At 36.9% G+C, this 72,089-nt stretch overlaps 1 protein-coding gene and 3 pseudogenes across 1 annotated transcript; 2 read left to right on the top strand and 2 right to left on the bottom strand.

Annotated features, from left to right (window-relative positions):
- Positions 1-12,467: 12,467 nt before the first annotated feature.
- On the bottom strand, positions 12,468-13,639 carry LOC131901032 (zinc finger protein 431-like; annotated as a pseudogene).
- Positions 13,640-26,719: 13,080 nt separating this feature from the next.
- Positions 26,720-62,131, top strand: LOC131900917 (zinc finger protein 664-like). Its single transcript, XM_059252235.1, has 4 exons — positions 26,720-26,826; positions 31,081-31,793; positions 31,877-32,250; positions 62,024-62,131. Exons 1-4 carry the CDS (start codon positions 26,720-26,722, stop codon positions 62,129-62,131), a joined length of 1,302 nt encoding a protein of 433 aa, XP_059108218.1.
- A 740-nt stretch (positions 62,132-62,871) lies between these two features.
- Positions 62,872-63,498, top strand: LOC131901011 (PRELI domain containing protein 3B-like; annotated as a pseudogene).
- LOC131900916 (zinc finger protein 844-like) lies at positions 63,227-68,920 on the bottom strand (annotated as a pseudogene).
- Between the last annotated feature and the right edge of the window lie 3,169 nt (positions 68,921-72,089).

Here is a 72,089-nt window from a genome sequence, read left to right as displayed (position 1 = left end):
AAGTAGGGTAAAAGAGTAATGTCATGAGCAAGAAAGATATGTGTAGTTAGTGTGACAAAAGTTATATTTTATGATGCTGATGGTCATCACACCAAGTTAACACTCGCGATTACTAAGTTCCTAAAATTCCTTCCTCAAGGCTGCTCACCTGTTCTAAGTAGGTTTGCTGAGGGTCAGGTCCAGTCTCTAACATACATCTGTTTTGAGGATTAGGATCCTGGGAGTGCAGGCAGATGAGCCACAGAAGACCCAGGACCATGGACTAATGAGCCCTGACTACGAAAAGTAGTGGTGGAACAGAAAAAGGCATCCTGGGAAAGGGAGTAAAATACATACTGATATTGGACTGTTGTAGAGAAAGGCATGCTGGGAAATGACCTTAGAGGCATGATGGGAAATGTAGTTTGTAATACACTAATACTGAGAAAGGCATTCTGGGAAATGAAGTCCAACACCTAGTGATGATCTAATGTGAACTGGAGGTTTCCTCCCAACTCCAGAGCCATGACGGGATATGCAGTTTATAGAACAATGACAATGTAGAGAGAAAAGCATGATGGGAGATGAAGTCCAGACCTGAGAGACACCTAACTAAACTTACCCTAACTTTGACTCTGACCCTGACCTTACCTACTGACCCTAACTCTGACCCTAACACTAACCCTAACCCTAACCCTAAACCTAAACATAACCCTAAGCATAACCTTAAACATTAAACCTAACCCTGACACTGACCTCCTGACCCTAACTCCATGACCCTGATCCCATGACCCTGATCCCCATGCTCACACAGCTGAGGGCACTACAAACCTGCAAAAAGTCATGTCCACGTGCTGAGGCCTGGGACACATATTGAGGGCCGTGGACACCTGCTGAACAAAAGAGGAAGCACCTGAGGACACAGGATACCTAGGAAATAGAGTCCAAATGTCAGGGTGCTGTGGAGAAAGGCATCCTGGGAAATGAAGTCCAAAGCATACTGATAGTATAAAGAAGGAACAGGAAGTTTCCTTCTGACCCAAGAGGCATTTTGGGAAATGTAGTTTCTAGAACCATTCTAATGTACTGAAAAGGAATCTTGGGAAAAGGAGTCCAATCTATACTGATGGTGTCATCAAAGACATCCTGGAAGATGACCCAAGAGGCATGATGGGAAATGCAGTTTGGAACACACTGCTGATGGAAGGGAACCTGCAGAGGGAAAATGAAATTGTGGAGGAAACAGGACAACAGCATAGGATCAGATAAACCTCCTGAGAGTAAAGGACATGCCCATAAATGTAAACACAAACCATAACCACTAACCATAACACTAAATCTAAACTAACACTAACTCGAACCCTAACCCTAATCCTAATCCTAAATCTAACCACTAATGTAACCACAAACTCCCCCTACGCTAACTCTAAAAACCCCTAACCCTAACCAGAAAACACTGACTGTAACCCTTGACACTAACACTAACCCTAACCTGTAACACTAACCTAAACCTAACCTAACCCCCTGACTCAAATACAAAAATCCAATAACCCTTAACACTAATGCTACCCCCCTGACCCTAACCCTAAAACCCCTAACCCTAATACTAACCATTCATATGAACCCTAACCCTAAACCTAACCTAACTATAACCTTAACCCTAAGGCTAACCCCCTGACCCTGCACCACTGACCCTGACCCCCACCCTCACACTGCTGAGGCACCACAACCCTGCAGAAGGTCACATTAACATGCTGAGGGCACTGGACACCTGCTGAAGAAAAGGGGAATCTCCTGAGGATACAGGACACCTGGAAAATGGGGTCCAAAGTGTCATGGTGCTGTGGAGAAAAGCATCCTGGGAAATGGAGTCCAATATGTACTGATGCTCTGGATTAAGCACCTACCACTGAGCCCCCAAGATTCAACACCCAGAAATTGGGAATGAGTATCTGTGACTGAGTGCCCAGAAATTAAGACTGAGCATCTGGGAGTGAGCACTGAGCACCCAGAAAATGGGACTGAGCACCAAGCACCCAAACTGAGCACCCAAAATTTGAATCTGAGAACCTGGTACTGAGCACCCAGAAACTTACCAGTTTTTGAGCCCCAGTACGCAGCCCTGGAAAGTGCAAGCAGCTGAGCCACAGAAGACCAAGTACCATGGACTCACGAGCCCTGATTCCAAAGAGTAGTGGTGGAACAGAGAAAGGCATCCTGGGAAATGAAGTCCAACACATACTGATGCTGTAGAGAAAGGCATCCTGGGAAATGAAGTCCAGAATGCAGAGATGTTCTAGAGAAAAACATCCTGGGAAATGTAGTCCAACACATATTGATGCTGTAAGCAAAGCATCCTAGAAAATGATCTGAGAGGTGTGATGGGAAATGTAGGTTATAATGGACAGACAATACAGAGAAAGGTATCCTGGGAAATGGAGTTCAAAGCACACTGATGGTATAAAGAGGGAACAGAAAGTTTCCTTCTGACCTAAGAACAGAGGACACAGGGCACCTGCAGAGGGTCAGAGACACCTGCTGAGGGCAAAGGACATGCTTTAGTCAAAGCAGTAACACTAACACTAACAACTAACGATAACCATAACACTAACCATAACCAAAACCCAAACCCTAAACACAAACTCGACCTACCCTAACCCTAAACTTGACCCTAACCCAAAAAAACCTGTAACTCATAATGCTAACCATTAACCCAAATTGTAAAACAAACCTAAGCCTAACCCTGACTAATACTAAACTAACCCTGACCCTAACCCTAACCCTGACCCGCAGACCATGAAACATTGACCCTGACCCCGTGACCCTGAGCACCACCACTGAGGAGGCACCACAACCCTGCAGAAGGTCAAGTCCACCTGCTGAGGCCCCACATCTGCTGAGGGCCCTGGACACCTGCTGAAGAAAAGGGGAAATCCTGAGTAAACAGGACACCTGGGAAATGGAGTCCAAAATGTCATGGTGCTGTGGAGAATGGCATCCTGGGAAATGAAATCCAAATATACTGATGGTCTAGACAAAAGCATACTGGGAGATGAAGTCCTACATGTAGTGATGCTATAGAGAAAGTCATCCTGGGAAATGTCCATAATGGATTAGTGTTGTAGAAAAAGGCATCCTGAAAAATGTAGTCCAATATGTAGTGCTGTAGAAAAAGGCATCCTGGGAAATGTAGTCTCACGTGTAGTGATGCTGTAGAGAATGGCATCGTAGGAGATGAAGGATAATGTCCTGATGGTGTAGAGAAAGGCATGCTGGGAAATGAAGTCATTATGTAATGATACCTATAAAGAAAGGCATCCTGGGAAATGGAGTTCAACACATAGTGATGCTATAAGGAAAAACATCCTAGTAAACCATCCAAGAGGCGTGATGAGAAATGTAGTTTCCAGTACCATTCTAAGGTACTGAAAAGAAAATATGAGAAATGGAGTCCAATCCATGAGGATGGTGTCATCAAAGGCATCCTGAAAAGTGACCCGAGAGGCATGATGGGTCATGTAATTTGTAGTGCACTGGCAATGTGGAGAAAAGCATGCTAGGAAATGTGTCCAACATGGAGCGATGCTATAAACAGGGAACAGGATGTTTCCTCAAGACTTGAGAGCCATAACGGAGAATGTAGTTTCTGGTACACTGCCAATGTAGAAAGAAGGCATGATGGGAGATGAAGTCCAAAATGAGGAGAAAATACAGAGCAAGGCTTACTGGGAAATGAAGTTCAGAGCGTAGAGACACCTAACACTAACACTAATGCTAACCCAACCCCTAACCCTCAATCCTAACCATAACCTACGGCTAACCTTAAACTAACCCTAAACTTACCCAGAGCATAATCCAAAACCTTACCCTAATCCTATCCCTAACAATAACCTAACCCTAACCTAACCTTAATCCTTAACCTCCTGACACAAACCCAAAATGCTAACACTAAAAATAACCTAAGCCGGGCGGTGGTGGCGCACGCCTTTAATCCCAGCACTCGGGAGGCAGAGCCAGGCGAATCTCTGTGAGTTCGAGCCCAGCCTGGGCTACCAAGTGAGTTCCAGGAGAGGCGCAAAGCTACACAGAGAAACCCTGTCTTGAAAAACCAAAAAAAAAAAAAATAATAAAAATAAAAAAAAAAATAACCTAACTTTAACACCAGACCTTACCCCTGACTCTGACCCTCTAACCCTAACCCCTAACACTGACACCTTGACCCTGACCCACACCCTCACACTGCTGAGGCACATCAACCCTACAGAAGGTCATATTAACTTGGTGAGGCCCTATACCTGCTGAGGCCCTGAATACATTCTGAAGAAAAGGGAAAATTCTGAGAATACAGGGCACCTGGAAAAGGGAGTCCATGGTGTCATGGTGCTGTGGAGAAAGGCATCCTGGGAAATGGAGTCCATCATAGTGCTGTTGTAGAGAAAGGCAGCCTGGGAAATAAAGTCCAAATGTAGTGATGCTCTAGAGAAAGGCATCCTGGGAAATGAAGTCCAGAATGTAGTGATGTTTTAGAGAAAGGCATCCTGGGAAATGAAATACTGATACTTTAAAAAAAGGAATACTGGGAAATAAAGTCCAAAATGTAATGGTGATCTAGGGAAAGGCATCCAGGGAAATAAAGTTGAAATGTCCTGATGCTATAGATAAAGTCATCCTGGGAAATGAAGTCCAGAATGTAATGATCCTCTAGAGAAAATCATCCTGGGAAATGAAGTCCCACATGTAGTGATGCTGTAGAGAAAGGCATCCTGGGAAATAAAGTCCAAATGTGCTAATGCTACAGAGAAAAACATCTTGAGAAATCAAGTCCGGAATGGACTCATGCTATAGAGAAAGGCATCCTAGAAAATGCAGACCGGATTGTACTGATGCTATAGAGAAAGTCATCCTGGGAAATGAAGTCCTTATGTAGTGATGCTGTAGAGAAAGGCATCCAGAGAAACAAAATCCCACATGTAGTGGTGCTGTAGTGAAAAGCATCCTAGGAAATGAAGTACAAATGTTGTAGTGCTGTAGAGAAAGACATCCTGGGAAATGAATTCCAGAATGTACTAATGCTCCAGAGAAAGGCATCCTGGGAAATGAAGTCAATATGTAGTGGTGCTATAGAGAAAGGAATCCTAGGAAATAAAGTTCAGAATATAGTGATATGCTCTAGAGATAGGCATTCTGGGAAATGAAGTCCAGAATATAATGATGCAATAGAGAAAGGCATCCTGTGAAATAAAATGCAAATGAACTGATTCTGAAAAAAAAGGCATCCTGGAAAATGAAGTCTAGAATGTACTGATGATGGAGAGAAAGGCATCTTGGGAAATGAAGTTGACATGTAGTGATGCTGTAGAGGAAGGCATCTTGACAAATGAAGTCCTGAATTTATTGATGCTATAGAGAAAGTCGTCCTGGGTAAAGGAGTTCAAATGTAATGATCCTGTAGAGCAAGTGATCCTGGGAAATGAAGTCCCACCAGTAATGATGCTGTAGAGATAGCCATTCTAGGAAATGAGGTTCAAATGTACTGATGCTATATAGAAAGCCATCCTGGGAAATGAAGTTCAGAATATACACATGATATAGAGAACGGCATCCTAGAAAAAGGAGTCCAGAATGTAGTGATGTAGAGAAATCCATCCTGGAAAATGAAGTCCAGAATGTAGTGAAGCTGTAGCGAAAGGCATTCTGTGAAACAAAGTGCAGAATGTAGTGATGCTCTAGAGAAAGGCATCCTGGGAAATGAAGTCCAGAATTGAGTGATGCAGTAAACTAAGACATTCTGGGAGATGAACATAGAGTGATGCTCTAGGAAAAGACATCCTGAAGTATGAAGTGTGAATTTTGTGATGCTATATAGAAAGACATCCTGAGAAATGAAGTACAAAAGTGTCATGGTGCTATGGAGAAAGGCATCATGGGAAGTAAAGTCCATGATATATTGATGCTGTAGAAAACGTCATCCTGGGAAATGGAGTTCTGAATGTACTGATGATGTAGAGAAAGGCATCTTATGAAACAAAGTCCAGAATGTACAGATGTTGTACACTAAGGCATCCTGGGAAGTGAAGAGCAGAATGTTGTGATGCTCTCAAGAATGGCATCCTGGGATATCAAGTTCAGAATGTACTGATGCTGTAGTGGAAGGTATCCCAGGAAATGCACTCCAGAATATGCTCATGCTGTAGAGAAAGTCATACAGGGAAATGAAGTCCCACATATAGTGATGCTGTAGAGAAAGGCATCCTGAATGTCATGATGCTGTAGAGTAAGGCATCTTGAAAAATAAAGTTCTGAATGTATTGATGCAATAGAGAAAGTCATCCTGGGAAATGGAGTCCAGAATGTAATAATGCTCTAGAGAAAATCATCCTCAGAAATGAAGTCTGAAATGTAGTGATTCTCTAGAGACAGGCATCTTGAGAAATGAAGCCCAGAATGTAATAATCCTGTAGAGAAAGGGATCCTGGGAAATAAAGTCCCACCAGTAGTGATGCTGTAGAGATAGTCATCCTAGGAAATGAAGTCCAAATGTACTGATGCTATAAAGAAGACATCCTGGGAAATGAAGTCCAGAATTGACACATCCTATAGAGAAAGGCATCCTAGGGAATGGAGTCCCAAATTTAGTGATGGTGGAGAGAAAGGCATCCTGGGAAATGAAGTCCAGAATTTAGTGATGCTATAGAGAACAGCATTCTGGGAAATGAAGTCCATATATAGTGATGCTCTAGGGAAAGTCATCCTGAAAAATGAAGTCCGAAAGTAGTGATGCTGTACAGAAAGACATCCTGGGAAATGAAGTACAAAATGTCATGGTGCTGTTGAGAAAGGCATCCTGGGATATGAAGTCCATATATAATGACACTATACAAAAAGGTATCCTGAAAATGAAGTACAGAATGTTGTGATGCTGTAGAGAAAGGCATCCTGGGAAATGAAGTGGCTATCTATTCATCCTATGTGAGTTCCTAGATGAAAGCCAGGAAATCACTTGGTTGCCAGTTACCTCAATGGCACTTATTTGTGTTTTGAAATTATTTATATATGTGCCAGCATGTGAGTGTCCATATGCCACACCAGAAATGTAGAAATAAGAGAAAGATTTGAAGGAGTGATGTGGGTTCCTGGAGTATGAATTCAGGACACCAGGCCTAGCAACAACCACCATTACTCACAGAGACTCCTCTCTGAAGTTCATTTGTTGTTTGTAGAAAGTGTTATGAAAAAAAATGTCTGGTCCTAAGAATAAACTAGCTCATTCTACATACAAGAAAAGACAAAAAGAGATATCAGTATATAGTTTTTGTTCACAAATAGTATTTATTAGTCAATGTCTCCTATTTTCCATTATCTTTAAAAGAAAATGTTTTCAATCAGGAAAAAAACAATATTTTACTGTTTTAATATTTCAACTAATCTTATTTCAGCATCAATGAGACAGCTCTGTTAGAAATGTCAGTGTTGTACAAGGCAGTGACCTCATTTTGATCACCATATGAAGATAGACAAAAGTAGACCCCACAAAGTTGTCTTCTATTCTTTACATTTCTGTCATGGCCTAAAAACACATAGTCACATCTCACAGATACACACACACACACACACACACACACACACACACACACACACACACGCATACACACACACAACAGATTTTTTTTAAGTAAATGTCACTTCTATTACATTATCTGTCTCCTCTATAATTCTCTTTGAAGGCAATACTTCAAGATATTATGCCAAATGGGTAACTGTTGAGGACATGAAGATGCATGAAACCTTAAATAATATATATACATATACACAGTACATCAAGTTCTATTTTAAAATATTCAGTTGATTACTAATTAACTTAAATTATTAAATCTCTTCCAGATAAATGAAAATGTTTCTTTGGATACACACATAAGTATTTAATGTTTTTATATACTCTATTAACTATTTTAACATTAACATTGTTAAAATATTTTGAGAAAATAACAATTATTGGAAGTAAATCATCTACCCTTTGACTTGTACTCAGGAGACTGACACATAAAGATCATGAATTCATATATATTCATGACTAATAACTGACATTCAAGATATTCTCTCACATTTATTTGTTGATCTGAGAAACTGCTATGAACAAATGTTTGGTCCTCAGAATAAACTAAATAAATTCACATGCAATAAAAGGAAAAAAAAGAGATAGCAATATATCATTTTCATTTGCAAATAGGATTTATCACTCAATTTCTCCTACTTTGAATTATCTTTCAAGGAAAATATGTTTACAATCTGAAAAGATGGTATTTTATTGATTTAATATTACAACTAATTTTATTTGAGCATCAAGGAGACAGCTGTGGTGGAAATGTCTTTCTTGTGCAAGTCTGCAATGTTATGTTGATCAACATATGAAGTTTGACAAAAGTAGACCCCACAAAATAAATCTCACTGCTATTACATTATCTGACAGCTCTGAATAATTCCTGTAGAAGACAATACTTTGGGATGAAGTGCCAAATGCATAACAGATGAGGACATGAAGATGCATGGGACTTTAAATAATGTATACATATTCATAGCACATTAATTTTATTGTGAAATATACTGTTGATTACTGACTCCCTTAAATTATTACATCTCTTCCGGATAGATGAGAATGTTTCTTTGGATACATACATGAAGTATTTAATGATTTATTCTCTCTTAGTTATTTTAAAATTAATCTCATTAAAATGCATTTGTAAGTAAATAGGTTGCAACAACTCTGAGTTTGGTCCCAGATTTTGGCACCAAAACATGAGTTTTGCAAATCTGAAGAGAGGTGTCCTGACTACTTGAGAGTCAGAAAACACTTTGAGCTGCTTAGCACAGCTCTGATAGCTGAAACTGCAAAAAGACAGATCAGTCATAGAGGGCAAGGTATCCCAGACACCTCAAGCTGCTCAAAACAACAACTCTGCCCTGAAGGTGTCTTGGACACTTGGAGCTGTTTAGCCCAACCCTGCAGGGAACATTTTCTGACTTCTCAGGAAAGTCAGGCTTGGAAGTGCTTCAGCAGCAAAGGGTATCATGACTCTTCGGAAAAGTCAGGCTATACCTAGTGTGATGGGTGATGGTCTCCCTGCAGGATATAGCAATCCTGCTCCTCTCCTGAAGACACACTACAGTGGAGCTTTGCTCAGCGACCTCTTAAGGGGGCTTCCTAGCAAAGCCCTGCTTCTTTGGCCAAAGAAATTACAAAAATGTAGCAATCTCCTCTGGCTCAGGACAAAATTGTTACTTTTCAGCTCTTTTGCTCTGTCTACTCAGCAAGGATCTTGTGCTCAGCTCCCCCTTGCTCAATCCACTTGAAACATCTTAGTAAGGTACTTTTTTTCAGCTCCTCCTTGTTGAATCCACTGTGGTATATCTTAGTAAGGTTCTTCTATTCAGCTCTCCCTTGCTCAAAACAACTTGGGATATCCCAATAAGGTTCTTCTGTGTACCAGTCAATGAAGGTCTTCACACCGAAAACACTTTTGAGATTTTTATTTGGGAAGGAGGAGTCCAGGAGAGTAGTTGCTTCTACGAGGGTGGAGAGTACAACTCTGAATTGACCAGGCAGGGCAGTTTATATAGGATGTTTTGGGGATGGAGTCAACCAATTAGTTTTTTTTTTCTGCCCAGTGTTTGGCCAGTTTTGTGGGCTAGGACAAAGATGGTCCTGATTACAGGGACAAATTGTTTTTCTTTCACTGGCCTTTCTTGCCTTTTTGACAATACCTTTAAGGGAAGGGCATATTTATTTCACTGACTCTGATTCTAGGGACCAAGAGTGTTATTTTGGCACCAGTTTCAGAGTCAGGGCATGTTTCCTTAGTTCATTTCTCTGGCTCAGGTCTAAAACATAAGTTGTGTTTCTTTCCCTGGTTCTGGGCCCTAGGGACAGGATTCTACTATCCTGTTCTGTGATTGGTTAGTTTCACAAGTTAGTTGGCCAGGGGCAGGGATGGCACTAATTTGAGCCAAACTATGTTTTTTTTTTTAAACTGGCCTTATCTGTGTCATCTTTCCCTAATTATGGGCTCCAGGGTCATTGTGGGTTTCTTTACCCAGCCCCCTTTCCCTACACTTTTTACAAAACAACAATCATTGAAAGTACATCATCTACCCTTAGACTTGTTCTTAGGAGACTGACACACAAGCATCATGAATTCTAATGTGTCCATGACTAATTAATGACATTCAAACCAAGCAGATAACAAACAACATTTCAAGGGAATTTATGAAAAAATATTAAAAATAAAAACATGAACAAAAATCCACCACCCTTTCACGAACACTCTTACTTGAAAAGTGTGATCACACACTGCCTGATAGTTAAATAAAAATGAACCACTTAGATGATAGCCATCCCATTCCATACAAGGCAGGAGATAAATACCTCTAAATAAGTGAAAGTGCCAAAGAAGGTGAAGAAAAGCCACAGAATGAATATAAGTACCACAAAATAAACTTTACTAATTGAATTTGCCTTATATCCCACACTTCAGTATCTTACTCAAATGTTGCCAAATAGAAGCTGCAATGGGATCTTCATATCAGTCTTAAGTTAACTTGGTTAATAATTTACTTACTTCAAATCTACAACAAAAGATTTAAACAAGGTTTTTTTTTTCTTGAACCTGAAAACAACTGTGTTATTTAAACTCTTAACCAAATTGTTTACATAAATAGTTTTCTTTTATATGAGTACCTATCTATTTTCTTATATTAAGAGAATATAAAAAGCTTTAAAATATTGACAGGGATAGAGACATAATCAAGCCTTTAACACAAGTTCATTATCTGGACCAATATCAGGTTTTGGATGACTTCCAGTAATTCTTGCAAGAAGCTCCAAGGGTCTAACCTTCTTGGGAACCAGAATGCACATTCATATACCCAGAAAAAGACAGACAGACAGAAACACACACACACAAACACATACACATGCAGCATAATTAAAATAAAAGCAAATCTTTAAACTAATTTTTAATCATGAATGTTTTTCTATTATAATTTTGGTAACATGGGTTTTGAGGCATCTAAATGATTACAGAGTTTTTATCCATCATGAATTAGTCCATGTAACAGAAAGCAAGCATGTAGGCTTGAAGTCAGAGTACTCTATCATTTTCAGTCTGTGAAAAGATTTGAGAAGATTTAGAAAATGGTACCCTGCTAGAAGAAATCAGTTTTGAGGGTTGGCCTGAGTACTTACATCTGCACACCATTTCCAATTTACACTTTCTGCTTTCTGCTGCAGGACAAGAATGTGAATTCTTGGTTTGTGTATTGCTCTGGAACCAAGGGCCAAATTAAACCCTTTTCTCAGTTCACTTAGATATGATCCATTACCAAAGCAACAGAAAAGCAATGATACACATCTATGAAATTTTACACCAGAATTTATTATTTCATGTATTTGAAGAGAAGTGTCTTCTAGAAGTGTGTAGGTCAGTTAGCCTTCAAAAGCAGAAACTCAAAAAGATGGAAAGTGATGGGCATGGTAGTGCACGCCTTTAATGCCAGTACTCAGGAGTCAGAGTCAAGTGGATTTCTATCAGTTTGAGGCCAGCCTGCTCTACAAAGTGAGTTCCAGGACAGCCAGGGATATGTAAAGACCTTGTCTTAGTTACCTTATCATTTAACTTTATAGGCCTTTTGTCCATATTAGTTGACATGTGTAAACAAAACAAAAAGAGACATTATAATGCTTGAACAGATTGTTGACACAGTTTAGATTTTTTTCCAAAATAATTTTGTGTGATGGAATGTAAGTATGTGGCCTGAAATCATAACAATTCATATAGATTCAGATTGCCTTTGGTATAAAATTTTTTCAGATCATCAAAGTCTAATGTTATATTCAAAGAATTTAAAGACCAATTACACACTAAAAGTTTTACAGTTATAGGGTTGCTCTGTGTTGTGACTAGGCATTACCACATTGATTACATTCATAGGATTTTTCTTCAGTATGTGTTCTTTAATATACTTGAAGATGACTGGGCTGTGCTAAGGCTTTACCACACTGTTTATATTCATATGATTTTTCTCAATTATGTGTTCTTTCATTAAATTTAAGAGCACTATGATGAACAAAGCCTTTACCACATTGATCACAATTGTATGGTTCACTCCGGTATGTGTTATATTATAACTTTGAAGATGAGAGTGATGAGCAAAGGCTTGTAGAACACTGATTACATTCATAGGGTTTCTTTCCAATAAATGTAATTTCATGCCTTTGAAGATGACAGTGTTGTGCAAAGGCTTTTTCCCACTGATTACATTCATAGGGTTTCTCTCCAGTATGTGTTTTTGTATGCCTTTGAAGATCACTATTACATACAAGGGTTTTAACACATTGTCTACATTCATAGGGTTTTTCTCCCATGTGTACTTTCATGCCATTAAAGAGCATTGTGATAAGCAAAGGCTTTACCACACTGATTACATTCATAGGGTTACTCTCCAGCATGTGTTCTTTTATGTACTTGAAGATAACTAGGCTGTGCAAAGGTTTTACCACATTGTTTACATTCATAGTGTTTCTCTCCAGTATGTATTCTTTCATGCCTTTGAAGATGAGAGTGACAAGAAAAGGCTTTACCACACTAAGTACATTCATAGGGTTTCTCTCCTTTATGTGTTCTTTCATGCAGTTGAAGAGCACTGTGTCGAGCAAAGGCTTCACCACACTGATTACATTTATAGGGGTTCTCTCCAGTATGTGTTCTTTCGTGCAGTTGAAGACCACTGTGATGAGCAAAGGCTTTACTACACTGATTACATTTATAGGGTTTCTCCCCTGTATGTGTTCTTTTGTGTACTTGAAGATTATATGGCTGTGTAAAGGCTTTACCACATTATTTACATTCATAGGGTTTCTCTCCAGTATGTGTTCTTTTATGTACTTGGAGATGATTGTGATGAACAAAGGCTTTACCACACTGATGACATTCATAGAGTTTCTCTCCAGTATGTGTTCTTTCATGCAGCTGAAGAGTACTGTGTTGAGCAAAAGCTTTACCACACTGATTACATTTATAGGGTTTCTCCCCTGTATGTGTTCTTTTGTGTACTTGAAGATTATATGGCTGTGTAAAGGCTTTACCACATTGTTTACATTCATAGGGTTTCTCTCCAGTATGTGTTCTTTTATGTACTTGAAGATCATTGTGACAAACAAAGGCTTTACCACACTGATTACATTCATAGGGTTTCTCTCCAGTATGTGTTCTTTTATGTACTTGAAGATGACTGGATTGTACAAAAGCTTTACCACACTGATTACATTCATAGGGTTTCTCTCCTGTATGTGTTCTTTTATGTACTTGAAGATGACTGGATTGTACAAAAGCTTTACCACACTGATTACATTTATAGGGTTTTTCCCCTGTATGTGTTCTTTTGTGTACTTGAAGATTATATGGCTGTGTAAAGGCTTTACCACATTGTTTACATTCATAGGGTTTCTCTCCAGTATGTGTTTTTTATGTACTTGAAGATCATTGTGACGAACAAAGGCTTTACCACACTGATTACATTCAAAGGGTTTCTCTCCAGTATGTGTTCTTTCATGCAGTTGAAGAGCACTGTGTTGAGCACAGGCTTTACCACATTGATTACATTTATAGGGTTTCTCTCCAGTATGTGTTCTTTTATGTACTTGAAGATGAGTGGGGTGTGCAAAGGCTTTAACATAATGATTATTTTCATAGGGTTTCTCTCCAGTATGTGTTTTTGCATGCCTTTGAGGATGACTATGACATTCAAAGGCTTTACCACACTCAATATATTCATATGATTTCTCTGTAGTATGACTTCTTTCATGCCTGCAAGAATAATTGAAACATTTAAAAGATTTACCACATTCATTACATTGTTGAGTATTTATATCTTCATGAATTAATTTTACAATTTTGTCTACGTACAAAGGGAACTGAGATCTTAAAGTTTTAACATGTTGTTTACACTCATGTTGTTCCCCTGCATTAAGGATGACTTTGCATACTTGAATATGCCTTGATGGTAAGAGCCTTTATTACCTGGCTAATATTTGTGGCTTCATTGTTCTCTGAGGTTTTTCACATATTTGAAGAGAACTGGGAGAATTTGGACATTTATGTCCCTTGTTCCATGGATAAAGTTACCTATACTGTGAGTCATGCTACATGTTCAAAGTTAACCAAGACAAACAGAAACATGTACACAGACAGTCCTAGTACCCATAGGGCTTTTCTTTGGTGTATTTGTTGATCTATTCTTAATGAATCTGGAAAACCAATTGTTTGTAAACTTGAATCACATTCAACAAGTATACTCAACATGGGACTACTACATGTCTTTTAAGTGTTCTGAGATTCAGAGATGTACATAGCTTCCTCCCTGTCCTTATGTTTTCAGGGCTGGTATCCAAAGTGACATATAATATAACTATTAAAGAAAGAATAACAACAAGAATATTTCCACATTTCATTTACAGTTGGAATTTCTGTTCCTCATCAACGTGTGGTACAGGGAATAATGTTTCTGTACAACAACCCCCCCTTTACTCTTGACTCGAACTACCTTTTTAACTGAAATTAGCAAAGACAGAACAACTATATGAGTAACTATACTATGGACTATTTGCTTATTACAAGGTTGTGTATATATTCTTATCACATATTCAATGAGTATATCTTTTGTAATATGAAATACTATGAAAATAAATGGATTGCCATTTGTACAGCATAGCTTTGATGATGCTATTATTCAAATGGTGATTTGTCATAGGCATTTTTTGTCTTCCTTCTTAAAAGAATCACTTTCAAACACAAATTTCTTACCTGCCATGTGTCTTTATGAGCATTTAATGATCATCAATGCATTTTAAGCTGTAATTATTTACACTGTTTAATTTAATTAAAACATCCACATAAATTATATATATCCAGAGGCCTATTTCTATCAGCTTTTACGAGAAAATTACCTTCCATGTTTTTGAGAACTTTGACAATGTTCTTCAACTTCAAGATTTTCCCAGTTGTAGCCTAAAATATAGGACAAGAAAATGTATGAAATACTACAGGATACTGGAAATTTTATATTACTATCTTCAGTGATCCTTAGAACCAAATCTGATTTATTCATTTCATTCTTCCTCATTCTCAATCAGAATTGCAGAAGAGCATCAATAACTAAGAAACAGTTGTGCCCTTATTTAAAATGTGAAGGAAAATTTATAGTATTACCTATAGCTTTCTGTGGAAACAAAAGAGACTCTTTTCCAAAGCAACATATCCTTATATCCAAATTTTGAAGTCAAGGTATCTTTAAAATATACATTTTGGCATAACTCAACAGCTTTTACAATCAAATGTTTTTCTGCAGTTAAAAATCCCAAAGACAACACAACCCAGATTCTCTGTGTAATATCCATTTTTACGTGGCTTATTTTTTATACTACCTTTACTGTCTCTTTAAAGACTTTATTTTTAAAAACTATTTCTTTATATAACTGTATATATTCCTTTTTCTCTCTCTTTCAAGCCTATGTACAATTTTACACACATTGTAAACTATTACATCTGAATCTGTCTTATTGTGAATCTATTGCTTTAAACTGCAGCAGCTGTGGTTGCTGGCTCCGCCCACCTCAGCTTCCCAACATATCTACGTTTAACACCAGCTCTGGGAGCTATCGTGGGTCTATGCTTTTATCCAAGCAGTGTGTAGTCCAGAAACCTCTTTTTTTGTTTTGTACCTGCAAAGGCTAAATCCACCATGCAGCTTAATGTGACAATTGCAGAGGCCTCATTCCCGCCCAAAGTATTAACAACTGTAGAGATATTTAAAGACACACAAGGAGAGTGTTTTTTGTGTGACTTAACACTGACATCAGGTGAACTGAAGGTACTTTTTACCTGGTTGTCACAGAGACTGCAGAAAAACAGCAAAGAAAAGCAGAAACCAGATCAAAAAGAAGATTAAAGGTCTTTCTCCCATCAGAAAGGTGAAAGAAGGCTCCATCCTCCTTAAGTTTTGTTCCTGAAATTCAGAGCAAAGTTTTGGCAAAATAAATAATAATAAAGAGTAGTCTTCATGGAAAGTTGAATACTTAGAGAGTAATGGAGCCAAGAAGAATGCATGTATGAGCATCATTGTTAGCCAGCACATCTTTCTTCATAGACAGGTGAAGAAAAAAAAAACCACAGCTCTATTATTCAAGCTTCTCTACATGATCAGAACTTATAGAATGAATCTCTCCATGTATGTAGAAAGTTTATTTCATAGAATGTTTTACAAGCATGCAGGATCGGGAGAAAAATGGAAAAATCAGTAGCCATCTTGAGAGATGCTTCCCCCTCCCCTCCTCCAAAGGTTTTTGCTCACCAGCAGTTTTAGAAGTTAGCAGAAGTTGAACTTTTAAGGCTGGGACAATAAATCTATGTATCCTAGACTTGGCAAAACAACATATAGGGAGTAATGGGCTCAATTGAACAGAAGTTGAACTCAGGGTTAAATATCTGCATCATAATACAGAAACAGTTTTTGACCTATCTTAAAAAAATCTTATTGGGAATCCACAATTCCTTATTGAGAAAAAAAATACTAGAAATTGTGGAAATGCTTCAGGAGATCCTTCACACTCAAGACACTTAATAGGCTCCACAGTGGATAGAAACCATGCTGATGTACAACATGTGACAAAAGCTTTGCCTGCTTAGTTCTCCACTATTAAAGATCATTAAAAAAAATCAATCCTGGAGAGAAAACTAATAAATGTGAAGAATGTGTCAAAAACATTACATAATGCTCACAACTTCAAAGCCACCACAGAATCTATCCAGGAGAAAAACTCTACATGTGCACAAAATGAGATATCTTTTACCTACTTCTCATCTCTTAAATATCATTACATACTTTACACTAGAGAGAGACAGTACAGAAGCAAAGAATGTTGCAAATATGATGCTTCAAGCTCAAAACATACATTACTTCAGAAAATTTATGTTAGTAAAAACTTGATCAATAATCATCATCCCAGTGTTTTTACATAGAAAATATTCTTTAAAATAGAAAGATTGACTAGAGTATAGTCAACAATGTTCATATCTTACTCAAGGTCAGAGAAAATAAAACAAGAAGAAACATGTATAATTGAAATTTGGAAATATTTTACCAAGAAATACAACTTATGTCCACTATGCAGCTTCTTGGTAAATAAGCTACATAGGCAAGAAAATATCATATAGAATGATTTTTATATAGAAATTATTTTTAATAATGGTGCTAAATTCCTGTCAAAATAAACTAAAGCAAAATGATTTACAATATAAGGATTTAAACCCAGGTAGCTCTAGTTATAGCCATCAATAAGGTAGGATATTAGGGTTTGTGTTACATTCTGCCTGAAGATTAATTTGTTCATATTATTTGCAATTTTAACTAAATATATATTAAATTAATTTTTAACTTTAAATTATTCTCTTCACTAAATTCAAGATAAATATACATATTACTGGTTTGTATTCACTACATGCTGCTTTGGCATGATAAGTGTTCATTTTGAAAGACCCTAACCCTTCAGACTTATACCCCCAAGCCCCAGGAAATAAGGAACTAAAAAGAAAACTAGTTTCAAGGGCCACCTGACTCAGCCACTACTCAATCACCCCTGTAACAATATAACAATGTAAAAAGATTCTGTTAAGAGATGTGCTCAACTGTGACTGGGATAGTTGCAGGTGTTCCAGGAAGGACCACTGTGACCTTTGAGTAAATTCCACTCCCTCCCTGATACCCCCCCTTGAGGTTTCAGGAAGAATGTACATGCGGACGTGACTATACCCACTCTGTGATCACTCTGTGATCAGGCCATGAAATTGTATGCGAATTGTAATCTTGTGGGTTTTTCCTTTAAAAGTCCTTATGGGGCTGCAGTAAGATGTGACTCTGGCTCTTGGAAGCAGAGGAGCCCTTCTATATAGAAGCTTAATAAATCCTTGTGCGGTTGCATCAACTGGACTGGAGTCTGTGTTCTTGGGGTGCCCACTTGAGACCATAAACTTTGGGGTCCAACAATTTAATGGTAGAAAGTTATCAGTAATATTGTCAGATCCACTGACAGTAATACAAAGTAAAACATGTGTTTACTTCATAGTGCATTATTTGACATAGATTCTAACATAGAAATTAGTAAATGTGTATATGGAGAGCAGAGAAAGATTCCAATTTGTGAAGGACTGAATGAGTCTCATTTGTATACAGGGAAGCATCCATGACAGAGAGCACACACTCAGGCCCAAGGGAAACTTGTAAAATGAGCCTTTCAGGTGTTGAGGGTTGTTTAGTTCATCAGAATGAGAACACCTCCTGTCCTGCATGTGGATGTCGATAGAGTTCAGAAAATATTCACCCCAGCCTTCTCCAATAGTGGATTAAGCCTCAGCAGTGCTCCCCTACAGAGAATGTCCCTCCTGACATGATCCAAACCTGCTGCCATATTCAGATGGAGAGAATGACCCCTCTACCTGTAAGTATGACCCCTGAATCATTGTTCATCTCTTTGTTATGTATAGGCAGAGATTCCTGGTGAGGTTGGTTCTCTTTCAAAGGGCAGAGTCCACCTAATTCCAGCTATTTTGTGTGTCCCCTTTTCTGTTCATCTACTTTTTTCCTATGACATCATCATCCAACTCACACTTTTGATCCCACTACTGGAGATACAGAGACAGGCTACACCCTGTGAGTTTGAGGCCACTAAGTTGTATACAGTGAGTTCCAGGAAAGCCAAGCTGATCACACAGAAAAACCCTGTCTTTAAAAACTAAAAAAAAAAAAAAAGTATTAATTATACTGTATAAGTATTTATAATAAACTGGGTCATGGGAGACAATGGGAAATGTTACTGAAGACTTCAGAGAGGCATGGATTGCCCTCATGATACTTGGCCCCAAACACCTAGGTTTTTCTGTCTGTTGAGATACTTTCATTTGCATCTACCCCACAGATTTTGTCATTCTCAATGGAAGCATCAATGTTGCTTTAATCAGCCATTAGAGAGAAGAGAATATGTGGGTCCTTGAGGGTGCTTAAGGATTCTGAATAACACCTGTGCTCAGCCTCCATTTGAAATTCCTAGCTGACTCTGTTGGGTGTAGCAGGTTAATTCAATCACATTGCCATCTCTATACTAAATTCCTTCATGATGCAGGTCTGAATGCATGAAAGGAGGACCTTAAGTTTGGTCTGCCACTGAGAGCCAATAGTGCTCTGTATCTTGGCTCTCCAATAGAACAGGGAACGAGGATTTTGATCCTTGCCTTCCAATCTCTGTGTGTGATAGCAAGCATAGGGTGTTGTTGGTGTTTAAAATTTGAGATATTACCAGGAAAGTGAAATTTTAAAGTAAAGTTTCCTGAGAGGATCTACATGGAAGGGAAGAGAGAGATGACATATTCTCAGGTAAATATATAAATGGAGATGAGACATGTTAACTGCTGTTACAGAAATGCTTCATTTGCAGTAGCACCTAATGTTTAATTTACCACTTAGCTTTGACAAGGCTTTCTTTTTCTTTTTCTCAAGTACTTGTGAAAGTAAACTCTTTTCAGTGCTTATCACCTATGTGTGCTTCTCCACTTCTCACTGTTCTCCCATTAGTTTAGTTTTTCTGGATTAATTCTCTCAATTAAAGCATAATGTAGAATTTTTTGATGTTACACACAAACATGGATACTCACTTCCTACTTAGAATGTAATTAAGTCATCTCTAAAATCATGGAAGGACCCAGTTCCATAATCCTTCCTCCCAGGGACCAATAGTTCATTATTTAAAAGTCAAAGAAAAAAAAAAGTCAAAGAAAGGGGTACAAAGAAACCCAATAATAATGTTTAAAGTAAAATTTCTATGAAAGACATACTGTCTTGTATACTAAGATGAAATATTTAAATGTGATATAAACTTCCAAATGGAATTCATCAGTCATAAAGTGGTGTGAAATTATCCTAACAGAAGTGTTTTGTTCTCATTACTATTCTGTTTTTGACTAGATTTAAAGAGTCTATTCCATCATTTCTTTTTGCTAGCTACTAACCTCCTAGGGAAGCTGCAATGCCCTCCTGTTGTGCTGACACCTGGTACCAATTTCTCCCATGGGTGCTGATGCTGATTGTCTTTCCAGAGCTGAGCAGTTTCACAATTGCTTTCATCACTTAGAGTTCAGAGTTTTTTCTTTAGGAGTTGTAACAGCTTTGAGGAAATTTACAGAGAAATATGCAATTTTCATCAGGATTGATGTAGAAACTGGAATTTCTCTTCAGGTATCATCTTTACTCCCTTGTGACACAGGAGGAAAGTCCCAACATTCTTTCTATATGCTCTAGCTGTTAAAGGCAGAGATGCTGATGCAGGGCCAAGTTCTTTGCTTTTACATTTGCATTGCTTACTCATTCCTGAAATGAGCCTTTGATATATCAAAGCCCATTCAAAATGAGAAACATCCTTTATAAAGATTCTTTGCTAAAGAGATCCACTTACTAAGAGAAAAGCATTCAAATAAATGAGCCTCTGGGCACCATTCAGAGGGAACACCACACACTCAAAAAGAAGAAGAAAGCCACGCCTTTTACTTGCCCTTTCATTGGATAGACTGTGGTATCAAAAAGAGGCCATTCTACCCATGTAGATCAAGTCCGCACAAACTCTGTTTAATACAAATACATACATGTACTCAAGAATATTTCTATCCTGCTATCTTTACAATTGTGCCTAGAGTCATTATCCTTCCACATAGTTTCTGAACTCTTACTCTCCTATTCTCCATTAGACATTTACAAATTATAAACCTTAAAAATATATTATGCTATCACTAAGTATTTTTTAATGAAATGTTTGATTTCAATATCTTTACCTTTCTGTGAAGTTCAATGATGCAAACTGCTTCTGGGCAAGAAGCAGTTGAAAACAGCAGTTCCCATCTGAAAATCCAGATTCTTTTCATTATAAAACCAGTTTGCTGTCTCTCAAAGAATTTAGTAATATTAGATGTTCACTCAATTCTGGATACGATTGTGGGAAATAACTTACACTTTTTCACTCCTGTGCACTGGCTCACTGATACATTCATGGGAATACCTGGTTTTAGAAATAATTAGCTTCAGGCTTACATTCCCCACTTCAACTTCTGCATCTGTTCTGATGATCTCATGTGCCTATGTCCTGTGTGTGTATTCTGTATTAGGCCCTGCCTCAGAATATCAGCAATCCCAACTATTTCTTTTGCTACTTTAACTAATTAGTTTCCCCAGTCAGACCAGAGCTTCCCCTCCCTTGCTCCTCTCCATCCAGTCCCTTCCTCCAACCATCCTTCTGCCTATCACCATTCACTCCTTCTCCATTCTATTCAGAAAAGTGGGGGCATCCTATGTATTTTAGCCAAACATGGCATATCAAAATTCTATAAGACTTGGCACCTACTCTCCTATTAAAGCTGAACAAGGCAAGTCAGTATTAGAAATGTGCTTGAAAAACAGTAAACAGACTCAGAGACAGCCCCTGCTCCCTCTTTTGGGAGTCCAACAAGAACAATCTAAAACACTTTTACCTATGTGTAGAGGACCAAATTCTGTCCTATGCATGTTCTCCATTTGTTGTTTCAGTCTCTGTGAGCTCCTATGAGTCCTATTTAGTTGATTTTGAATCTCAACTATATCTTTCCTATAGTTCAACTTGGAAAGGGAGAGGGAGAGAGGGATCCCTTTCTTGTCCTGATATCATTAGAGAACTGTACATATAGAAATTCTGGAATGCATTAGAAATCAAGTTCCTCTTCTTGCTATGAAATCTATTGTTCTCCAATATTCCTTTTCAGACAGTAGATAAAGGCCTCATCATACTTGTATATCCCATATATGTTTATCTGTCTTTCCCGGCCAAATTTGTAGGGATGAAAATTGCCTTCACTTAGCTTCATGCTGGTCTTGCCTAAGAATCAAAAAGCTAAAAATCATGCAGTGCATTTCATTCTGGATTTCTCCTTTAATGCTGATTTATACCTCTCTACCCATCATGTCTGCAGCACTTACTTCACACCATCCTCCCTCTCACAGTCAATCAATTCAAATAATATGTATCAATTACTGACAAGAGAATATTTTATATTTAACTTTTTTTCTCTGTGCCATCAAAGCATTACATTTATAGACATAAATTAGAACAGTGTTTTTTTTTTCTGAATCTATTGGCTTTCAAGGAAGTGGCCACAGACTTCACCCAGAATGAATTGAGTTGCCTGGACTCTGCTGAGAGGCCTTTCCCTGGCAATGACAAGTTGAAAAACTACACCAACCTGGTCTGTACAGGTGAGATTATATTGTTTTACATGGTTATTATTTTATCCCTGAAATTTCTATCAAGTGTTATTAGGAGACATACACTTTTTGTGTTAATGAGTCTTAGATGTCTTTTTTCAAATAGTTGAATTTTGTATATAACACACATTTATGTCACTCATTCTTGCTTTTATACCCGTTCTTCTGCATATGATATAATTCTTAAAGTCTTGTATTATACATTGCTGCAGGCAACGTATATTCATCTTAACATGATGATCCCTGCTTTTGCTTCTGCTTTGTGATAATTAAAATAAATATATGGAGGGATAAAACTGAAAAGCATTCAATATTTTAAAGCAAGGTATTTCCAATGAGGAAGTCAAATATGGATCCTCCATTATTTTCCTCTTACTCTGAGTTTAATCCAATGTTATGGATCCAGCTGTATTGAACCTTATGAAGACTGTATCATATGTCTTTTCTAATGCACAGGGCATGCTGTATCAACACAAGAGCTATTCAACAACCTTGACCAAAGCAAACATTCCTGGAATGAGGCCATAGAGCAGACAGGATTAAAAGGACCTGGTAAGTTGGAATGAAGCATTGACATGGGCCAAGAGTCCATATGAAGGAAAATTCAGTCCTGCAGTGGCCTGAGGCCAGGTAGTTAGTAAAAAGCATTCCTGAAATATCTCAGGTTAAATAATATTATCAATGTGCTTTTCAAGGTGTGTGTTAGATTATCGTACCCTATTCACATATGAATAGTATTGAATTGAAACTTAGAAATTCAATATAAGCTTGGAAATGAATAAGAGGACCTACTCTATGCCCATATGCATTTCTGCATTTGTCAGAAACAGAGATGTTATTAAGTTATTATGGTTTCTCTATTAAAATAAAGCTGGAAATAAGGTATATGGTTCAAGGAAGATCTTTTTCTATTTAGAAAATTCCTGACATCTTCATGATTATGTGAATTTTCACAATATATACAGGATCACTTTATCCAATTCTACAAGCAACAATCTGAAATAACATGGTCTGAAATTGATCAGGGTCCAAAACAGTATTAGTGTTGTGCTCTAATCCTTAAGAAATGGGGATTGTTAAGTTTGAATGCTTTGAGGCCAATTAAGATACACAGAAACATTTTATGTTGATCTAATTGACTCAGGTTTGTCTTGTGTTTTATTATGATGTCTATTTTAGAGGGCCTACCACGGATTGAGCAGTAAAATTCATATTCTTTGGTATTTGTATGGGATATTCTACAGATAACCCTTCTGGCTACTTGATGTATAAGTTCTTTCAATTTTTATATTTACCTACTTATTTTTTGTCCTGATGACCTTTATATACAACAGAGTGCTGTGCTGATATCATGTAAAATTATTGTTTTTTCTTAATCTCACAGTACATTTCAAGTATTAGGTATTTTATGAAATAGGCTTTACATTAAATTAATGTATATACATTTGGGGTGGTAATGTCATCTTGATTGATTTTAGAATTAATTGAGACGTTGATTCCTTCTTTATATTTTTCTTATAAATTTTCCCATAAATTCCATTTTGTCAGATAATAGGGTAACAACTCCTACTTCTTTCCCATTTATTTTAATAAATTTGTCATCCTTTCAATTTTATGACCATTCCTATCTTTAAAGCTGAGATTTTTGGAAGCAATAGAAAGATTGGTTTCATTTTTTTAATCCAATCATGTGGCATGGGTCATTTGATTGGAGAATTGATGCCATTATTAATTCAAGTTATTCTAGAAATGTACGTGTAATATAAACTTTTAAAATGTATTTTATTTTTTATTTTGTTGCATTTGTTTTTATTTGTGTTCTTATTTGTATTCTATGTTTTAGTAGTTACAGATGATTTTATTTACTTTCTCTACTCTCTGAGTTGTGCTTATTACTGTTTTTAGTCTCACTTTTAAAACAGTTTTAAATTCTGTTTTGATCACATACTTCTTCTTTGCAACTTCCTCCTACATCCTCTCTCTCTTCTTTCTAACTGGACTTCAAGTGCTTCCTGGATAAAACAAACAAAACCCAATACAACAACATGGGCCCTCAAAACAAGGAAACAAAATTAAACCTACACAAATAAACAAAGAAAAAAGCACCAACATATAACCAAGTTAAAGAACACACAAAAACACATGAGAGGTCCACTATATTTTTGGTCAAATACTCTTGAACATGAGAGCAGTTCTGGAGTATTTGATAGACTGAGTGTCACTCTATTGGAGAAGTTATGTTGTATCTCAGTATGTTAAGTGTCAGTTCACTTGTTCACATGTAAAATGGTGGTTTGGTTTAATTCACTCTTTGATTATTTTTAAATATAACAAAATAAATTCTTATAAGATTAAATCTATCATAATGGAGTTTTACAAGACAAAAAACAACAGAACAAAAAAGTCAAAAAATAGGTATAATAATCAAAGATCAACTCATTGTCATGGTCAATAATCCCATAAAACCATTAAATCGGAAGCCATAATTTTTACACAGAAAATATGAATGAACCTGTGTAGTCCCTGTGATTGTTGCTTCATTCCCTCTGAGTTCATATGAAATTCCCCCATGTTAATTTAGAGGGCCTTGTGTTCTGAATATTTTCCATCCCTCTGGCTCTTAAACTATCTCCACCTCCTCTTCTCCAGGGTTGCTTGAGCTATGGATGGGAGATATTCAATAGAAAGGTCTCATTTAGAGCTGAGTGTTCAAGATCTCTGACTCACTGAAGAATTTCTGACAGTATCTCTATATATTTTTGTATATTCTTTAGGAGAAACCTTCCCTGATATCATCTAAAAAACACACTTACCTATGAGTATTGCAGAATGTCATGAGAAGTCATTTTATTGCTACATTTTTTTCTTTCTTTAGATAAGTAGTATGTTGTTTTATGCTATTTCCATGACCTTTCTAGTATCAAGTTTATGGTCATCTAAGAAATGTCAGGTATGGTATCCATCTGGAGAAATGGCCTTAATTCAAATCAATTATTGGTTACTTACTCCATCAATCTTTGTTCCACCTTTGTCCTACCTTATCTTGCTGGCAGAACACCATTGAAGATAAAGGCTGTTTGGCCTGACTTGGCATATGTTTCTGTTTAAAATGCAGAAATTGTTCTTGTAGCAAAGAAAATAGGGGTTTAATGCTCTCTGTAGGCACTAGGCCTATGTCTTCATTTTCAATGATTTATATCATTGTTGTCTTCAGTAATTAGACTTTATTTTCAGGTCTCAGAGATGAAGGGGTAGAACTGGCAATAGCCAGGCTTGTTTGAGTATATACTTTGGTCCACTACGCTAAGATTCAATTGTATGGAACACAATTTTTATACTGAAATCTTTTTTAGATCATAAGAGAGAGAGATTTTGGACTTTGATTTCTCTATTACTTAGCATTTTTTGATATTTTTTATGTATGTTTCTGGAAGTTCTTACTGAATTTGGTTTCAATGCTACCTCTCAAATGCCCATTAATTTTATCAGTCTCAACCTGTACTCCTGCCTAGAACCCCATCTCTATTCACCCTGCACTATCTATTCATACTTGCTTATTCTATTTCCCTTCCTAAAGCAGATATATCTTTCATTTCACTTGTGCTTCTACAGATTGTAGCTTTCTTATCATTGTCTTCATGGCTCTTATCCACTAATTAGTGGACAATGAGTGAGTAGAGTCAACAGCCAAATGTCTGATAAAGGTCTGAGGATGAGATTGGGAGATAGGACATGGGGACATGGATGCAGAATTGATAATGTGCATCTAGTGTCTTTGCTTCTCTGGTTAAGATGGCCTCTGTTGAAGAGAATGACTGCTGGAGTTTCAAGTAGGAACAAAGCAATGAGTTATGAGATGAAAATTTGGAAGGGGAAATCTGTGTGATCCATTTTAAATGGGTGCAGGAGAGAAGAAATGGTTTTAGAAGTTGTTATGTTTTCTTCCAGATCTGCAGATGATTCTTGGGGGATAGATTTAGAAGAGCAGAGAAAAAGGTGAAAATCAGCAATTTGCCTCCCTGCTTCCCTTCCCAGTTGGGTTCCTAGGTTTTTGTTTCTGCTGGATTTGGAATGTGGACAATGCAATCAGGAGTAGAAGAAAGGTTCAGGGATGGGTTGTGGGATTCTCTGTATTAGGGTAGGATGAGGCTGCTGCAGTTCTGCTCCAGAGCTTGGGCTGAATCTATTACATTGGACTTAAAGAGCCATGGTGAGAGGTGAAGTCCTGGAGTTTACTTCTTTCCTGGCAGAAGGGGCTCTGGAGTTCCAGGGATTTCCTGCCAGAGTTGGGTGCTGAGATCAAGGAAGGTTGTGAAAAATGGTGTTAGAATTGGAAGATGTGTTTTAACCATTGGAGATGAAGTCACAGGCAGCAGGGAACCTGCAGCAGACCATTTTATCAAAGCTGAAGATGGTACTGTGGGATTGGATTAAGAAAAGAAAAAGTGGAGGTGAAGGTCTGAAGTTAGTGTATCTGCTGTTCTGGTTGGAGTTGCCTGTCAGTCTTATATACTGTTTCTTGTCTCTTGTTTTCTATGGGTGTGCATGTTATAAATCATTTCATACCTTCTAATTCATAAAAAAATCCCTTCTCCTTCAACTATAACAGACAGTTTTGCTTACTACAGTAGTCAGTATAGGCCCTTATTCTCTTTAGAATTGCACTCTCCCTGGCTCTTTTGGTTAGTACCTTCTCCTCTGAAATATGCTGTTATTCTAATGGGTTTTACTTTACATGAGACTTTTAGTTCCCTTCTTCATATTTTTTTAATACTTTATTTAATTTTATTTTATGTGCATTGGTGTGAAGGTGTCAGATCTTCTGGAACTGGAATTACAGACAGCTGTGTGCTGCAATGTGGATGCTGGGAATCGAATCTGGTTACTCTGGGAAAGCAGCCAGTGCTCTTATCCACTGTGCCATCTCTCCAGCCCCCCTTTCATATTTTAATGCTCTTGATTTGTTTTGTATATTAACTAGTGCTTGCTGTGTGGTATTTCTTTTTATACTTTTGCCTATTTGGTGTTGGAATGTTTCCAGTATCTGCAATGTTATTACTTTCTTAAGTTTGGCAAATTTGTCTTTCATGATCTTGGGGAAGATTTTATCTATGCCATTGAGGTAAGATTCTTATCTTACACACACACACCCACAACACACACACACACACACACACACACACACACACACACACACACATATATATATATATATATATATATTCACATTATTATGGTGTTGATCATTGCCTGTGTAATATTTTTAGTTCTATTTTTAAATATACAAATGTGTGTGTGTGTGTGTGTTTCTGATATGCAGTTAAATTACACTTCTTGTTTTTATTGAGTTTTGATAGTACAATAGCTATTTTTCTGTCTCACTTATAAAGCTTTATCTTGACTTTTCTAATTATTTTCCTGTTACAACTTCACTTTAGACTGAGTTCTCATCAATAAATCTATACTTTTTTTTTGAATTTTTTGAGAATAGACTGTCTTCATTTATCTCTCTGTGGTCTCTTACATCACTCAGGTTTTTTAGGTTCTCCTCATTAATTTTATTGGGCTGTTTGTCTCTGTCTAATTTAAGCACTTTGACTACTTTAATATTGTTCATGATAGTTATTCCATCTTCTGTATTATGGTAATTATGGTTTGAAGAATAATTCTATGAAACTGATAGACTTTGGGAGCGGGGGTAAAATGCTGGCTTTATTCTTTATAATCTATGTGTGATTTTTCTTTTTTTTTAATTTTATTTATTATGTATACAGTATTCTGTCTGCATGTTTGCCTTCATTCTAGAAGAGGGCATCAGATTTCTTTATAGATGGTTAGGAGGCACCATGTAGTTGCTGGGAATTGAACTCAGGACCTCTTGAAGAACAGTCAGTGCTCTTAACCTCTGAGCCATCTCTCCAGCGATTTTCTATTATTTTGATTAAACACCATTAACAGAAAAATGTGTAAAACTAAGAGTTTCATTGGGTTTAAGGTACCATGAGAATAAGACTCCATTATGTCATGGGGTGTAGTCAAGAGTCAATGAATGTTGTAGAAAAAACAGGTAATGTACAAATGTCAAATTTCAAGAAAGCACCAGAAAGGAAACTAAAGATAGTGTGTAGTTCCTACATTTAAAAGTCCTAACTCAGTCCCACATTTTATGCATTAACACCATACTTTGAGTCAAATAATGTGGCTACACGAAAACAAAGTTGTCAAGTGTGTGACCTTTAGGGAACATTGTTATTCAAACTATCATATATAGTAATCATGTTCTTGTGATCAAAATTGGTCCTGTGAACTTGTTTGTAATTTCTGTGTCTTTTATGCACAATGAAGAGTTAACAGGCAATAATAAATACAGGGAAGCTTATGTGTGAAGGCTACATATAGCATGGGTGGTGGGCTGTAAGTAGGCACAGGGGATGGGCAGAATTACAAGATGGGCATCCCATTGTAAGGGTGAATGTAGGAGTATTCTGGACAGAGATTATGAGTCTAAATTTGGGCACATAGGGTAGAATACAGGCTAGAATGATGGATTGGTGAGGGAATCTAGATGAGTGGATATTGTGGAATCACTGGTCTGATAACAAGTGTAAAATGTATGTTGCCTGATTGGGATCAAAAGAGCTCATGATTTGCATGAAGGAGAATTGGGAGTGTCCTGTGCTCCCTTGCCGGTAATAGTAGAATGTCAGGGACCTTCATAGTTTTGTAAGAGTTAGCAGGACAGGTTGTAGTTTCTATCTTGATCATGTGTTCAGGAAATTACACAGAGTCAGGTGATTACAACTTATTTATGCAATTGTTTTGTGTAGATGAGAGGATATGCTGGCAACAACCTACTTACTCACTCTTATGGAGGATAGTAATAATACAGAACAGATGGCAGACATGATTGGGCAGGTTCTGGTATATGCTGTCTTTGTGGGAGAAAATGAGTTGGGGTGCAATCCAAGTTGCCCTGTTAAGGAAATGGGAAAGAAGTGGATGTTCACAAGGAGGAGTAGAGTCAAAAAAAAAGTGTGATCTCTTGGATTATGATTGTGTAAGGAGAAAGAGTCATAGCAGGGAATACAATAGACGTGTTCCTCATGCACATGGCAAGTGGGAGAGAGCTCCAATATTTTTGTGAAATTGTTGTCTATGTTTGCCTGTTACATGACCTTATGAAGGTCAAACATTCCATGAATTTCTGTTATTTTTCATAAGCACATTTATTTTCTACAGCAAAACTTTGAAAATTTCCTATGTTACAAACTTGACATATTCCCCAGACAGCTGTCATTTTATGCATTATACTCTCATATTGTTTTCAAATTATTGTGCAAATCAAGAGTGTGTTTCTTTTCATTTCTTTCAGCTCTATCATTTTACCAGACCCAGGAGGTCTCCCAACAGAAGTACAAACAAGATTCTTTACAGGAAGAAAGAGCAGGCTTATTTGAAACTATTGATTTTGACATGTTACATACAAGGAAGTTCTGGGATTATCGTGGTGACAAAAGAGAATATGAATTAGGTTATCATGAGAAGGATGTTTATGAGAAACATGTCAAAGGCATTACTTATGAAAATCATCAAGAACCTCTAGTGTGTCCAAAGAGAGCATACTCTGTGTCAGTTACAAGTTCAGAATCAAATGATTATATGGAAAAATATTCACACCAAGCATGGACACCTGGTTATACTCTACATAGATATATGGAAACTTCACAAGGGGACACACAGTGTAACACTTCAAAGGCTTTGCAACACTTTTCAAGTGTTGTGCAATTAAATGATACTCCAATAGTCCCTGAAGAAAAGAGTGCTTTAAGCACAGAAAAATATTTGAATTGTCAGCAGTATGGTATTTCCTATACTCAAAATTCAGTAGAAGTTCCTGAACAATTACTTCTACTATATGACAACTTCCACAATTTAGATCAACATAAATATTTTAGGAATGTGGCATAATATGTATCATAAGGAAAGAAATTGTGAAAATTCCAATATATTTAGTAATGTTGATAATGAACTTGCTAAGTTTTCTTTGGTAAATAATTACAAGAATAGTCCGATTGAAATACTTTTTAATGGCAAGGACTCATGGACTTACTCTACTAATGATGTAATTCCTAGTAATTCTCACATAAATACATGCTCAACAGTTAATCATTTTGAAAACCATGAACATCAGAAAGTTTTTAATAAGTACTCAAACACTTCTTTGCACAAACATGAACATAGCCAAGAGAAGCACAGGACAAGCAAACACCATGACCAAATTCTTAATGAATTCTCAAACTGTATTCAGTATAATGGAACTAGTACTCAAAAAAATTATGAGAGACTCAGAGGTGATGCATGCAAGAAGGTCACAATTGAATCCTCAAATCTGGCTACAGATAATATAAAGCATACAGGAATAAATTTTTGCCAGATTAAAGAATGTGATAAATTCTTTGATTCCAATTCAAATATCATTCAGAATGATTCAAATCACACTGCAGAAAAAAAACCATACAGATGTAATGATTGTGGAAAGTCCTATAGCAAACTTTCATACCTTCATATTCATCACAGAATCCATATGAGAGAGAACCCTTATAAATGTGAAGAATGTGGAAAATCCTTTAAGAAAAGTTCATCCCTTAAAGTTCACCATAGAATCCACGTGAGGAAGAAACCTTATACATGTGATAAATGTGGAAAGCACTTTACTAGGTGCTCATCTCTTCATGTTCATCAGAGAATCCATACTGGAGAAAAACCTTATAAATGTGATGAATGTGGAGTGTACTTTGGTAAGTCCTCATATCTTCAATGTCATAGGAGAACCCATACTGGAGAGAAACCTTATAAATGTGATGAATGTGGAAAGTCCTTTGTTCAGTCCTCCAATCTTCAATATCATAGGAGAATCCATACTGGAGAGAGACCTTATAAATGCGATGACTGTGGAAAGTACTTTAGAAATATATCGTCTCTTCATGTTCATCAGAGAATCCATACTGGAGAAAAACCATATAAATGTGATGACTGTGGAAAGTCCTTTGGTAATTCCTCATATCTTCAATGTCATAGGAGAACCCATACTGGAGAGAAACCTTATAAATGTGATGAATGTGGAAAGTCCATTGTTCAGTCCTCCAATCTTCAATATCATAGGAGAATCCATGCTGGAGAGAGACCTTATAAATGTGATGACTGTGGAAAGTACTTTAGAAATATATCATCTCTTCATGTTCATCAGAGAATCCATACTGGAGAAAAACCTTATAAATGTGATGAATGTGGAAAGTCCTTTGCTAACTCCTCCCATCTTCAATGTCATAGGAGAACCCATACTGGAGAGAAACCTTATAAATGTGATGAATGTGGGAAGTCCTTTGTTCAGTCCTCCAATCTTCGATATCATAGGAGAATCCATACTGGAGAGAGACCTTATAAATGTGATGACTGTGGAAAGTACTTTAGGGATATATCATCTCTTCATGTTCATCAGAGAATCCATACTGGAAAAAACCTTATAAATGTGATGAATGTGGAAAGTCCTTTGGTAAGTCCTCCTATCTTCAATGTCATAGGAGAACCCATACTGGAGAGAAACCTTATAAATGTGATGAATGTGGAAAGTCCTTTGTTCAGTCCTCCAATCTTCAATATCATAGGAGAATCCATACCGGAGAGAGACCTTATAAATGTGATGACTGTGGAAAGTATTTTAGGGATATATCATCTCTTCATGTTCATCAGAGAATCCATACTGGAGAAAAACCTTATAAATGTGATGAATGTGGAAAGTCCTTTGTTAACTCCTTCCATCTTCAATGTCATTGGAAAACCCATACTGGAGAGAAACCTTATAAATGTGATGAATGTGAAAAGTCATTTGTCATGTCCTCCAATCTTCAATGTCATAGGAGAATCCATACTGGAGAAAAACCTTATAAATGTGATGAATGTGGAAAGTACTTTAGGCATGTTTCCTCTCTTCATGCTCATCATAAAATTCATACTAGAGACATACTATACAAATGTTAAAATGCATCAAATCATTTACCCATTGCTTTTCTGTTAATGATCATCACAGAACTCGTACCTAAATTAAGCCATATAAATGTAAAAAACGTGAAAATTCCTTTACCAAATCCCCAACACTTCTTTCTCTTTCCTGAACCCATACTAGAGAGAAACTTTACAAGTATATAGCATGTGGAAAATGAAGGCACCAGAAAACTTACAAGAAAGAAACAGAAAGAACTTCTCTAATAATTATCAGCTTTACTTTATTATCATATATTTTTCCAATAAAATTTCCTTCTAAATGTGTGGAATACAAAAATCTTTGATCAATATTCACTCCTTATACAATATCACAAGTATCTCTTTAGGAAGCTGTACCCTTGATGCAAATTTTGAAGTGTTATTCAGAAGTAGACCTTATAATTACTAAATTCTTATTGAAAAAATATCTATTCATATTATTTAAACATCTGCTCATTAAGTACAAAGGGTTCTTGTTTGAAAATAATAAAGCAATGGCAATGTGAAACAGAATTCTTGGTAATAGATGATTATTGACTGCAATACAAAGTCAAAGTAACTACATAATACCTTTATGCAATTTGTTGAAGATGATGTTTTATTTTGTGTGGTATTACTGTATTCTATATCACTTATATTTCCAGTATTTTAGATTTTGAACAGTGTGTATTAATGATTGTTTTAACCTCATTTTGATTCCCTGTTTTTATGAGTACAAATAAATATATTATTCCTTTGGTTTATTTATATTTGCCTTGATGAGTTGAATCTTCATTAAATATGAGGAAGGCATTATGAAGATTAGTTGTTACATAAATGTCAGTGCTAACAACAATGTATCATTTTAATTAAAACTAGATTTTATAGAAAACTATAACAGTAGAAATAATCAAATGCAAAGAGCAATATTATGAAGTCCAAAGGAAGGAGATAACAATTTATTATTTAAGTAAATTATGTCTCCATTTTCTCACTAAGATAGAATATTGCTTGATCCCCCTGGTTGCTACAATTCTTTCTTCTATTCTTACTGATAGGAACTCACAGTCTAAACCAGCAACCAGGGAGACTACATGAGACCCTCACTCAGCCCTCTACATATATGTAACCCTTCTGTAGTGTGTCTATTTGTGAAACTCCTAACAATGGGAGCAGAGTCTGTCTCTAATGCTTTGGTTGGCTCTTTGGAGCCTATTCCTCTTACTGGATTGCCTTGCTTCGTGTAATTACATGGGGATGTTGCTAGTCTTACAGCACATGATATGTCTGGTTTGATGGTATGCATTGGAGGCTGGACCGTTTCTTAGTAGAGACAGAGGGGGAGTGGATTGGGGTGTGGAGGGAAACTGGGGAGGGAACTGGAAGAAAAGAGGGAGGGAAAACTGTGATAAGAATATAAAATAATTAATAAATTATTAAGTTTTTAGAAAAGTAAAAAACACCCGGGCAGAGCTGGCACACGCCTTTAATCCCAGGACTCGGGAGGCAGAGGCAGGCCGATCTCTGTGAGTTTGAGGACAGCCTGGGCTACAGAGTGAGTTCCAGGAAAGGCACAAAGCTACACCGAGAAACCCTGTCTTGAAAAACCAAAAAAAAAAAAAAAACATGAACATGAACATACAGGCAAAAATAAATATAAGATGCTGTTTGTACATTGACTACTGATGAGTCTCAGTGTAGGACAGTCAATCTCAACCTTCCTAATGCTGTGACATTTTAATACAGTTCTTCATTTTTGATGACCCTAAACTATAAAATTAATTTTCCTGATATTTCATAAGTTTAACTTTGTTCCTGTTATGAATTCTAATGTACATATCTGATATTTCTGATGGTCTGTGATAACCCCTGTGAAAAGGTCATTGTATCCCCAAAACGATGATAACATATATGATGAAAACTGTGGCTGTATGATTTCTATAAACTGATTATGTAGAGAGATATACATATGAGCAATAATAAGAAATATGTAAACTATTCATCAAATACTGTTAAGTGAATTTGAGGCTAGACATAAGGTAGCCTAATATTTTTTTAACACACCTCCAAAGTTGGCAAAATGACTCTTCAAGTAATCTACATAAATACTTTTGCAACAGCTAAAATGGGTGTTCTGTTCAAGTTAATGTAAATGCTAAATCTTTGTGGTAGCTGAATTGCTTTTCACAAACTGTTTTGAGTTCAATAATATAAAGAAAAAATATCTGTATGTCACAGAAAAATCATCCACACCTTTAAACCTTCACAAATTATTCATTTCAGAGTGAAAGTAATACAAATGCCCAGTGTGGTCCAATGTAACTTTGAGACACAGGATCTTTTAACTACAGAACTTAAACCTGAAATATATCACACATACTCATCCACAACAATTTTATTGACGATTACTGTCTGTGGTGGTATTGCTGGACCCCAAGGTTTAGGGTCTCAAGTGGGCACCCCAAGAACCCAGACTCCAGTCCAGTTGATGCAACAGCACAAGGATTTATTAAGCTTCTATATAGAAGGGCTCCTCTGCTTCCAAGAGCCAGAGTCACATCTTACTGCAGCCCCATAAGGGCTTTTAAAGGAAAAACCCACAAAACCCACAAGATTACAATTCCCATACAATTTCATGGCCTGATCACAGGGTGATCACAGAGTGGGTACAGTCACGTTTGCATGCCCATTCTTTCTGCAACCTCAAGGGGGGTATCAGGGCGGGAGTGGAGTTTGCACACAGGTTACGGTGGTCCTTCCTGGAACACCTGCAACTATCCCAGTCATAGTTGAGCACATCTCTTAACAGAAATCTTTTAACATTGTTATATTGTTACAGGGGTGATTGAGTAGTAGCTGAGTCAGATTGCCCTTGGAACTAGATTTGTAGTTTCTCATTTTCTGGTGCTTGAAGTTTCTTTCTTCCTGAGGCTTGGGGGTGTAAGCTAGGGTCTTTCAGTATTGTGTTCCCCAAAATATTGTGTATCCTAATAAATTTATCTGGGGTCAGAGAACAGACAGCCACTAGATACAGAGGCTAGAAAATGGTGGCACTCCTGCCTTTTATCCTAGCATTCCAGAGACAGAAATCCCTCTGGATCTCTGTGAGTTCAAGGCCACATTGGAAAGAGCCAGGCATGGTGACACACACCTTTAATCCCAGGGAGTGAGCCTTTAATATCAGGGAGTGATGGTAGAAAGAAGAAAGATATAGGCATGAGGACCAGGAACTAGAAGCATTTGGCCTGGTTAAGCATTTAGGCTTTTGAGCAGCAATTCAGCTGAGACCCACTCTGGATGAGGACTCAGAGGCCTCCAGTCTGAGGAAACAAGACCAGCTGAGGATCCGGCAAGGTGAGGTAGCTGTGGCTTGTTCTGTCTCTCTGATATTCCAGTATTCACCCCAATAACTGGCCTCAGGTTTGATTTTATTAATAAGAACTGTTAAGATTCCTGCTACAATTGTCACTCTTTAAACATTTAACAGAATGACGTGGAGTATAATTTGAATAAATACTTATACTTGATATATTCTTAATGTCATAAAACTTCACAGAAAATTTCCTTAATTTTAGTACCTATCTCACATTGTAGAATATACCATGCTGATTTTAACAATGAGTCAGTGTCATGCTGTGGGATGGTCTGTATGTCAAGTGTGTTGCTGATTGGTCAGTAAATAAATCACTGATTGGCCATTGGCTAGGCAGGAAGTATAGGCGGGACAAGGAAAAGAATTCTGGGAAGTGGAAGGCTGAGAGGGACACTGCCAGCCGCCATCAGGACAAGGAAGATGTAAGGTACCAGTAAGCCATGAGCCATGTGGCAAAGTAAAGATTAATAGAAATGGACTAAATATAAGAGTAAGAGCTAGACAATAACAGGCCTGAGCTAATGGCCAAGCAGTTTAAATAATGTAAGAGTCTGTTTGTTTATTTTATAAGTGGGCTCTGAGACTGGCGGGACTTGGTGGTGGGAGCTGGAGAAAAGTTCTCCAGCAACAAATGGCGTCCAACGTGGTGGCAAGAGTTTCCACCTAAAAACTTAGAAAAAAGATTCTAAAACGGAACTAAAAACAGCTTCCTAATTGTCTCTCTCAAATGAGCGGCAGCTGCCGGTTTGAGCTACTGGCGGGTTCCTGGCGTGCATGCTCGACCTGCAGTATGGCGGGAATAAGGCCTCTGCAAGTGGCACATTAAGCTGCGTGGTAGATTTAGCCTTTGCAGGTACAAAACAAAAAAAGAGGTTTTTGGGCTACACGCTGCTTGGATAAAAGCATAGACCCACGATAGCTCCCAGAGCTGGCGGTAAATGTAGCCATGTTGGTAAGCTGAGGTGGGCGGAGCCAGCAGCCACAGCTGCTGCAGTTTAAGGCAAGAGATTCACAATAAGACAGATTCAGATGTAATAGTTTACAATGTATTTAAAAGATACGTAGGCTTGAAAGAGACAAAAAAAATGATATATAGAGTTATAGAAACAAATACATAGTTTTAAAAAATAAAGTCTTTAAAGAGACAGTAAAGGTAATATAAAAAATAAGCCACGTAAAGATGACTACCACACAGAGAATCTGGATTATGTTCTCTTTGATATTCGTAACTGAAGAAAAACATTTGATTACAAAAGCTGTTGAGTTATGCCAAAATGTATATTTTAAAGGTACCTTGACTTCAAAATTTGGATATAAGGATATGTTGCTTTGGAAAAGAGTCTCTGCTTTTGTTTCCACAGAAAGCCAGAGACTATGGATTTGTTCCAGATTAAGATACATCAGGTTTGACCAGCCAAGACCCCCTGAAAGGTCTCCAATGACACCATGGCCCAGATGACTCAACATCCAGAATGGTTCCAAGGCAACTGGCTCAGACGATACAGCCTCATGGACTACTCCATGATCCTAAAATTTTCTTCGTGTCCCCATAAGATACAGCGCCCCCCTCCAGCAGGAAGTAGTAAGAGAAGCTACGCCCAAATTCCCAAATATACCAAGCTGGCTTTAGAGATGGAATTGGCTCACTTCCCCCTCTAAACCCAGACATATTGCTCAAAGAAAAAAAAATGGTTAAGAGATTCTTGTGTCCCAAATCAGAAGAGCCCTCTGGTGTGGGACAGAGAAAAAACAATATTTTTATTTAAATCAGGTTGATTATAAATACAATCTCTTTCTAAAGAAAAAAAGGGGATAGTTTAGATATGATAGGATGAAAGGGTAGATTAATGAACCTACTTTTAAAGAGTAACAACTTGTTTAAAATGTTTTACATTGCTACAGATTTTAGTTTATTGATACAAGTTTAAACTTAATTTTGTTATACTGTATATATATTTCTATTCTTGTTTGAGGTATTATGTTTATGTAACTCATTTAAAATTGTAATGGATAATTAAAAAATAGATTAATAGTTAGTCATCTATGATAATATTTGTAGCCATGTTAGTTAAGTCTTCTAGGTATACATAGATATATTTCAGATAGATAGGTAGTCTTCAAACACTTCAAAGACCTACAGAATATGGCATTTAAAATGTTTTAAAAATTTAGACTTTCTGGACAGTGAGACATGTCTGCTCCTGACAGCACCGATTTACTTCAGAGAGGAGGATGGGCATCGAAGACACTCCATATGGAATTTATCTTCACCTTGACAAAAATAGCCATTTGGGCAAGAAACTGTTCTTGCCTGGACTGCCTGATCAACTGGACATGCAGGACCCATACAAAGGTGACCACTGAACTTTGCTTGACAAAATGGTCCTTCAGGTTCCTGCTTTGCAGAGAAAACTGCCAGACATTCTACAGGACACAGAGAAAAGTGAATAAGAGACTCTAGGCCTGTGGGCTGAAGACAGATGCCCCAACTTTACAAGAGAACTTTAAATGACTGTCCAGGCTGCCAGCTGTCTCTGTCTACCCTACAAGACTCCTAAATTTGCTTATATCCTTCTCCATTTCTCAGGTAGTAGTATATCCTTCTGAGGTCTTTGATGTGGTTAAAGACTAGATACTTACAATTTTCCTTAGTTATAATAAAAGATAAGTTAGATATAAAACCTTAAACTTACAAATATAAGATAGATAGGATCTCTTCTTTAATATTATAACTGTAATTCTTGCTTGATAATTTTGTTATATGTAATTTTACTATGTTAAAGTTAAAACCTTCCTTTTTAAGAAAAGAAAAGGGGAAGTGCTGTGGGATGGTCTGTATGTCAAGTGTGTTGCTGATTGGTCAGTAAATAAATCACTGATTGGCCATTGGCTAGGCAGGAAGTATAGGTGGGACAAGGAAAAGAATTCTGGGAAGTGGAAGGCTGAGAGGGACACTGCCAGCCGCCATCAGGACAAGGAAGATGTAAGGTACCAGTAAGCCATGAGCCATGTGGCAAAGTAAAGATTAATAGAAATGGACTAAATATAAGAGTAAGAGCTAGACAATAACAGGCCTGAGCTAATGGCCAAGCAGTTTAAATAATGTAAGAGTCTGTTTGTTTATTTTATAAGTGGGCTCTGAGACTGGCGGGACTTGGTGGTGGGAGCTGGAGAAAAGTTCTCCAGCAACAGTGTCATATTGGAGCTTAGAGTATTCCCAAGAGTAGAAGAAACGTTGTGTTTATTACTAGAAATCAAACCACTCAAACACCAACAATTGGAGGTATATTCATAATGCAGGCTGCATTTATTCTGTAAGAAAACTTCTGTATTTCAAGTGATATAAGAAGTAAATCTAGTGTGTTCTTTTCTTTGCCTGTTTTCCCATACTTTAAGGCAAAGTTTTGATTTTTGTCACTATACAAGTGAGTACTTATACTATAAATAAGACTTCCTCCAATAAAAACATTAACAGAAAACTCAATAAGTACAGGAAATACTGAGTTCTGTTACACAGAAAGATGACTCCAACAGAAACCTCGGAAAATTAAGTACATGTGTTGTGTTCATGTGGTAGGTGTGTGTATACCTATACTATCATGTGACATCAAATAAGTTCATTAGATATGAGGAAAATCATCTCAAAGGAAGAAAAGCTTATTTGAACGCTTGCCTGTGGTATTTCATTCCAAGGCTACCTGGCTCAATTTCTGTTGTTATGTTTGGTCCAGAATTTAATAGTTGATGGAGCACATGGAAAAAGACAACTCACCTTATGGATGCAGTGAGATCTATGCCATCTACATGGATAAAGCCTTTGAGGAGTCTTGATGTTACGATCCCAGTGTTAGCCCCTCCAATCCACAACCACTTTCATTTGTCACAGAAAAGCAGAAAAGGGATCTGCACTACCGCTTCTCTCAGGTTATACTGCTGCCTCCCACTTTGTGACCCTCAATTGTGTCTATTCCATTTTATAATCTTCTGTTTTGTGTCTCTCATATTTATCTCTATGTTCATAAAATATATGATCATTCTGCTCTGATTATTAATATTTTTGTTAGCTTATTTTTGCACAGACTTCTTTTTCCTCTAAACAGCTGTGATATCATCAATCTGTTTTAGGGTCCAGTGTGTGTTGTGTAGTTTTTCTCATGCAATGTCAGTTTTCCTATGAGTATGGATCTTGTGAACATCGTTAGACTTCTTTAATGACCATGAATGGAGAGTGTGTGAAACACAGCCAATATCCACTGACTTTTCCTAACTTATGCTGTCCTCTCTGTTTCTAATGCTTACATTGTAAATTGGGTTTGATCTGGATTAAGGAATTCATCTTCAAAGACCTGAATCAAAATGGAGGATTTTTCACAAGATAACAGATATTAGAGATCACAACTATGCAGGTAAGCAGAGGGCTGCAGAAGCACAATAATTCAACAGTACAGAATAGTGTATGGAGCTTCTGTTTTATTAATGTTGTGTTTATACATGTTTGTGTGGTGTACGTATGTTTCTGTGTTGTGTGAAGGAAGTTAGCTCTGTTCTTAGAAAACTTTGGTAATGTATAAAAAATGACTTTGTCACATGTTAAGGAGAAGTGCCATTATGGAACAAGTTATGGCAATCATAATGGGGCTTCCCAAATGTGTCAATTAAGTGGAGTAGTTGAGTATTAAGGTGCAAGGAACTGGTGGGTCTCTATGCTGAAGTACAGGCTTAAATAATGTAAGATTCTCCTCACTGCATACTTGCTTTGTTATGTGTCTGACTTTAATCATATGCAAACTTGTTTATGTGTAGGCATGGAGGCATATTGTTCCCTTTTATTAAAATTTCAAGTAAATTTCATAGTACTTTCCATTTCTAATATATCATAAACCAGTTCAGATGACTTTTTTCCTTTCCTCAGAACTGTAATATTCGGAGCCATCAATAAAATGAAACTTAAATGATAAAGGCAGGAAGAATTCATGAGGAATAGATTATTCCTGTCTTAGAAAGGACTTATAATTGCAGGTTGACTGAGATAGAGATCCAAGTTTATTAGGAGAAAAGAGGCAGCAATTAACTCAAGCGTAGTGAAATTTTCATTTCATTTCACTACTGTTTCATTGCCTTATGACAATGAACGGAAATTTGTTAATTTCAGGAAAACACAGGCAGTCAAATTGTACCAAACATATATTCTTCTTGATTTTAAATTATAAATCTTTGGTGTAGAACCTCATGGTAAAAGTATGATTAAAGAAGGTATCTTTTCAGTGACCACACAGATTCTTCACCTATTCTCTGTGAGTCTCATGCACCCTTTGTGGGTATAAAATTCACACTGTAGAATCAGAGACTGATGATAACATGCATCTTATAACTGTGCAATCCAGATAATCAGATATGTCTTGGAGGAAACTATTACTTTGCATGCAGTTATGAAATAAATTTCTAGGAAAATACAGGCAAGTTAACATAGTTGTAATTTGTTATGCTTGCTGTAAGGAGAAGCATGTGACTTTTTTATCATTATGCTTCTCTTTATTTCTCTAAACTGATTAGATTTAATTCTACTCCCAGTTTTATTTCCTTCCTCCTACTCTGGGTTCCAGTCTGTGTTCTTTCTGCAGAGTCTTGACTTACATATCTGGATTGTGGTAAGAGCTTTATTCATTTACGAAGGAGGTGGTTATGCTGCAGAATTTCCTATCCAAATAAAGTCATTGCATCTTCTTCAGTTTAGGAATAATTTCTCTTTAATCCTGTTTAGGACTTTTAAAATTATGACTTTCTTATGAGAGGAATTGGTGTTTATTAGAATCCTATTGAAAAAATCTGCATAGGTTGTAGTAACTAAAAACTCAATATTAACATTTAAACAACACAATGGAGTTCCTCTGCATTCTTCATTTCTGCAGAGAGACATGCATTTCATACAACCCTGATTCTAGTATATACCTTATCTTCATGCAAGAAAAAGATAAAAAAATAAATTTTTGCCTAGTTACTTACAAATATTAATGGGTGTTTGAGTAATTACTATCCATTCATGTAGAAAACAGAAATAAACTGAGTATGTTTATAGATTTCTACATAGTCAATGTCACTTCTAGGGAGCATTCCGTTCATTAATTTAATTGAAATTAAATTAATGAAATCTTGTTTTACAAAGCGGCCTTAAATATGAAGAGATTTTTGTAGCCATCATTATTTTTTAAATTGCCAACAAAACAATGATGTTAGAGAATGGAATTTAGTTTTCTTCACTAAAATCTTAAAGTATTAGAGGGTTCCTGAGAACTCACATATTGGAAAGAATATCACCTGGTTCTTCTCATTTTTTTCACCCATTGTTACTTAACAGTGACCCTGGGTAAAGTAATATCACTGTGAAAATAAATTTGTGAAAAGTTTTAATCTTGAGTCTCATTGCACAGTTTCATAATCTTAGTATTATAAATTGTATTATTGTAACCAATGGGATAAGTCAGTGGAGACTTTAGAAGGAAATGCGTTGCCTTCATGATTGTTGAACACAAGCAATTAGTTTTTTAACCCAGTTTTGTCTGAGACTACCCCACAGGTGCTGTCTGTTATCCTCCATGGAAACCTCATTTGCTTTAATCACCAACCCCAGAGAGGGGAATGCAAGGGCTCTTAATGCGTATCAATGTCAGCTGTGCTCAGCCTCAATTGAAAGAGCAACCTGACTCTGCTAGCTTCAGCATGTCAATTTAACATGTAGCCAGGTCTGTATTTAAGTCAGTCATGATGCGGGCCATACAGTCAACCAACCAGAATGCATGAAAGTAGAACCTTCAGTTTTGTCTGCCTCTGGGAGCTCATGTTGTTCTACATTTCTGCTATGTTATAGTACACAGTGTGAGCTTTTTGATCCTTCCTTCTAGTCTCTTAGCGTGGTAGAAAATATAAAAGGCTGTTCTTGCTTTGAAACCCAAAATATTATCAGGAAGGTGAAATTTTGAGATAAAGTCTTCTAAGAAGATCCAGAAGGAAAGGAAAAGAGTGATGGCTTTTTCTCAAGTAAATATGTGTATGGAGGTGAGATTTGTTGCCTGTTCACCTACAAATGCTTCTTTGGTGGTGATCCCAAACCTTTACATTACCTCTCAATTTTAACAAGGCTTTTTTTTCTGATGCATTTGTCAAGGTTAAGTTTTTTTTGAATGCATGTCACATGAGTGTGTACTGCTCTCCACTGTTTTCTCACTTATTTTTCAAAATAAATTCTCTGCATTAATGCATAGTATAAACATTTAATATACAAAATTACATGCATTTCCATGTCCTACTGAAAATGGAATTGAGTCATCTTATGTGAATGTGAAAGAAACCATGTTCCCTGTTCCTTTTCCCAGGGTTATTTTTGCTCAATATAGATTGTTCCCAGAAAGAGGCACTATGAAAGGTGGAATGTCTTCCTGTCAAAGGATAATGTTTAGAGTATTAATTCTATGAAACACATACTGCGTTTTATACTAAGTTGAAGTGTTTGAATGCAATGGTAACATCCAAATCGAGTTTGCCAGTCATAAGGTGGTATGAAATTATCCTATCAGGCAAGATTTCTTCTGTTTACTGTACTGTTTTGTAAGTAAATCCAGTCTATTCCATCATTTCTCTTTCCTAACTACTAACCTTACAGTGAACTTGCAATGCCCTTCTGTTGTGCTGACACCTGCTAACAATCATTCCTCTTGGAGCTGATGCAATACTACATCCTATGGTTATATAGCAAATTTTTTGAACAAATGAACTGAGGGAGAACTAGTTGGCAAAGTGTACTTATAATTATGTAGATTCCACACACAAAGTTTCAACAAGGAAAATTTAGGTGGTTGGAATTGAAGTGTCTTCATTAATAACCAAAAGTATTAAACTGGGTGCAGAGATGTCATTATTTATATACAGCAATTGCAAGTGAATCCACAGGAATCACATTCACTGTGATTAAATGAGAATCTAAATATTTGTGTCACTGCAAAACTGTGAAATGGTGGAATTTCAGAATGAAACCTAGAAAGTATAAGGAATGCCTCATTGGAGATATTGGTGAGGTAACAATTCCCAGCTGTGCCTTGGGTGTAGGTAAGTATATTACTTACCCAGTGTGAGAAATACTTTCAGCTGTGGCTACCCCTCAGATTCCACCCACTATTTCAGATAGAGTTGTCAGTTACTTTTTATTGAATTATCTCAGGGAATGGAATGTGAGGAAGGGGTCACTAGAACTTCTTACAGCTGTGTGAAGATGCACTTCAAAATGCCTGTGCATAGTTTAAAGCAGGGCAGTGAAACCTCATACCAGGTTGAAGAGATTTCCATTATCTGGAGGAATAATGGACCCTCACAAAGCAGGAAAGGAGAAACTAAGTTTTGATCTGTTTGTAAAAGTTTATGGTTTCTGCATCTCTGCTGTATCCCAAGTCACTGATTGGGGACATTTTATACCTGCTTTCTGATTTCTGTGTGTGTTATCAGGGAATGTTTGTGCTGCTGCCTTTGCACAGAGAATTGTGTCAGAAAGGTTAAATTTTAAGATGAACTTTCTGACAGGATCCATAAAGATAGTTAAGGACAGATGGCATGTTCTCAGGTAAATTCTTGCATGAGGATGGGACAGGTTGACAGTCCACACTTTAATCCTTCATTTGTGGAACTCTCAATCTTCACTACAGTTCCTCAGTGTAAGAAAATTATATTTTTGTGTTTTATTATATTTTTAATATATATTATTTATTATCACTGTCATTTCTGTTCTTCATCCTGCTTTCCACTCTTTCCTGCTTCTTTTAATTTCCAGTATGACTTATTTACATTCAGTTTATGACCTGAAATATTTACAAGTTTTCTGATATTAGAGATGAATGTTGAAACTCAATTCCTACTGAGGACAACTTCAGACATTATTTATCTCTGAGAAAAGGCACATATTTCATGAAATGTTTAGATATTTGGCACTTTGATCTCATGAAAAAGTCACAGCATCCTCCCTCTTAAAATATATCTTTTGAGAATTGCAGATTGATTACTGATAACACAGAACATTCTTTAGTTAACCACTGTTTTCTGGGCAAATAAGAACTCAAACCATCATAACTAAGAAAAGTTAAATTTTCACTTCAGAGTTCATTGATGTTCAAAGATGTGGCCATCCATTTCTCCAAGGAGGAATGGGAATGCCTGGACACATCTCAGAGGGATTTGTACAGAGAGGTCATGTTGGACAACTACAGCAACCTGGTTTCTGTAGATGAGAATAAATTCTTTCATCATTGCTGCTTAGCCCTTACAATGTCTACCAATTTTTGTTAGTATTTTGAATTTTTTTCTGTCCATGAATCTGAGTTCCAAATTATTCCTAGATATTGGTGAGTGTAATATGTACAAAAATGTTCTTATTCTAAATGGTGTTTTAATTTATCAAATACTCCCATCAATCCCATTGTTTTCTAAGTTATTAGTACTTAAGGAGCATTATAAAATCCATATGATGAAAGAATCATACAAATGTCCAGAGCCAGACATGTTCCTTTCACATGCATCTAAATATAGAGCTTATTGTAAAATTCACACTGAAGAGAATGCTTTCTAATGTACAGAGTATGGTAAGTCCATTGCCCATGGGTTTTCTTTTCATTTTCCTCAGAGAACCAATACTGGAGAAAAACCTTTTATATGTGAAGCATGTGACAAGTCTTTTACATGGAGTTCATCACTTCATATTCATCAGAGGATCCATACTGGAGAGAAACCTTATAAATGTAAAGAATTTAGCAAGTCATTTAATCAGGCCTCAACTTTGAAAGTTCATCAAAGGATCCACAATGGAGATAAATCTTACAAATGTAATATGTGGCAAGTAATTTACTCACATATCAACACTTCAAATTCATAAAAGAATACATACTGGATTGAAGCCTTACAAATGTAAAGAATGTGGAAAGTACTTTACCAAAGGCTCAAAACTAAAAATTCATCAAAGAATACACACTGGAGATAAACCTTACAAATGTAATGAGTGTGGAAAGTCCTTTATTGTTAGCTCATATCTTAAAGTTCATCAAAGAATACACACTGGAGAAAAACATTACAAATGTTCAGATTGTGGAAAGTCCTTTACTGATAGCTCAACACTTTTAATTCTTAAAAGAATACATACGGGAGTGAAACCTTACAAATGTAAAGAATGTGAAAATCCTTTACCAGAGGCTCAACACTAAAAGTTCATCAAAGAATACACACTGGAGAGAAACCTTACAAATGTAATGTGTGTGAAAAGTCTTTTGTTCAGAGCTCAACACTAAAATATCATCAAAGAATACACACTGGAGAGAAACCTTACATATGTAAAGAATGTGGCAAGTCCTTTAACAATGCATCAAATTTTCAAGCTCACCAGAGGATCCACACTGGAGATAAACCTTACAAATGTAAAGAATGTGACAAATCCTTTACTGCAAACTCAACATTTGAAGTTCATCAAAGAATACACACTGGAGAGAAACCATACAAATGTAAAGACTGTGGCAAGTCCTTTAACAATACATCAAATTTTCAAGCTCACCAGAGGATCCATACTGGAGATAAACCTTACAAATGCAAAGAATGTGGAAAGTGTTTTAGGACAGACTCACATCTACAAAGGCATCACAAAATACACACAGAAGAGAAAATTTGCAGAAGAAAAGAATGTGACAAATCCTTTACTGGAGCCCCAACACTTCAAGTTTATCAGAGAATCCATAATGGAGAAGAAAGTTAATATACAGATTGTGACAAGTTCTTTGTCCATGATTAATGTGTTCAAGGCCACTAAAGACCCATTGAATGCAGAACCCTTAAAATTATATTTAGTGTGTTATGTACTTTTCCTGTGTATCATCTCTGCAAAAACTCACCAAAACCATACACTAGAGAAAGCTTACAAATACAAAGCACGTATAATAACATTACCTGGATACTTAAATCTTAAAAATCATCACAGTGCATACTAGAGAGAACCCATACAATATTAAGAAAGTAGCAAGTGTTATGGAGTCCTCAGATATTGAAGCCTAACAGAATATCACTAATGGGAAGAAATTTAACAAATGTACAGAATTTTTAAAAAAAAATTCTTTACAAGAAGCTCAAAACTTAGAGCACATCAGAAAATTCATGAAAGAAACAAATTCAATTGGTAATTATTGCCCCAGTACTCATATAATAGAAGGGTTCTTAATAATGTCAGTAGTGGAAGGAAACCTTTAGCAAATATTCAAACCTTACTCAATGTCAGATGAATGAACTCAGGAAGCCCTATTCTGAGGGTGATTTTACAAATATTTTACCAAGAAATAAAATTTATGTTGACATAAAATTTCCTTGGAAAACTATCTACATATATAGTAATGTACTAAACAGAATTACACAGAAATCATATATTTTAATGATATAGGATTAATTTGACAATAGATGAAGGTAATAATAACTTAAAATGTGAAGACTTAATGTATGCCAGGAATAGTTTACTAATAGCCATATTGAGTCAAAATTACTGCATAATTTTCTGTATATTTTATGGGATGAGATATTGAGCTCAGAATGATATAACTTTTATACAAATATTATTGTTTTTCTAATATTTGAGATTTTATCAAATAAAATACAGATTGTTTTAAATCTCAAGTTATTCATCCTTTTTCCTCAATTATCAATAAATACAATAAAACTGGTATTCAATTTCTTCTTCATTGGAATTTTGGACATTGATCTTATACAGATATTTTGTATGTAATGTCAGTCATTGCATTACAGAATATACAATAAAACATTATGAAAATATAAAGTAGAATTGCTTTAGGAAAACTGTAACAGGTTCAATCATTTGAAGTATAGGTGTGTGTTAAGTCCTGAGCAGGTGTGTGAACTTGAGTAGTTTACATCAGCAGATCTAGGTCAAAGACTATAGACTTAGACACACACAAAAAGCAAACAAATTTCCTATCATTGCTTGAGGCTTGAAATATTACAAATCCTGTGATCATGTGAGGATATTGTAAGTTTTTGCCCAATCTTTTCACCATAAAAATCTCTTCAGATTTTTAGGCCTCAGCAGTTCAAGGCTACAGAGACTGAAAGCACTTAGATGAGCCAAGCATGTCTACCTGTATCACTTTAGAAATTAACCCTGCCTCTCTACTATTAATATGCAATAACTCTTTGAATCTATTTGAATATAGGTATTACTGATTGTTGTGGGGAATCTAGGTTGTTGTGGTTTCTCATCAGAGAACACAGAACACCTGATCCCAACTTTTCTTTGTATCTCTGTGTTGAATCTGTCTGTGTTTTCTTCATTCTCAAACCAATCCTCTTAGCTCTGTCACTAGAGACATACAGGGCATAAAAGCAGTAGCCAATAGTCTCTATTCAAACAAGGAAGGAATTACTTGGATGTTCACAATGAATTGTATTCAAAATTTCTCATTAAGGAAGAAAATTGACTGCTTATTAAGTACCAATGAGCCAGAGAATAGCACTACCTCAATAAAATTTTATACACTAATGAACAAGAGCAACCATCAGCAAATTTTACCTGTTTTTGACTATATAAAAGTAATGCTAAACTAGTCAACAGATAAGCAAATAATTTGGTAGTGATTTTATTTTTTTTTTGTTTTTTTTGTTTTTGTTTTTTCAAGACATGGTTTCTCGGTATAGCTTTGTGCCTTTCCTGGAACACACTCGGTAGCTCAGGGTGGCCTCAAACTCACACAGATCCACCTGCCTCTGCCTCTCAAGTGCTGGAATTAAAAGCATGCCCCACCACTGCCTGGCTGGAAGTAATTTTCAAAATTGGAAAAATGACTCATGTAACCCAGAAATTGTTTCTTCAATGTCTGATCTCATAATTTCATCATGTACATGTGACTTTTTCATCTCTTTTTAAAATTTATGAAAGTTTAATTTATTTTAATGAATAAAGTATATTATATTATCGATATAATAGAAAACCTACATCTAACACAGAAAATTATCCATATCACTTAAATCTGCCCAATTATTTGTTCCTCCAGGAAAATTAAATTTGGATCCTATTTATTTGGGGTATGCTGGATGATTACTCTAGAAAAGACTTCCTCCAGAACATTTTAGTGAACTAACTTGCATAATAGTGGTGTGGTCATATCTGATGAGAAATTCAGGTCATAAAACTATCATAGCTGCTTGAAGAAGAACCAGTGAATCTAAGCTTCATGATGACTTCTGTGTCATTTTTGGTTTTGATCTTGACTAGTTGCATGCTTGAGGGACTTTTAATAGTTGTACAAATTGGGGATATTGAATTAATGGGAAATTTCTTGTGAATCATTTATGCCTTCTCCTAGGAGTTCTGCTTCTAAGCTTTGACAGGAAAATCCTGAGCATACTACCCCTCCCACTCTTAGGGAGATATCCTTATCTATTTCATGGGCTTCCTGTCTCCTAGGAGAATGTGGCAAACATAGAGAATCCAGAGGCCTCCTTTAGAAGACATGACATATTCTTAAAATATCTGTCCCTGTACTTTCTCAGGAACAACATAATCAAAACAAAGTAAACTTACAAAGGTCAACAAGATTCAGTAGGTTGAAGGAGTTGGTCACAGATCAGATTGTAAAACTCTTCCCACTACACACTCAGGCAATTTTGTGGCACATACAGCATTAAAGTGAAATTAGCAAAAGTTACCTCTGCCCCACATTAATATGCAAAGAATGATGTGAAGAGATGATAAAAAGATGAGGTGTCAGGAAATCCTTTTCTAAGAACAAGTTAGCTCATGAAGAGCCATGGTGCTGTCTATGACCAAGGAACATAAAAATGCCAGGATTAGACCTATAAATAAATTAGATAAAGATATAAAATATAAACACTGTATTATGGCAGAAATTTAATAATAACTGCAACAACTTTTGCCTGGGCATTTTTCTTGAGCATTCTGACCATTAATAGTTAATAATATATAATTAACATATTAATAGTTAATAATATATTGGCTGGCAGGGAAATTTCATTTTGGTGTAGAGTCCTCGAAGCCACAAAAGTTACCAACTTTAGAAAAGGCCTCCAGTTTCTTTAAAAAATGGGATTATATGGTTGAATTGTAAAATTTATTCTAAAAAGATAGCTGTTTATCAAAGATGACTAAACTTGAGGAAAAATTATTGTAAAAGATAACTGTATTCTGTCACAGTTCATCAATGATGACTAAACTTATAACCCCAGATGCACAAAAGAAAAAAAGTTAAACACATGCCCAAAAACAAAATGTGTTTGATCTATGTTTTAGAACAATGTGAATCTATTCCTGATTAATGAATTCTGTATAAACAAGTAAACACTCTGGCTGCAAGTCAGTCAGGCTGCAAGATTCTCTGGGCACTCATCCCTGGCTCATCCTACCCTTACATACTCCTTATCTTTTCTTTGAAACCTGGCCATATTGGGGAAGGCCTCGGGCATAATACTGTTCTAAATAGATGTTGTAATATTACAAGGGCATTGAATTTGATAAAAAAATAATTAAGCATAGTACATAAATGAATTATCTGTAGGTTCTTAATCAATATTATAATACTACAGACAGTATTTTCCATATTTCTGCTTCTAATTTTCTACTATTCAATATGTGGTTTTACATTTAACTTCAAGTATATTAAACTAAAAATATTTTAAAAAATCAACTTCGGATTATTGTTTTTGCTTATGTGTGTTTATGTGTCTAATGCATATGTGTAATTTCAAGCCTGCTGACATATTCCTATAAATAAGGAAGTATTCAACCAAGCAAGATAAATTTACTGGAGATGGTCTACTGAACTCCACTGCTCTAAGGAAACTGCAGAGGAAATATCAGCAAATAGAAGAAAGGCTGACTTTTCTTATATTTCTCTTATTTCAGTCACTAGTGGTGAGAACATGTGAACAAAATGCTACTCATCTCATGGGAACTGTATGAACAAAGTAAGACACTTGCTACAACTCTGATTAGTTCACAAAGTTACCAACAACTGGTTATGACTTTCCTGTGCTTATAACATCTTAACAGTTGACCTTCTAAACAGAGTTCACAAGTGTTAACCTATTTAACAGCTGAGTCTCTGTCAGAAATTATGGATCCCAACCTAACAGTTGGGCATGTTAATCAAATGATATCTGAAATGAGCAAAAAAACCTATTTCACTACTTTACGTGGAAATTCTTTTTTGCATAATTTAATTGATGCATTAGTTAAGCAATCACTGTGTTCTTTTTTGAGAAAGTTCATTTTTTCACTCTGAACGATCATTAGTTTCTTACAGTAATTTATGCAAAGTTGAGGTTTCATGGGCTTTTCCTTGCCCTTCTCTGCATATCACTTGGTGCTGAGCTTATTCAGACCATGTTTAGACAGCTGTTTCTAATACTAAATGAGTTTAAATCTGACATAAAAAGAGACACTATCTCACAAGAAATTCACTGAGCATCTGGCAATTAAATATTTCTGTTACCACTTCCATAATATTCTCTAAGACATGGGTGCAGTCGTTGTTTTATAGACATGTTCATTGTGCCTGGGATTCACTACTACATATTTAATTGGCTGTGGTTTTCTGTAGATGACTTCATATGCTGAAATACAAATTTCTTTGATGAATTGTGTAAACTACACTGACATATAAGTATAAGCCCATGTGTTAATTGATTATTAGGGACTGTATTAGTTCAGAAAATTGGTATTTATAGGGATTCCTCTAATAACCCTGACTTTATTGGCATTGGATAGATACATAGCCTTCAAGCACCAAGAATGATTTCTCTCTTTTTAAGCAGATATTTAGTCCATTTAAAATGTAGCTTGCCTGGTGATGTCTTTCTACATGCTATGTATGTAACCCATTGGTTAATAAAAAAAAAAGCTGCTTTGGCCTATGGCAAGGCAGCTTAAAGGCAGGTGGGAAATCCAAGGTGGGAGACAGGAAAGAGAAACATGGAGACCTGCCACCCAAGAAACAACATGCCAACAGACTGGTAAGCCATGAAATACATGGCAAAACATAGATTAATAGAAATGGATTAATTTAAGATATAAGAGCTAGATAGCAAGTAGCCTGCCATATACAATAGTTTGTAAATAATAATAAGCCTCTGTGTGTTTACTTGGTTCTGAGCAGCTCTGGGACAATGGGTGGGAGAGATTTGGTGGAACTAGGAGGGTCCAGGCAAGACCATAGAAACCTTCTGAGTACATTTGGCACTCAGATGTGATAGCAAGAATTTCCACCCAAAACCCGAGCTTTTAAAAAAGATTCTAAAATGGATCTAAAAACTTCTTCCTACTTCTGTCTCTTGGGCAAGCAGTGTCATACGGACTTAAGATACAGTATGGTGGGTTCATGGCATGTGGGCTAGAGCCCACCATGATGGGTTCTCAACATAGTACATTGTGCTGTATACAAGCTGCACAGCATTCTGTGTGGTGGATTTAACTTTTGCTACTATAGACAAAAAAGTTTCTAGCTATATGCTCCTTGATGGAGACATCAACCCAATGCCTTCCAGAGTCAGCAGAGAACATGGCTTACAGAGCTGGAAGTAAATTACCTTCACCATGTTGGGAAGCTGAGGTGAGTGAAGTCAACAGCCAAGGCAGCTGCTTCTCATCCTAGCAATGCAGTTTAACAGTTTAAAATCTCTCCTGGAAACAGAAGGATTACAGATTCACAATAAATCATATTCAGATGGAATAAAACTCTGAAATGTTTATAATGTGTGTAAAAATGTACACAGGCCTGGGAGAGAAAAGGAATATGTGAAGTTATAAAACCCCCTGAGAGGTCTTCACATGTTCCAACATCCAAAATCAGCTTCAAAGCAACTGGGTGAGACAATCCATCCTCATAGACTACAGCCAAAATTTAACTATAATTGTTAATTTTCTCAGGATTCCCATAAGTGTGCAAGTGCCCCATGAAGCAAGGAGTAGTATGAGAAACTATGCCCAAATTCCCAAAATATTATTTATAAATATTTATTTTTATTTTAAGGGGTTGGTTACAAATGCAATTCCTCTCTAAAAAAGAAAAGAGGATAGTATAGATATAATAGGATAAAAGGGTAGATTACTGATTCTACTTTTAAACAGCAACACCTTGTTTAAAACATTTTACTTTGAGATAGATTTTAGTTTATTGATACAAATTTAAAGTTAATTTGTTATATAGTATGTATCTCTACTCTTATTTAAGGTACTATGTTTAACAACTCATTTAAAATTGTAATATATAATTAGGAAATGCAGATAAATAGTCATCTAGGGTAATCAAACTTATAATTATGTTAGTTAATTAAGTTTTTAGGTGTATAAAGGTATATTTAAATTAGGTAGGTAATCTTTAATCACTTCAATAACTTACAGTATATGCAGCCTGGACAATTCCTGGTTCTTTGCCAAACTAATGACAAGAAACACTTGACTCTGTGTCTGCTCTGTAGGAAATCAAAGAACCAGGACAGTGTCATTGTTTCCCAGAAATGCCCATGTCCTGAGCTCTACTCCTTTAAGCCTACCTCCTTCAAGGCCCAGCTCAAGCCTACCTTCTCCCCGAGAAAGTACTAAATCCCCTGCCAAGGCTCAATGTGGCTTCCCCTGGAAGATTTATTTCTTGCTGTTTTATACTGGGACCAAAGGCCAGCTTCCTTCTGCCTCTTTCTGGTCTCACTCTGTTCTCTAGTCTCTTTTCCAAGTAGTTTGCTTCATCTTGACACCATGTCTGTAGCTCAACCATAAAGGCACTGAATAAATGCCCCATAGGCTGCTGGTATCACCACAGCACTGGTGACATCACAAGAGATGACAGTGTTCTCCAGGACACCATAGAATACCCAAGTATGGGAATGCTGATGTCACAGCTTTTGCCTACATGCTAACTATCTCACTTCAAGTTGTCCTTCACAGGAGCCTCTCCTGAGTTACAGGGGAAGCTTTTCAGCACCCACTCCTTCCAAAGTCAGAGATCTAGCAATGCTTCAATACAAACTATTCTTTGTGAGGTGTTTAGGGCTAACTTTTCAAACATTGCTTAGGAATGGCTCTTCCCCATCTTAAAATTCATACTCAGTGAGATAAAAAAAAAAGGCTGCTGGGAAATTAGGTCAGGATGGTGGGGAGAAATGATGAATCCCCTGAAGTAAACAAAGACTTGGAGAAAATCTATTACTGTAATTAACAAGGCAATTTCAAGTAATTTATCTGATAATCAAGAGATATTTATTTCTGAGATAATAAATAGTCCAATAGGGCTTGGTTACATGATTCAGGATAGATGAGATGCAATCTAGTAGAGAACTCTGGCTTGGTCTCCCATCCAGATTCCAGGACCATGTGGTATCCAGAAAGGGCCAAAGACCTACACACATTGAGTCTTAAGGGGTTCCTTCTCAGCAAAGCTCCAGGGGCATGTCAGCCCCAGCAGCAGGTCTTAGGAAGGTATGTCAGTTACAGGCTGTCACTCTAGGGGGAGTGTTTAAAGGTCAAATCTAGGACAGGTACCCACTACATCTCCCCCTTTTGTCTAAATAAGAAAATTCTAAACCTAATACAAAACTATTTACAATAGGGATGATTACAAAATATTGCCCTAGAAGAATAAGGGATAATGACCTGTACAAGATGAAACTACAACTACAGGAACAACACCAAACAAGAAACACATGCTAAGCCGGGCGGTGGTGGCGCACGCCTTTAATCCCAGCACTCGGGAGGCAGAGCCAGGCTGATCTTTGTGAGTTCAAGGCCAGCCTGGTCTACCAAGTGAGTCCCAGGAAAGGCGCAAAACTACACAGAGAAACCCTGTCTCAAAAAAAAAAAAAAAACAAAAAAAACAAACAAACAAACAAAAAAAGAAACACATGCTAAAATTCAGAAGAGTGTGGAACATAGGTAAATGTCATGCTACAGAGATCCTTCCAAAAGATGTCCTACCTTGAAGAACCTGAATCTAACATTTAATATAGTCTACTTAAGATACAAGAAGATTGTAATTATGACTGTTATTCTCCAATCCAATCAAAGACCTTACAAGGAATACAATAATACCTGAGAAATGGTAGAAAGACACAAGCAACTTTCAGTAGTCTTATGAGAGTAAATAGAGACAGCTGGCAGCCTAGACAGGCACCTAGAATTTCTCAGTACCATTGGTGCATTCAAATTGGCTACAGGCCTAGAATATCTATCAGACCATTTTCAGAGGCAAGTTTTTTGAAAGACTACCCTTTCAAGGCAGAGTTAAATACTCACTTTTCCTTGTGTTTTGCTCGTACCAAAGAAACAGTATTCATACTGTTTACAGTTGAGGAAAGGGCATTTTCTTCCCTCAATAGGCCATTTTCTGTGTCAAGAAGAAAAACTTCCAAATGGAAAAGTCTCAGAAGCCAAACATTCTCTGAGGACCTGATTGGTGCTATCAAGGGAAAATGCTGTGGCCCACTCAACATGACACAACCTGTCATCATCTTTGGTCACAACCCTTTTAATGATAAAAGCCAGAGACACTACAATATCAGTGGATGGACAAGGTAGAATATGGAGCAAAGGAAGACGCCACACCAGATGTCACAATTAAATGCTATTGTAGAGGGTTTGGCTTCAAAGACTTGTCATTTTGCTCTCTTGGTGTGCTGATGAAGCCTGTGTCTTGCATGTGCTAAGAGCTAGAACATGAGCCTTGCCTCCCATCCAAATTCTTGGTTTTAGAAATCTAGGGATTCATGTCCAAAGTGAGCCCCTGCCTGAATCCATTTTGGGAATTAAGAACAAAAACATTCTCCTGGAGACAGACTGAAAAGACAGATGAGACAAACAAAAGCAGGGACCACAGCAAGTGTCCAAAAGAGCAGAGTGATGGGGTCTCTGCTCTTGTCATTATGGGTTCATCACTGACAAGGCTTTCCAGGTTTAGCCGGGTGCCAGTCACCTATTCTGAGGAATCATAATGGACTTCCCTAATTCTAAGCCTCATTCTTTATGTCTCCAATTCTTTCTCTATGATAAGCCAAGACACCTGTCAATGTGAGTGCCTGGATATCAGAAATTTTATTTTTTCCATGTAAAGGGACAGTAGCTGTTTCTCTGATGCACACAGAGATTTTGGCTGCCAAGCACTTGGCATAATCAGTTCTTACTTGGTGAAATGTTGGACCCATCTAACTAACACATATCACTCCAGAATGATGAAGGAAGGGAAGCCACAACTTCATGGTCTTTAGTCAGGGAGGGAATTATACCAGAAGTCCTAAATTCCACCTGACCTCTCTTGTCACTGGCTAGACTTGAGAAATAGTTTTGCCCAAGAAAGAGGTCAAAGCTAGAGGCTTGTGCTTTGTGCAAGAAGCATACTTGATTCCTGGTTGGGGATGTGGCTCCATGGTGGAAAACTTATTCAGCATGTATGAAAAGGCTAGTTTCATGCTCAGAATTGCAGGGCAGGAGACAGAGGAGTGAGAGCTGCATAAAACCAAAAGGTATGCACAAGAGACATGAAATTTATAAGTGGAGTTAGCTCCTGAAGGTGACACTGACCAATCCAGTCACTTTGCAGAGAAGAAAAAACAGGCAGAGAGTTTTGCAGGGAATGTAAGGTATTTTTTCCAGGCAACTCCCACTGAGTCACATGCTGCAAATGCACAAAGAAAACCACATGACATTGAATAGGAAGATTCAGGTTCTCTAGCCTCACACACCCCTAGGCTGCATCCTGCCTTTGAGTCCTAAGGACTCCAGCACAAACTCTATATGCATCCTGGGCTCCTGTTTCTCCTCAGGGCCTCTGTGAGAACTCACATTGACCTTGGACACATTGCATTGCTGGTCCATGATGCTGGATCATGGATACCTGCCAACCTACCAGAAGTTCCTCTTTAAGATGCCCTGCCTGCCATTTTGAGCAAGACCACACTTTCAAGTTCTTGAGGGACTGAGTGCCAGTATGTCAAATAGGTAGGGAATTTTAAGGCCCCACCCATCTGAGGGCTTGCTGGTGACGTTCACCTTGTTTGGCACATTCCTTTCTCCTAGTTCTCAAGAGCAGGGAGAACCCTCCCAGCTAGGTTTTCAAGTTTGCAATAATGGGACAAGAAGCCAGTACATTGCAGGAATATCCTGAAGCCATGCTCCTCACACTGCATCTTGTCTGGCCAAGTGAGAGTGTCTTCCTTTTGTGACAGGGTATCAGTGAATTAACGTCTTGCAGGGTCTTTTATTGTCCTGTATTCCTTGCCTGGGTTTGATGATCCCATGGCTTTTCAGGATTTGTTTTTTCGTAGGTGCCAGGGGTTCAAATTCATGTTCTCAGGCAGGTGAAATAACAGATCAGACCCTCCATACAGCCCTGCTAATATCAATTACTGTCACAGCAGAAAACTTTCATGCTCTTTCTTGCCCATCCTTTTTTCTTCTGTGACTACACCTGCTTTAATGCTAGGCAGTGAACTCAATTCTAACACAGGTTCTACTTCATCTGTATATTCACAATAAAATCTGGATTATTTGGAGGATACTCATTAACTGGTTATTTTTTCTTCCCAAAAATCATTCAAGGTGTAGCCTGCAAAGAGTTTCAGGACTGTCTTTCCAGCACTGGGCAACACAAGCAAGCTTAGATGTTCAAAGTAATTCTAAATTGTATAGCGTGAGACAAGCCTGAGCTATAAGAGACATTGATCTAAATCAGTGGTTCTCAAACTTCCTAATGCTCTGACATTTTATTACAGTTCGCCATGATTTGTTGACCCACTTATCTATAAAGTTATTTTCTATGCTATGTGATAACTATACATTTGCACCTCTTACAAACTATAATATAAATAACTTTGCTGTCTGGTGGCCTCAGGCCAGTTTTGTGATAAGATCATTTAATCCCCAAAAGGGAGTCATGATACCAAATGTTTAGAACCACTGCTGTAAACTGATATAAATAAATAAATAAATAAATAAATAATCAGAACTTAAGAAAAATGGAAAGAAATTCTTAAATCAGTAAACATTGAAAAATAGAAAAACATAGTAGTAATACATTTAAAGAAAATAAAATTTTTAAATGATACCAATAATTGACTTATTGACTAAATGATAAACATAATTGGAAGAACATTTAGCTGTACTGACTTTGAAGCTCAGTAGGTACTTCTCAGTAATGCCATTAACATGACTTTGTCCAATGGAAAGTGTTAGTCAATGAATACTGTAATGTGACACATGGAGTTACAGCCAATGGCCTGTGTCTCAAACCTCTCAGCTGATGTAACTATGTCAATCATGATTGGAAATATTTTCACAAGAGAGTTCTCTCATTGGAAACTGAATACTTAGTAATTCCAGCTATCCTCCCTAAACTGGCCACCTGCCAATACTGTCTGTCTTCATTCACATGGAGTGAAATAATACATATAGAAAAATAAAGACAAAGACACTCACCATGCCCCATCAGTCCTTCTTTGTAAAGGAGACCCCTGAAGTTCACTACCTTAACCATCATCCTCTGACCTAGCTATTTTCTAGTCTGGTTCCCCCTGCCATGTACACAGTAGACTGTTCCTACTCTTCAGGTCTGAATGGGAAGCCATTTCACACACACAAATCTTTTTGCTGTTACTGCAATGGACAGCCCACTATATGACTCAGACTGGTAGTTATAGAACTCTGTGATCTTGCAGGCCTGTAATGAAAGAATTTAGGTAGGTTAGTCAGGTGGATAAGAAGGACAATGCCCTGTGGGACTACAGACAGGGTTCAAATCCACCTCTATCAATATAGGAGTCCTTAACTCAAAACTTCTTTTCAAAAATCTGGAGATGCTTCTGTTGTAGAATTATGATGTCTTCATAGCACAACAGGACTTAATGTTGGTTGTGACCCTGCAATGGTCCCTTGAGCAGCATGTTAGAGAGACACCAGTAAAGGAATTTCTTTCCCACCTACATGTGAGAGTTTGTTCTTGACAAGTAGCCCTCTGGAAGGGCATCCTGTAGCATTAATTGTTAGAAGGTCTTGTTAATAAGAATAAACATGGAGCTAGGTATTGAGGTGAATGCTGAAAGATCAGAGAAGCAGAACAAGCCATAGCCACCCCACCTTGCCAATTCCTCAGCTGATCCTGTTTCCTCAGACTGGAAGCCTCTGTGTCCTCATCCGAATCTGTCTCAGCTGAACTGCTGCTCGAAAGCCTAAAAGCTTAACCTGCTCCAGTTCCTGTCCCTCATGCCTTAAATACTTTTCTGCTGTCTGCCATCACTTCCTGGGATTAAAGGCATGTTCCACCATGCCTGGCTGTTTCCAGTGTGGCCTTAAACTCACAGAGATCCAGATGGATTTTTCCCTCTCTAATGATAAGATTAATGGCGTGAGTGCCACTATTTTCTAGCCTCTGTATCTAGTGGCTGTTCTGTTCTCTGACCCCAGATAAGTTTATTAGGGTTCACAATATTTTGGGGAATACAATACCACCATATTACCCCAATACTTCCACCTGATAAATGTAATTCAATTGGAAGAAAACACATCGGTCACTGCCCCATCCCAAAATGGAAGTTAGGCTTAAACCTTCAGTGGGAGGTCTGATAATTACTGGCGGTTAAAATCAACTACACAATTTAGGGTAAAAAGAAACCCAAAGAAAAGTAAACAGATCCTTTCTTAGCTAACAGCCAGAAGTGTCACTGGGATCCTAAGGATTTTATCTTTTACAGAGACCAAAGATGCCAAAAGTGCTTTGGGGAGCTCTGATCTCTAATGCTAAGTGATTCTACATGCCTTAGGAAGGAGAAAAGTTAAAAGTAGTAATGAAGGTCTGTTAAAAGGGCCTTTGGTCAGGAGAACTGGATCTTTGTCGTGGGTACAGAACTAACATTTCAGTGCAGATATGTCAATCTCCTGGCCAAGGAACCTAGTCTGTGGAGCCCAAGAAATGATCACTCAGGACATTTATTAATCACCTATAATTGATTAACTGATTGTACAATTGCAACCCAAACTGCAGAGAAACTGGAAAATTTTACAGCTCCTTCCCTTTCTGCACTGTGAACTTCACTGGTTGTAATATGTGGACAATGAATTCCCATTCTCATACAAGCACCTCTGCAATGCCACTCTACATTAAAAACCCTGGGCTGAACTAAAATATTCATTGTCCTGTTTCTTTTGCCTTCTCACTGAGCTGGCAAAATCCAGCCTGGAATGCCTAACACTTGGTTACAGTGTCAGGATATAGTTGGTGGAAACAATATAAAGATAAGCCCCAAAATTATGTTAAAAAATTGTAACAGGCTTTATGGCCCTGTGCTGCAGAGACTAGAGATTTGTATTAGAGTACAACAAGGAAAGCTCACACCTTTTCTCTCAGGCTAAACATCTTATACCTAGAAAATCACAGTCTTATTAGTCAGGAACACACCATTTTATCCAGGTCCTCTATTTTGGTTCAACTAGAGTAACTACAGTAATTTGGTTTCATGAAAGTTCAGTTCTTGAACTAGATTCTTGATTGGTTGATCCATGGGCAGACAGTACAATTATTGACTATTTAGCACTGATAACTTCAGTACTCATTGCTGATGTCATCTACTGTCATAGCGAAAAAGCTTTCACCTATTTTTTTGCTCACCCAATTCTTTGCTCTGTCTAAACATGATTAACATTAGTCTGTCAACTCAATTATTGCACAAGTCCCTCTTTACTTGTAAGTTTCCAGAAATGCCAGAGTTTGTAAGACATTCATTCATTGGTTTATTTTTCTAACTCACTGACTGGTTAAGACCCAGACTAGAAGGAATGGTGTGACTATCATCACAGTCCTCAATAGCACAGTGAGGATTAAATGATCAAAGCAATTCTCAATTATAGTGTGTGACTAAAACCTGAGCTAAAGGAGAAAGTGATTTAATAAGAAAAAAATGAACAGTAACTGATAAAATTGCAAAGAAAACCGTAATGTCAAGGAAATACATATAATAAAATGTTTCTTTGCATACACACATGAGGTATTTAATTTATACATAATAAAATGTTTCTTTGCATACACACATGAGGTATTTAATTTTATTTCATATTCTCTATTAAGTATTTTAACATTAAAATTGTTAAAAAGTTTTGACAATACAGAAAATTTTGGGAGTGTATCATCTATACTTAGACTTGTACTTAGGAGACTGAAACATTAGGATTATGAGTTCAAGCATATCCTTGACTAATTACTGACACACAAGCCAGGCTGGAAAACAATGAGCATTTCAAGGGAATTTATGAAAAATAAAACCAGGAACAAAAACCCACCACCCTTTCACAGACATCCTTACTTGAAAATTATGTTCACATTCTGCCTCATATTTAAATACAAATAGACCACTTACATGATAACCATTATTCTATACATTGCAGCAGAAAAATACCACTCACTAAGTGAAAGCACAATAGAACATGAACAAAAGTCACAGAAAGAATAGATGAACCACAAAATAAACATCACTAAATGGATTTGCCAAACATATAGCCACTTTATACATCAAATGTTGCAAAATAGAAGCCATAATGTGATCTTCACATGAGTCTTTAGTGAACATTTTTAGTAATTTACTTACTTCAAAGAAATGAAAAAGGGATGTTAGAAGACTTTTTCTTGAATATGAAGAAAACTATGATGTCTAAAGTTTTACCAAATGTTTATATGAAAAGGATTTTTCTCTTCTATGACCCTTTCCCTATTTCCTAATATAAATATGACAAAAATGCTCTAAAATAGTTACAGGGCTAGAGACACGGCAGTATCTTAATACAAGCTCATTCCCAGGAACAAAGTCAGGATTTTGAAAACTTGCAGTAATCAAAACAACAAGAAGTTCCAAAGGTCTAATCTTCTTGGGAACAAGAATAAACATGCACAAGTACAGAGAGATATCACATAATTAAAATTAAAACAACTCTTAAACTAATTTTTACTCATGTTTTTCTCCTGTAATTCTCATCACAAAGGTATTGAGGAATCTAAATGCTTACAGAATTTCTCTGCATCATGTATTGGTTTGTGTAACAGAAAGCAAGCATGTAGGATTGACATCAGAGAAATCAATCATGTTCAGTTTGTGGTATTATTTGGGATTATTTAGAAAATGCTGCCCTGCAGGAAGAAATATGTCATGGTGGGTTGGTCTAAGAGTTTACCATTTCCCTTTTACACTTTATGCTTTATGTTGCAGATTAAGGATGAGAATTTTCAGTTTCCTACTGTAGCTGCCATGAATGACACTTGTTTCCATGTCACTTTCATTCTGACCCTGTATCAGTCTGGAACCAATGGCCAATAAACCACTTTCATATGTTCACAATTACATGATATATCAGAGCAACAGAAATGAATTAGTACACATTCATGAACTTTTACACATGGATTCATTATCTCATGTAATTGAAGTATGAAATCTAAATTAGTTACCATATCCTTTAAATCCATAGTTCTTTCTTCCATGTGAATTTGCAGGTATAAACCAAATACTGTTTGAAGAGATTTTAACACCTGTGAGATATTTCTCTCAAGAAAAATTTTGTGTACTGAATGTGAGTGTGTTGGCTAAAGATCTTACCAAATCTTTGTAATCACATTTCCTTTGGTATGAGTTTCTTTAGATCTTGAAAATCTAATGTTATATTCACAGGCTTTAAGACAGCAATTATACACTAATAGTATTACTCTTGTAGGGTTCTTCTTCTGTATGTGTTCTTTTATGTATTCTAAGATTACTGTGACGTTCAAATTCTTTACCACACTGATTACATTTGTAGGATTCCATTGCAGTATGTGTTCTTGTATGCCTTTGAAGATAATTGTGATGTGCAAAGGCTTTACCACACTGATTACTTTCACATGGTTTCTCTCCTGTATGTGTTCTTTCATGCATTTGAAGAACATTGTTTTGAGCAAAAGCTTTATCACAATTTTTACATTCATAGGGTTTATCTGCAGTATGTGTTCTTTCATGCACTTTAAGATCACTGTTACGGCTGTGAGGCCGGCCAGCTGGGACAGGGCAGGACCCGTGAACTTATGTGCCTCATCGTCCTGGGACGCCGCGGGACACTGGGCAGGCGACTGGCACCATGAAGATCTCGACTTCGGAGCACGTCTTTGACCACCCATGGGAAATGGTTACCACAGCTGCAATGCAGAAATACCCAAATCCCATGAACCCAAGTGTGTTTGACGTTGATGTGTTAGACATGTCAATCCCTCTGGAAAGCTGCACAGCCATAGACTCCTCAGCACAGAGTGGGGCCTACCTTCCATTGTGAAGTCCCTTATTGGTTCTGCAAGTACAAAAATGTACGTGCAAGAGCACTCTGTAGTTGACCCGGTAAGAAAGACAATGGAGCTGAAGTCCACTAACATCTCATTTACAAATATGGTCTCCATAGATGAGAGGCTCACATACAGGCTGCACCCCCAGGACACAGAGAAAACTGTCCTGACCCAGGAAGCCATCATCACCGTGAAAGGGGTCAGCCTCAGCAGCTACCTTGAAGGACTCATGGCAAGCACCATATCTTCCAGAGCTAACAAAGGCTGAGAAGCAATGGAATGGGTGATACACAAACTGAACGCCAAAATTGAAAAATTGACAGCATTAGCAAGAGGAAGCATAAGGACACCAATGCTGGCCGCAGCAGCGTTGGTAGAAAAATGGCAATGGTAATTGGTGTGCAGCTACAGGGCCCCAGGACTCTTCAGGCTGACATCATATTTGTTATTTAAAATATATTGCTATTTTATGTAGATTTTTTTTAATGAGCTGGGGTAAGGCTGTGACTTTTGATCAAAAGATGGAGAGCTTCTAAATCAAAGTGATCGTCTGTGGTGGGAGGGCTTGAGGGAACTGACTAGAGGAGAGTCTTGTGTCCATGTGAACAATTAATGGGTTGGTCTGTTGTTGTTTAAGTACTTAGAAGAAAGCCATGTTAATCGAGTCTCCTTAGGGAGAAGCTTAGAGCCTTTTAGGTACTAGAAAACTACCCGGCTGCAGACCAACCAGAACACAGTCCAGCTGCCCTGGTGTCTACACAGTGGACTGATGCAGTGAACTAAAACCACCTGCATGAAGAACTCCCTTTAAAAAGAGAAATTGTATAATTTCAAATGACATTAATTTGTATAAAATAACTTGCCTTGTTGGAAACCAGTGTATGGATTTGGATTTAAATGATATTTTTGAAGTGAAAATTATCACTAAGGTAATCTCTATTTATTAACGGGTACTGTATTGATTTGCCAAAGTTTTGTGACTTAGTAAAGGCATTCCCTTCTTGAATTTGTACTTTGTGATTTGCATGCTGTACTGTGGGCTGGTTATGTTAACTGAGAAAATAAAGTCATTAACTGAGTGTCGCATCACTCTTAAACAGAACCCTGAGACAAAAAGCGCTGTTCACATCTCTTAGCATTTCACATTTAATTAACTTATAAATTGCCACATGTAAAAATCATGGTTTTGTAATTGCTAAGACATGATATGTCAGGTTATTTTAATATAATTACTTTGGGGGGAAAATATCAGTGTTACAAGGAAAGGCTTTACTGTATTGGTTACATTAATAAGGTTTCTCTCCTGCATGTCTCTTTTTATATACTTGAAGACAACTGTGATGTGAAAAGGCTTTACTACACTGATTACATTCATAGGGTTTCATTCCAGTATGTGTTCTTGTATGCCTTTGAAGATGACTGTAATGTATAAAGGCTTCATTACACAGATTACATTCAAAGGGTTTCTTTCCAGCATGCATTGTTTCAAGTGCTTTAAAATGACTGTGATCTACAAAGGCTTTACCACATTGATTACATTCATAGGGTTTCTCTCCAGTATGTGTTTTTGAATGCCTTTGAAGATGACTTTGATGTTCATAGGCTTTACTACATTGATTACATTCATATGGTTTCTCTCCAGTATGTGTTCTTTTATGGCTTTGAAGATATCTGTGTTGTGCAAAGGCTTTAACACATTGGTTACATTTATAGGGTTTCTCTCCTGTATGTCTCCTTTTATGTATTTGAAGATAATTGTGATATGCAAAGGCTTTATTACACAAATTACATTCATAGGGTTTCTTTCCAGTATGTGTTATTTCATGTGTTTTAAAATTACTGTGATCTGCAAAGGCTTTACCACACAGATTACATTCATTGGGTTTCTCTCCAGTATGTGTTCTTTCATGCCTTTGAAGGTGACTGTGATCTGCAAAGGCTTTACCACAGTGATTGCATTCATAGGGTTTCTCTCCAGTATGTGTTCTTTCATGACTTTGAAGGTGACTATTATCTGCAAAGGCTTTACCACAGTGATTGCATTCATAAGGTTTCTTTCCAGTATGTGTTCTTTCATGCCTTTGAAGATGACTATGATCTGCAAAGGCTTTACCACAGTGATTACATCATATGGTTTCTCTCCAGTGTGTGTTCTTGTATGCCTTTGAAGATGTCTGTTATGTGCAAAGGATTAATCACACTGTTTACATTCATAGGGTTTCTCTCCAGTGTGTGTTCTTTCATGCCTTTGAAGAACACTGTTTTGAGCATAGGCTTTACCACACTGATTACATTCATACAGTTTCTCTCCTGTATCTGTACTTTCAAGCATTTGAAAAGTACTGTGTTATGCAAAGGCTTTCCCCACTGATTATGTTCATAGATTTTCTCTATAGTATGTCTTCTTTTTTGCAAATGAAGAGAACTACGATGAGGAAAAGCTTTACCACATTGATTACATTCATATGGTTTCTCTCCAGTTTGACTTCTTTCAGGTCTGCAAAGATAATTTGAAAATGTAACAGCTGTACCATATTCATTACTCTTTTACATCTTTATTTCTGTGTGAATTAATTTTACATTTCAGTGCAAATGTAAAGGGAAATTGGATTATAAGTTTTTATCAATTTGCTTATGCTTATGTTGTTCCCCTTCATTAAGGATTATTTTGCTCTTTTGAAGATGCCTACAATGTTTAGAGCCTTCATTACATGGATCACATATATGGAATGATTTTCTCAATGAGATTTTTTTATATGTATGAAAAGAATTGGAAGTATTTAGACCTTCACCCCACTTAATTTCATTAATACCTTTTCCTATACCATGAATCCTACTACATTTGCTCAATGAACCAGGACAGACAGAAGTTTTACACATTCCCACTACTCATAGGACTTTTCTTCAGTTTGTTTGTAGATGTATTCCCAGTTAAGCTGGAAAACCAATTATGTGTAAACTTGAATCACGTTAAGCAAGTCTACTCAATATGAGACTAGTACATAATTTATAATTGTTTTGAGATGAAGAGGGATACATTGCTTTTTTCCATATTGCTATGTCCATGTGGCTTGTACCCGAGTCACATATACTATACCTAGTAAATGAAGAATAACAAATAAAAAGTTTCTACATTGTCTCCACACAGCTTGACTTTTTGTTCCTCATATACATGTCATATAGGTTTTAAGGCTTCTTCACAACAATCCCCCCTTAACTCTTGATTCTTAAGACTCATCTCACTAAACTTAGCAGTGTCAGAAAAACTAGAGAGTAACACTAGCTTTAATATGGAGTATTTGTTTATTAGAAGATTTTGGACATACACTTATCACATATTTAATATGTACACCTTTGGTAACAAGGGTCATATGAAACTAAGTGAGTGGGCAATTCTACAGCATAGCTCCGATAGAACTATGATTCAAATGCTCATATCTGTTAAGGTATAGATTCCTTGTCTTCCTTCTAAAATGAATAACCTGCCAACACAATTCATTTACCTGACTTTGATGTATATGAATTGTGAGCATTTAAATATCATGAATGTAATTCAAGCTATAATTATTTACACTGTTGCATTTGTTTAAAACTTTCATATACATTAAAATATATCCAGTGGCACCTTTGTATCAGCTTGCACATAAAAATTACCTTTCATGTCTTTGAGAGCTTTGACAATGTTCTTCAACTTCAAGATTTTCCCAATTGTATCCTAATATAAAGAATGAGGGAATGTATAAAATATTACAGGAATTGTGAAAAATTTTATTTACTATCTTCAGTGATCCTTAGAATCTTTCCTGATTTAGTTACCTCATTCTGCCTCATTCTCAATCAGAATTACAGAAGAGTATCAATAACCAAAAAACAATTTTTGCCTTAAATTAAAATATGAATGAAAATTTACCTATAGCAGGGAGATTCATATATGTCTCCAGCATCATATCTTTGCAGATATTCTTCTGTGAAAGATCCAGCAATGCCCACTCCTCCTGAGTGAAGTTGATGTGCACATCATTATAGGTCACAGCATCCTAAAATGTGCTGTATATAAGTATGTCATACATATGTATAAAACAAAAAGCATGGCCGGTCGGTGGTGGTGCATACCTTTAATCAAGAGGCAAATCCAGGCAGATTTCTGTGAGTTTGAGGCCATCCTGGGCTACCAAGTGAGTTCCAGGAGAGGCACAAAGCTACATAGAAAAACCCTGTCTCGAAAAACCAAAAAAAAAAAAAAAAAAAAAAAAGCAGGATGCCAACAACATTGTAAATGCATGCTTCTTGACGATATAGTCATATAATTCTGGTGCTTCCCACTCTTATTCTTTAACTAAGACATTACAATAAAATCATCAATTTATTTTAGAATGAAAGAGAAATGCCAATTAACAGACATAGAGACAAGCAAACACATCAAGAGCACTGAGTACACATCAATGGAATTGTATGAATAATTACTAACTACAGAAACAATGAGTAAGCTTGGTGTATTGGCTCATGCCTTTAATCCCAGAAACCAGAGAGCAGAGGCAGGTATATGTGCTTCTGAGTTGAAAGCTAGCCTAATCTATGCAATCAGTTCCAGGACAGTGAAAAGTAAATATTAAGAACCTGTCTGCACTGCAAACATCAATCATATGTACAAAAAACATAGGATAAACTCAGAGACTTTTTCTTTACTGAAGTTGCTATGAAGAGTTAGGCATTTACTCCAGTTCTGTATTCATCTTCTAGAAATCTGAATTGCTCCAGCTTAAACAGTACTTTAAGAAGTCTTACTAAAGGGAACTTTTTATTTAAACAGTTACAAATAGACAGATGATAACTTGAGCAATATCACTGTTGATTATAAATAATCAACACAGGGCAGGCCAGATGAGTCAAAAGTTAAGAGCTGTTGCTACTCTTGTATATAGATGGGTTCAATTGCCAGTACTTACATGAGGGATCGCACAACAGTTCATTATTCTAAGCTCAGGGATTCTAAGACCCTCTTTTGAGTACTGTGATGGCCAGGCATATGTGCATTGCATATCTATGTATAGAGGCAAAAGAATCATAATTATTGAAAAACAAAACAAACAACGAGCAAGAAGAATGTCACACACCTGTAATTTAATTACTAAAAATTTCCAGGCTCCATGACTGTCATAAATACTGCCAACCTGTGAATGAGAATTATATCCTCTGCCAAATTTCAAAATTCAAGCTGGGGGTAAAGTTCAGAAAAATGAAATGTTGGACATTTCATCTCAGTATGTGGGAGCAAGAGTCGGGTGAATCTCTGAGTTCAAGGCCAGCTTGGTCTATAGAACTATGCTTAGGACAGTCAGGGCTACACAGAAAAAGTTTGTCATCAGAAACAAAAATAAAACCATCAAAATTTAAAAAAAAAAATCAGGCTAGCAAAATGGCTTAGCATTGAATACCAATTTGTTTAATTGTATCTTATGTGATTTAGTAATACCATCTATAATGTTGCTGAAGTCATGATAGCACAAGAAGGAAGCTGGCTGATTCATTTCAAACATAACATAGTGGAAACATAGAAAAGAAATGAATTAAGGCTATAGAGACATATATCATACCCCCAATAGAAATTTCATCCAGAGAGGTAACTCCTACTTGAGATTCTACAAGAACCCCAAAGAAAGCTGTCAAGGACAGACACATGTTCAAACACCTCACCCTATCTGGGAGATTTTCATTCAGTTTACTAGATTCTGACCCAGGTCACTATAGGTTCAGGATCATCCATGAAGAACATGCACTTAGTCACTTCAATGATGCTCATAGTCTGCAACAGCCCCTACACTGTTCAAATGTCCAAAATCACTTTTGACACTCAAGACAAATACTTGACTGTGTCAGCTTATACAACCTGAAAACATTTTAAATATTTCCAACATATAAATGGCACAGAAAACCCTTTCCCATTTCAAATGAGAGGAACTGAGACATAGTAAGGAAAGACAAAAAGAAGACTGAAACCCAGCAGGGCAACCATTGAATCTGGTAGCTCTGTGTCAGAGACATGGGGCTTCATTTTCAAAGGGCTTAGATGGCTCTCTTCCCACAACTTCCCATACATCTCTCTCTTTGGTTATTTCCACTAAATATATGCAGCTCTCTTTGGAAGATGTCTCATCACTTAAGTATCTCAACATGTTATGATCTTAAATTGCAACCCAGGCTTCATCGTCATAGTGTCATGCAATGAACTTAGTCTCCTCACTGGAGCTCTTACCATACCAAACACAGATGCCTACAACAGAGCTGACCTGAAAATGCAGACTAAGAATGTATAATCTTAAATTTTGCATCATTCTGGTATCCAGAACCAGTTCAACATCAATGATTCCCCCAAATTTGGCTTCTTAATTGTGATATCCCCTACCATGCTTGAACCAGAGTTGTGGCAGGCTTTGAATAAAGTTGTTTCCTGGGACTGGCAATCACTTCGCTTAATCCCTCTATTAATTGAGTGCATAGTAGGAGGGATTCTTACCCTTAGGGCACCTTGCTAGTCTTCCAAAGTAGAGTAAGGGCCTTCTTTTTAATGGTGATACTCTCCCTAAAAGTAGCTGACACTTTTCAACATTTGACTACCTTCTACAAATTCATAGTGCTGTTTTTCTCTACAACACATAGACTTTTCATTTATTTATGATCCATTTCTTGATTTTTTAATGTAGTACTGAATGAATCATAAGTAATAGCTATCCAAGAGAGTCAATAATCCAACTAAGAAATCATCCCCATTATTTTTTTTTAATTCTGCCTTACTCAATTTCTTGAGGAAATGGGCAAAATAAGAAAAGTTAGGGGGCAAAATGTCACATAAATTACCTCCATTTTAATTTCCCTGAAATCCTTTGACCTGTACATTCACTGTTCATAATACTTTTAACAGTCCTTTATTCAACGTACTATAAGAATAATCAATTAAGCTCTGTGTGCAGCTTTCTATGTCCTTTGTCATCTAAATTTTGACATGCTCAACATTCCCCCCAAAAGTCACCATTTCCAGGACCTTTGGACAACAAAATCACTTTTGGTTTATCACATTCTGTTACAACTTGCTTTTTTCTTGCTCTGATTCAGTTCTCTACACAAAAGCACCTAGGTAACAAACATGTTTATTTGCCTCATTCTTCCAGATCACAATCCATCATTGTCAATGTTTAGAATAGATATTCAATCTAACAACTGAAGGTAAAAACCATGAGGAATCTTTGTTTCCAGGTTTTCTCTCTGACATAGTTGATGTCTTATGCCAAGCTTGCTGTCTTATCTAGTGCAGGCCAACTTTCTTAGGGATATTGCATACTCAGTAAAAGGGCCATCACCCATAAATCATCAATCAACAAAATCTCTCATAGACTTAGCAACTAGGTGTTCTGATGGGGCACATCCTCAACAGATGTTCCCAAAGGTGACTGTGGGCTCTGAAATGTTGATATCTGAAAGTAAGTAGGACACAGAGAAAATAATATATGAGACTTTACAAACCCAAACCCAATGAATCAACTACATCAACAACTTAAATATCAAAAAAAAAAATTGATGATGATAACAAGTAGTAATACAGATACACCAAGGAATGAAGAAATACAAGTTTCTGATATCAAGAAAAGAAAACCAAAATTGTTCATCTACAGAAAATCTCCAAATAAAAAACCTAAGGAGATCTTAACATAATATAGTAATTTTCCATATTATAAAAATAAGTGAAGTTCCATCATTTGCCACAGGAACAATATAACTATATCATAACTAATAAAAAAAAACTCACACAACACAGATGGTACCAGTGATAAAAGGAGACAGAAAGACAGACCTACAAATATAACATTGTCCCTTGAAAGAGAATTATAAGTTTCTAATGAAAATCAAAATCAAAGAAATCACTGATCACCACTCACCCTGTGCACTCCAGTTCTGTCCTTCACCAATAATAGAAAATGGGTTGAGTGAGAAGACTGTTTCACCAAAATTAGAATCATTCACTTGAAGCCTGATATTTCTACACTGTAGAAAATAGTTTCGGTTACTAAAAACTGTATAGCACTGAGTGTCTACACTAAAAAAGGAAATAAATGAAAATTATAACTGTCTAGTCTTAAACTCTATCAAAGACCCAAGAAGTAAATAATAATACCTGCCTAAGCAGGAAGTACAAGCAAGCGACTTCCAAAAAAGTGTAAGAAACAACAGAAAAAGCTGGCTGCCTGGACAATCACCCAAGATTCCTCTGCAATTCCTCTGGGGCATCCAATTTTGGCCTACACCCTTAGCATATCTGACAGACTTTCATGTGAGGCAGGAATTTTTTTACAAACTGTCCCACCTTGTCTTGAAAAGGTTTGGTAGTTACCTTTCTTGCATTCAAATGACACTAAACACTGTTTCTTCCCGTATACAGAAGCAACAAAGGAAGGTCATCATACTGACTTTTAGTTAGGAAACAGCTATAAAATGGTGTTAAAACTGATTGCGGCTTCATCACTGAAGACCAAACCTAGAGGTTGAAGGGAAACATCTAATAGATGGGTGCCATTTTGAGCCAATCAAGAATGTCTTATGGACCTTGGACAGTTTAATTCTTTCCAGACACCAGTAAAGGAATTCAACTTCTGTCTATATCTGAGAGTTTGGACTTTACAAGAGGACAATGGAAGTATATCCGAATACTGCATCCTGGTAACCCAAATTCAGCAGGAAGAAGCCTGATCAGTCATTGTTTCAATCCCATAATGTCAGTTAGTGTAACCTCTGCAGAGGGACATGGGATAAGAACTGAAGGAAAAATTCAACTATGCAGTTTAGGGTAAAACACCCCAAAGTATCCAGTCCCACTGCCTGGATGCCTCCCAAACAGATCAAGCCAATCAACTGTCTCACCTATTCAGAGTGCCTGATCCAGTTGGGGGCCCCTCAGCCATTGGTTCATAGCTCATGTG

This window comes from Peromyscus eremicus, unplaced genomic scaffold (assembly GCF_949786415.1).
Source record: "Peromyscus eremicus unplaced genomic scaffold, PerEre_H2_v1 PerEre#2#chrX_unloc_1, whole genome shotgun sequence".
Classification (NCBI taxonomy): Eukaryota; Metazoa; Chordata; class Mammalia; order Rodentia; family Cricetidae; genus Peromyscus; species Peromyscus eremicus.
The sequence above is the reverse complement of the archived record's forward strand: the minus strand, read 5'-3'. Positions and strand labels throughout refer to the sequence as shown.

Excerpts from the sequence above, each read along its gene's own strand:
- LOC131900917 (XM_059252235.1), top strand. The coding sequence starts at position 26,720 with ATGAAGTCACAGGCAGCAGGGAACCTGCAGCAGACCATTTTATCAAAG. Across the intron at positions 26,827-31,080 it reads AGTGGAGGTGAAGGTCTGAA|GTGCTCATCTCTTCATGTTC; the intron begins GTTAGTGTATCT and ends GCACTTTACTAG. Across the intron at positions 31,794-31,876 it reads TAGGAGAATCCATACTGGAG|AAAAACCTTATAAATGTGAT; the intron begins AGAGACCTTATA and ends ATCCATACTGGA.